The 71698-nt window shown below is 40.0% G+C and overlaps 6 protein-coding genes across 7 annotated transcripts in view; 3 read left to right on the top strand and 3 right to left on the bottom strand.

Moving 5' to 3' along the window:
* Positions 1-9424, top strand: part of igsf21a (immunoglobin superfamily, member 21a) — a 202053-nt gene extending 192629 nt beyond the window's left edge. For both annotated transcript variants that reach the window (XM_072452172.1, XM_072452173.1), the window contains exons 9-10: positions 3862-3900; positions 8320-9424. In XM_072452172.1, the coding sequence (XP_072308273.1) occupies positions 3862-3900; positions 8320-8396 (116 nt within the window). In that variant the 3' untranslated portion in view covers positions 8397-9424. The remainder of the gene's footprint in view (positions 1-3861; positions 3901-8319) is intronic.
* A 4470-nt stretch (positions 9425-13894) lies between these two features.
* klhdc7a (kelch domain containing 7A) lies at positions 13895-16148 on the top strand. The gene has a single exon (XM_072452175.1). The coding sequence runs from the start codon at positions 13963-13965 to the stop codon at positions 16099-16101; it is 2139 nt and encodes a 712-aa protein (XP_072308276.1). The 5' UTR covers positions 13895-13962; the 3' UTR covers positions 16102-16148.
* A 1981-nt stretch (positions 16149-18129) lies between these two features.
* On the bottom strand, positions 18130-21770 carry cfap107 (cilia and flagella associated protein 107). Its single transcript, XM_072452309.1, has 4 exons — positions 21660-21770; positions 19907-20026; positions 19473-19638; positions 18130-18421 (listed from the first exon to the last, which is right to left on the bottom strand). Exons 1-4 carry the CDS (start codon positions 21768-21770, stop codon positions 18147-18149), a joined length of 672 nt encoding a protein of 223 aa, XP_072308410.1. The 3' UTR covers positions 18130-18146.
* A 987-nt stretch (positions 21771-22757) lies between these two features.
* aadacl4 (arylacetamide deacetylase-like 4) lies at positions 22758-26999 on the bottom strand. The gene is made up of 4 exons (XM_072452873.1): positions 26793-26999; positions 25479-25704; positions 23624-23687; positions 22758-23546 (listed from the first exon to the last, which is right to left on the bottom strand). Exons 1-4 carry the CDS (start codon positions 26967-26969, stop codon positions 22763-22765), a joined length of 1251 nt encoding a protein of 416 aa, XP_072308974.1. The 5' UTR covers positions 26970-26999; the 3' UTR covers positions 22758-22762.
* Positions 27000-28684: 1685 nt separating this feature from the next.
* Positions 28685-35959, top strand: dhrs3b (dehydrogenase/reductase (SDR family) member 3b). Its single transcript, XM_072452184.1, has 6 exons — positions 28685-28931; positions 33802-33945; positions 34261-34380; positions 34863-35101; positions 35248-35373; positions 35498-35959. The coding sequence occupies exons 1-6, from the start codon at positions 28719-28721 to the stop codon at positions 35580-35582; spliced, it is 927 nt and encodes a 308-aa protein (XP_072308285.1). The 5' UTR covers positions 28685-28718; the 3' UTR covers positions 35583-35959.
* Positions 35960-64150: 28191 nt separating this feature from the next.
* Positions 64151-71698, bottom strand: part of LOC140365641 (leucine-rich repeat-containing protein 38) — a 14962-nt gene continuing 7414 nt past the window's right edge. The window contains exon 2 of the mRNA XM_072452176.1: positions 64151-65624. Within this exon, the coding sequence (XP_072308277.1) occupies positions 65377-65624 (248 nt within the window). The 3' untranslated portion in view covers positions 64151-65376. The remainder of the gene's footprint in view (positions 65625-71698) is intronic.

A 71698-nucleotide genomic window follows, 5' to 3' on the forward strand; every position in this document is an offset into this window, starting at 1 on the left:
TTCAGTAAATCTTTGATCAATGGCCCATTTTCCGCTAACACACTGGCAGTGGCATCAAAGTGCCATTATGGAATCAAAGCGAATACGTGGTGAACGGTGGACAGATCCAGGTACGTTGTGCCGGAAACCTGGACATCACTGGAGACTGAAAGAGATTTGACGCTAAAATGCTTTAAGTATTCATCATGGAAACAGAAAAAAAGGATATTGTGGGCAAAATAGTGGGGGGGGAAAAGGTAAAGGTTCCGTTGCATGGTTGGAAATACAAAATCATTTTGAAAATCATGGATGCCCCTTCATTTAAACTGTATTTATGGCACAGAGATGCAGTATTACAGAGGTTAGCATGTTTCATCCTTTGAATCATTGATTTTTGATGGTGAACAACTTTCTGTCACCGTGTGCTGGCCTCTCATAGACGCCAGGATCTCAAATCTAGAAGTCATATTGATGGCCTCCAAAGACCACAACATGTGCATAAACATAAAGTCCGCTCAGTCAGCAACCTCTTCCATTACTCCTGTGTGACATAAGTGCATTGCTAATGTTCAAGTCATAAGTCTGTGAAATTTTAAGCCATTTTAAAAGTAAAGTACCACTTTGGAGAGGTGTTACCTTGGGAGGTGTTTCGCTGGGAAGAGCACTAATGTCTATTTAACACCCTGGTGCACCCTTAGGTGTCATGGTCTCTGTGGCAGAGGCAGCTGATCTGTCTGCTTTGCTCTGTGTAGATCAGCTTCACTCACACTTAGGAGAAGTAAATGGTGATTAAGCGACCTTGGCAGCGTCCCCTGTGGCCGTGCGATCAGACACTCCTCTCGGCTGGGGGTTGATGAGCTGGAAGTATTTGGGGGCTTGGCTGAGTCTTCAATATACATCACCAGAAATAATAGAGTGTAATGATGGTGAGCTGAGGAGAGACTCCAGCAGAAATGTCTTGATGATGTGCATTTTTAGCCACCCTCTGTGATAATAACCTCCGATTATGTGGAGTGAGTCAGCCCTGAGTGGCCAACCATGCCAAACTGCCACATATGCATAAACACCAAATATGAATTCAAATGCAAATTTACAGCCGAGGCGAGCGTTCAGAAACTATTCTGTTCCCAGGAAAACAGTTTGTTTCCTTTCAGAGAGGAATCTGCTAGTGCTTGTTCAATGGGCCATTATCTTACAGTGCTGTGATGACAGACCTGCCTTTCACTGGTGTTAAAAGCTGAATCTTTATGTGTGCAAAATTGCTTATTTCCAGGAGGAATGCTTGTTTAAGTAACTGATCACTGCAAACACTTCTGCCTCCTGCCTCCATATTTTCTTTTGGGATAAAGATGTAACTTTTTCACAAAATCATAAACCAAATGTTGCTGTTAGTATAAGTTTTTACTTTAAACTGAGCGGCAACTAGCAAACTACACTTTAAAATCTGCATATATTGTAGTATACTATAAAGTTTACCTACATGTCGTAGTACACTTAGACACACTTCATTGAACCACAAGAAAAATTACAATATTCTACAGAATGTCAGCTGTTAGTAATATTACCATAATTTTTGGGCCATAGTGCGCTCTTGAATATAAACCAACAAAATGTACAACAACCTGCGGCTTGTTGACAAGCCGCAGGTGTCCACGTTGTAAAATGAGATATTTACACATAAAGCTGGTACACGGTGGTGATGTGCCAGTTTTCTTTAGAACCGCAGGTCTCGCGGTAGGTCTACTTAGACTCATTTCTCAGTAAATGTGAGTATGATTTTAATAAAACACGCGGCATTTTGAAGTATAACACACAAAGAACACACAGAGCTGTCCCTACTGCCCCCTCTGTCCTTGATTGCTCTGTGTGAGCTGATCTACCTGTGTCTGTGGCTTCACATCTGGTTCATCTGGTCCTGAGCTCGTACTTAGCGAGTGAGTGTTCCGTCCGTTGTAACATGAGATATTTACATAGAAAGATTGTCAACGGTAGTGATCCACGGATTGTCTACAAGTCGGGCCAAGAAAGTCTCATTTCAATGCAGCAGGTTTTAAACTGCAGACCACCGTATATTGTATGTTTGTGTGTCTTTGTGTTAAGCCGCGTCTAGGTTTACTTCCTCATTAGACCAATTTCTCTGTGAATATGAGTCTGAGAGTAAAAAAAAAAACACACAGCATTTTGAATCTTAAAATACAGAGAACACGACTAAACAGTCCCCTGATCAGTCACTGATATCTTCTTCTACAGTGTGTCAAATGCTTGCGCTTCTTGCTAGAGGGCCCCCCAGTAGCTGTAAGAAGGGGAAAAATCTATAAAATAAGTGTCTACACAATGGAACTTTATATGTTTTACTGATACAAGATTGACATTGTTCCACATTTGTTTCCCTCTTCTTTGGAGTACTTCCAGAATTACAAAACATAATTTTACAAAAATGAATAATACACAGCAAGCCTCTGTTCCTTCCTTTGCAATGAAAGTGAGTCTGAAAATACGGTGCAAAGTGCATTGTGGCATGTGGACTCCCAGCAGCATATTAAAGATTGTGTCCATTTCTCTCAAAGACTCGGTTGGACTTTTGGGCCCCAGCCAATGGACTCACTGTTGTTGCTTGTTTCAGCTATTTGTTTCAGCTCTGTGCACAATGTTTCTGCTAGATTTATTGCAATGGAATCACAAACCTTCTAATCATCAGTGGCGTGCAGTCAGAGCAATCAAGGAGATCAATAATTGGCAAATAAAATCTAAAATGATATATAGTGTGTCACAACTATATATGAATTATTCTAAAATATATCCAAATATGCTTGTTTTCCCCTCACATCTGCTGTTGAATCTTGGCTGAACTCACGGTGTCTTTTACTGGCCGCTACTGGCCACTGGGCAGTACTGCGCCAGAAGTATGTTTCTGCTCATAGCACAGCGGCTCAGTCTATGGCCGTGTTCAGAAGCTGAATAAACTTGTGTGGGAATCAAGGATGTTTGCAAGTTTGGCCCTAACTGGGCATGTGCAGAGGAGAAGCAAAGCAACAGCAGCGACAAGTTTCAACAAACAGACTTAAAAACGATCAGTGTTTTAGCTAAGGCTCTGTTCAATGACTAGATGTTAGTTAGAAATACATAAATGTTGTCATTCTACAACATAGAACACTAATGACGTAATGACGGTGAAGGCTTATTTAATCTATTTAGCGCTTTGATAAGATGACTGTTTAGCTCAGTGAGATAGGCATGTTTCCTTCATGCGGAAGGCCTGGGTTCAAAGCCCACCCTCATTTTATTTTGTTTATTTATTCATTTTTTCACTTTTACGTTATCCAATGAATATTGATGAGCACCCCAGGTCTGCTTGCTCATCCATAAATCTATACTGCTAATCAAGTCATTTAGACCTACAGCCATGTTCTGCACAGGATTCTTGAATTTTTAGCAGCTCATATTTCAGTCTCTCAAAAGTTAAAACTCTTCTACATGTCTCAAATATCCACTGTGAACAGAATCCGACTGTTAAACGTACATCACAAGTCTAATTGTAATGTCTAAAAATCTTCCAGTCCCATCTCAGGTCTTTTGAAAATATTGTGTCAAGAATTGGGGATGAGGAAGTTATAGTGATATATATCGACTTAAATCACAAACATCACAAGTTCCTTAATACTCCAGTAATTGCAATGCAAAGACATTTGAATGAAGGTTTTGCATGATCAACTTTTTGAGCTTGTCGTTTCATCATCAAAAACACCCATCATTGCAACTGAAACTTCAGCTTGTCTACTTTATATAAAATAAACATTGCCCTTTCTTCTTTCTTTTTGGCCTCATTCTATTGTTGTTGATGAATATGTAAATAAAGAACTTGCTTTTCTCTCTTTTTTGCAGAAAACCCAAGCATGATGAAAAACACACAGAATCCTAACAGTAAGTAAACCGCCATCATCATGGAACTGTCCCATTCATCTTTAGCTACAGTTTTGAGCACTACATAACAGTCAGATTAGCCTATACCTGAGCTTATTTGTGTTAAGCGTGTGCTCGTTTGCAATACAGAAGCAGAGTTTCCCAGGTCGTAAGGCTGATCTTAAGCCCTTGTCCGACTTAAATCTGAACGTTATGACCACCTCAATGTGCAGGATGTAAACAGCGTGTGCCACAGGCCGTCTGAGATGCGGCGGTGCTTACCCACTGCTGTGACTCTGAATAAGCCGGGCTGCAGCTCCTGTCATGCTCCTGCTCGCTTTGTTTCATCCCTGATCTCATACACAAATGTGCTCTCTTGTCACGTACATAGAATTTACAAATAATCTAAGACCGCTGTGAAACTAAACAAGACTGAAGTTCTTCTGCTATTTGTAGAGGTTCTGCAAACACGGACTCAACATTTCCTGTGGCACTTAACAAACAAAGCTCTTTGTGTATTCCAGATACAGAAGCAGCTTTATTGTGACAAGGTCGGCCAATGGCAGATCATTTAATGCTGCACAAATAACGCAACCCGTTTAGATTATTGACGCAGCTAAACTTAAGCACATATGTTTCCTGGCAACAAGTTCTCAAACAAAAGAGACACGACAAGGCCAGAGACATTGATTGATTCGCATTCTAACTTAATTCTTTTAGGTATTATACAAACAGAAGTATTCTACGTACAGTTAAAACTACAGGTGGACTCTGCTGCTATTTTGAGCTTAATTTCAAAGCCATAATCAAAAATAGTCTCTTCAAAGATAAAGACCGATTCAGAATAACATTGACAACTCTAATTCTATTAACATCATAGGGTCGACAATATAATTGCGTATGACACTAATCCAAGCCAGAATCAATAACCACTTATAGGCCATATAGCGTAATGACTGTGACGCTGGGCTAATGTTGATTGCCGTTACACACATTTCAAAGGTAGAATGGCTCCAGCGCATGTACGTGTGAGGAACATTTACCCTGAGCATAGTGAGAGCAGCTTGTAAGCAGATGGCAGACGGAGCTTTAAGCAAAACTGGTCTTGTCACATTCAAACAAGGTAGTAGTAGACAACAGCTGAACCGACCCCTAACTACCAGACAGTAACTAGATATTTACTTGTTAGTAGCGATTCATGGAATTGCTAAACTTTCCAAACTGTACTGGGAAATTACTGATTAGACTAATGACTACATCCATTCATAATATATTAAATACATCACAATACATTTTATATACAACCCAGGGCCATATTCCATGTTTAATTTTCACTTCAGTTCCTAATTTTGGAAATAACAAGTCTCACTGAACAGAACAAATCTCCCATTTTGTTCCATTATCTCAAATGGCTTTCCCCTTTTTAGTTTGTGCTTATTTTCTCCCTCATTTTGCCGGCTGGTCGTATCTTAGGGATGCAAATCTAAATATGCAAATATGTTGGTGAGCGCACTCGCAGGTGTGTCGTTGCAAGGACAGATTCAGGTCAGCCATGGACTTTACATGCAAGTCAAATAGGCCCGGCCCCGGAGGTCAGCACACTCAGGATTAGATACTATTAGATGACCGGCTCCATCGCAGACCGCTTCCAGAGCCAGACAGAAAACACTGATTTGTGGTCAGAGTAATGCTCATTCATCTTTGTCAGAATTCTGTTTCCAACATGACATTTCAGAGTGTAGGATAATGAATGACATGAGTTGAATTTAGTCCAGTGACCGAGCGGTAGAACTGTGCTGCAGGGGTGAGATCTGAAGTGTGCAACGCTGGAAGAAAACTTAATTCAAAATCATAACGGATTATTCTTATTTAGTGCTTTCCTGATAATCAAAGTAGTCTATATATGTTTTATGAGAATAACTGGGTAAAAAATACATTTGAAGACTTAATGATTTAATGTCTTTATTCCAGGAATTATGTAAAAAGCAGATTTTGAATAAAGTCAAATGCAATCTATTCTAGACTATAAATCAATCAAAATTAATGATAAAGAAATTATTGACTATAAAGAGGAGTGGATATCACACATGCGACCCATGTGTCTTGACAGTTTGCTGCATGTCCTTCCCCAGTCTCACCCCCATTTCACGCTATACTGTCCAGGCCAATAAAGCCTATGGGCCAAAAAAAAAACATTAAAAACAAACAAAGACTGGCATTTTGGGCAATTTTCCAAAAGTATTCAGGTCAAGAAGACTTGTCCAAACAAATAAAAATGCAACATTTAAGATTGAGTCATCTCTTCGCAAAAAGAGGATGTTGCTCCTCAAATCAGTCCCAGTTGTCCTTAAAAAAATTGGTCTGGCAGAAGAACAAGGAACCAAGTGCCAAGAAGTGAAGGCAAGCAGATGGTCCATGACTTCTCCAGTTTAAACTGTAGGGAGCGATGATGATGGCTTCATGATTGAATGAGCTCATTACAGGATGCGATGATCAACTATTGGGGGACACTTGTTTCATATTGTCATAAATGTCAATAGATTTCTAAAACACACATTTTCAGCTTGACGGTTAGCATTGTAGAGCTGTTGAAAAGTCTAGAATAGAGTAGATTATAATTGTTGTTTGTATGATCTACAGGTTTTTCATTTACCCCTTAACAATGTATTGACAGAGCTAGTGCCTATAAGAGCAATGGATAATTGTCAAACTCTGGCTACATTAGAGATGTGCTTTAAACGGCCTGTACAAGTGTCATGAGACCTGCAAACACACATTTCTTATTGATCGACGCTGCTCAGAGAAGCAACGTACAATGTATCTGAAGAATTTCCATTAACTCCTCGTGCTGTGGACAGTATTGGTAATGAAAATGTAAATTCCAGCAATGGCTGTTGTGTAGTCCATTATCATAATGTTAGTGGTGTTTAGTGCTCATTGCTAAGCGTACAGAGGTGCTTCAGAAGTGTTTCACTTTTTACAATTTTCCACTCACTTGCCTATTAATGTGCCAGAACAGTTATTTTAGAACAGAACAAAGAAACAGTTTGCATCGCATTGCAGCTCTTGTTATACAGTACAATGCTTTCTACTTGAAATGATACAGTATTAAACACACAAGCCATATCAGAGAGTCAGTAAGGTTCATTGAGAAGGGAGTTTGAAATTTTACAACACACAATTATCCTCTAAATGTCATTCTACACGTGTATCACTGGTGTATATCGGTTTTCACTTTAGTTTGGGCAGAAACATTGGGGAGAAATAAAAGTAACCACAGCCTACTTAGCTTTGAAAGACTTTTTGATGCTTCACAAACTTTAAAAGCGTCTTTAGAGACCAGGTTCAACAGTTTCACCAATATCTGAGAGTGCATTTCACTTTCTCCTCTAAATGAAAAGTCTGATGTCCTGAAACAACACAAATATTATCAGATCATTTTCCATCTCTTGGATCTTTGCCAGTATAAAATACTTGGCAGGTGGACAAGACAAGATTGCCTTTAAAAAAGAAAAATATTTAATTTAATGGTATTATAAGAAACTAGTATAGTATTTGTATTGTCAGTGGTAATAATACAAATATATTAAAAGGTCTAAAAGAGCTAGATCACTGTACAGTCTGAGAAACCGCTGTGAATGGATTTGCTCTTTTAATATTCCACACCTTTTTTGTAGTTGACATCATTTGCTTTTTCATTCGCTGGTCTTGGCATTGATTCAGCTGCATTGAGGTACATTATCCATCAATATGAATACTTTTAACATTTAACATGACATTTAAGTTATTCAGGTGGTTTTATTGTCATGGAGATAGACAATAGATAGAAAGTTTAATGCTGTTAAATATTCCAGGCAACACAATGCATCTCCATGTAGACAAGCAGGTGATAAACCCCGTTCTAGAAAAGGGAGTTAAAGTCAAAACTTGCCACTCAACACATTTTTACTTAAGTCACAATTACTTTGTTTTTGCCTCTAAGTTTCCAAGTTTATCTCATCAAAGATAATTAGACACATGTGCATTATTTAGTAGATTAATGAAGACCTGCATTGTAACTGTAATCTAGTGGGAGTCCGTCACCCACTTGTCACCAAGGAGATTTTTGCTTTGTTTTACAATATGGAATTAAACGTACCTTGCTTGCCTTTTTCAGTATGTTATCTACAAAAATGTGCAAAACACACATTCTTACTTTAGGACAGGGCGATTTGACCTGTGACTTGGCCTAGGGGCGTCACCTTGAACATAGTACATAGTTTTATCACTGCGGAACATTCCAGGGAAAACAGGTGGCGGACGCTCCCACAGAAAAGTTACATTGTGCAACTTTAAAGCACTTTTAGACTTAATACGAGTCCAAAACATTCCCATTGTTTAACCTGCTGCTTGATTGAGTCTCGGGAAACGGTGTAACTTATAATGATGTTATATTTTCAGATGGAGCTGGTCATCTGGAGGTCGTTGGACTTACGTGGATGACCCTCGTCCTCACAGTGACCGCTGGACTGACGTGAAATCTCCTCGACTTGGACATTGTCTGCTCCACACACACACACACGCGCGCGCACACACACGCACACGCGCACACACACGCACACGCACACACACACACACACACAAAGACTTCTTACTCAACGTCTATTAAAAAAAACAAAAACAAACAAAAAACAGTACAATCCTTCAAGCCTTTCTTCAACTCTCCCATGCGTCCAGCGGAAAAGTGGCAAACCAACGCAACATTTTTTGTACTGAAAATTATAATCATGACAGAACATGATGATCTAGGCCACTCGCTATATAAGCCCCACCCATTTACACCTTATTTTTGTTTTTCTTGTCCGCTAAATGGAAAAAAAAGGAATGGAATTTATTTGTGATGTGACTGAGACTGGACAACAAGACCGTCTGCCCTGGGATGCAACACGATGAAATAAAACGGCTTTTTATTAATATATTTTTGTTTCATTTTTGGTTTTGATGGCCTGGAATGTACAAAAGGTAAAGTGAAACTAGAAAAAAAATTAAAAATCATTTTTGAGTGTATTTTGTGTACATCAGTGTAAATATTGAAAATAATTAAAGAAGATATATGGGTCGGGGGCGGTTCTGTGGGGATAGTCACATCTCTTTGTACTTCATCCATGTTGTCAAAGATGACTAATAGAACAGGAAATGTATAATGATTTGAGCTTTTATATCAATATGTCTATGAATCTTCGAAGACATAAAAATTGCCTAAAATGTCAGCTGTTTTAGGGGTCCTGGTGCATGTGACATTCTTTCTCAGTTCTTGACGTGTTGCGAATGACAGCACCGCACCTCATTGTCACCGACCTGTAATCCAGCTATTTAATTGTGACATAACTATCTTAAGTGACCCATATTGTGTACAATAACTACTACCCAGGCATCTGCAGTATCCTTGGGCCCATTTTCTTAGCCGTCATCTCCAGCGAGGCACTCACCTGAGGCAGTGTGTGTAAAACAGGGTTGTTGCATTTGTTTCATTTCACCTGTATTAAAAATTGAGAGATTATAAACATTCATGTTGACTTGGTTTTACTTTCTTAACATCTTGCAGTTGTTTATTTTGCAATAATCCTTGTATAGGGGTGCACGGTGGCGCTCTTGCCTCCCAAGAAGGAGATCGTGGGTTCGATTCCCGGACCAGACCAACATCACATGATCTCTCTGGGTGGAGTCTGCATGTTCTCCCCGTGTTACCGTGGGTTCTCTCCGGGTTCTCCGGCTTCCTCCCACCGTCCAAAGACATGCATGTGTTAGGTAAAAATTGGTGACTCTAAATTGGCCCTAATGAATGAATGTGAGCGTTAACTGTCTGTAATGTCTGTGTCTCTGTGTTGGCCCTGCGGCCACTGTCCAGGGTGTACCCCGCCTAAGGCCCGAAGTCACTGGGATAGGCTCCAGTCACCAGCGACCCCGAAAGGGAACAAGCGGTAGAAAATGGATGGATGGATGGATCCTTGTATAACTCTGACACACTTTTAGGTTTATATATCCAACCACAATTAGCATGAAATGTGTATTTACTTTTATTTTGTCTAATATTAAAGGAAATAATTATGTTGACACTATAATGCACTAAAATAAACCCTATAAATGTCATCAATATTTAAGAGAAGTAAAAACAAAAAAAGTGTTCTACTGATGGATCTGTGTGTGGAAGTGGAAGTGGAAGAAAATAATGCTTTCCAAATTAATTGATGGAAACAAAGTGATGGAATCAAAGTACAACTAAAATGTTTTGATATCTACGTTAGTACATTTTACATTGGGTTAGGGTTACTTTTTACTCTTATTTCGCTACAATTCAGAGCCGGAATCCACTACATTTATCTGGACTTAAAAGTACCTTACTTTATTTGTTTGAGACCCGCTGAAATGGACATGATGACATTCTACCTAAATATTTAGAATCAAAGTCTGTTTTTTTGGTAAAATCCCAGGTCACCCTTTTAAAAAGAGATCTCGATCTCAATGGTACTTACAAGTTTGAAAGGATAAAACGTTTAATAATCAGAAGACAGCATGTGGAGGTCTGATATATTCGTTCAAAGTTCTGCTTTTACAATACACTTTGTGGGGTGGAAACAGAATGTACTAATCATTAAGTTGTAATCAAGTTGCTTACTATCGCAACATCAGGAGGGTAAACAATTCACAGAAGTTCCTGTGTCTACAAAAAACATGCTTTATATTTGATCTGAACAGAATTTCTAAGATGCACATAAACACTGAAGGGTCGAGATTCTGATCTCCCAAATCACATAAAGATATCATCTCTGCATGTTTACAGCGCGCTCCCATCATGCTATGTGAGGCATTTAACTGTACAAGGCAAGAACGAACCAGGCTAATGTAAGACACAGGTTTGGGCGTGTTCTGACTCATTTTAGATCAGCAATGACTAAAATGATGGTCCTTCCACTGGGGACTCGATTTAATTGTGCTGCAAAGTGAGAAACACATATCCTAGCTTTTCTAAATATCACATTTTTCAAAGAAAATCTATATTTACTGAAGAGTGGATATTTGTACAGTATGTTAATACTGGGAGCTTTTATTAGCAAGTATAGCAACATTGTGCTAATACTTATTTATTAGATGCCCTGTAAATGTCTCTTAGCCCCCCGTTTGCAGCTATGGTAATTTAATCTGCTGTAGACTGCCACAAGAGTGGTCTGACCGGTTCTCTTGTGAAACTAAAAAAATCAGATCAAAAGCATTATCAGATTTGCATGTAAACGTATTGAAGGACTTAGATTTAGTGCCAATTCCTTTTAACAATCTAATTTCCTGGTAAATCCCGCTACACTGCATGCCTCTCTGCTGAAAGCATTTTTCTTTGCTGAGAAAAAAGAGATTTCATTTGTCTGCTGCAGCTGAATATTTTCCATAAATTACGTTGTTTTGGGCATTTCATTTTGTTCTTGCTCCAACAGCAGGAATGAAGATTTTGACATCGCTCTTAACCTTCTACTTCATTTTCAGACGTGCACTATGACAGGTTACTTAATACAAATAATCCCACATTTTTGGACTTTTACAAGAATTCCAATTTAACCTATTCTGAGGACACAATGCGTATTAAAGGATTACAGTTTGAAGCAGGTGGGAGGTAAGAGAAGAGATTTTTGAAAGGCTTAGTTGAATAGGATGGCTCGACCTGTTCTTCCGGGATATGCGCTCACCTTGTCAAAGTACAATCCATATTCAAACGCTCAGGATGAGAACGCATTGCACAAATAAGATTAACAATAGGTCATAACGGTACATTTTCCTTATAGAAGCAAATAAGACCAATCACTGTCCACCCACTGGAGGTTTATAACTCAGCTTTCATACTCGTATTGATTCAGGAGGCACTGCACTCTCTTTACTTTCATGACCATTTTCACACCAAAGAGGAAAGAGCAGGTCCATTTCCACTCCTAATTTAACACAATGTGTGCTTTTTTTCTGAAAGTCCCCAAGGAGATACCGGGCACACGATGTTGCAGAGACGTGTCAGCCAAGACAAGTCTACAACAACCAGAGACTTAGGCACCGGTACTCAGGACAGATCTCATGCCACAGAGGAGTTTGCCAACAACCTCAGTGACTTCAGCCTGGGTGATGGGTGAGTCCACCTCCAAGTCCTAAGTCTCTGCTTCCTCTTAGAAAGTGGTTTGCCAGAATTGATTTGAGGTTGACCGATAGTCCTCCTCCATGGTCTCCCCCAAAATCCTCCAGGTTTTGCCTCTGCTGTGGTTTGCTTTGCCTGACCTCTCGATGGCCTCAGGAGTCCCACAAGACAAAGAGGCCTGATAGGACTCCTTCTTCAGCTTGACGGCATCCCTTGCTTCCCTTGTCCACCACCGGATTCGGGGTTGCCGCAGCGACCTGAGACCTTGCGACCACAGCTCCGAGCAGCCGCGTTGACAATTGATGTGGAGAACATGGTCCAATCGGAATCTATGTCCCAAGCCTCCCCTGGGCTGTGGGAGAAGCTCTCCTGGAGGTATGAGTTGAAGACCCTGATGACAGAGGGCTCCAGAGGACAATACACGCGCCTGAAGGTCAGATGACATGACAACAAAGGCCTAGGGTGTCCGGGTGAACATGGTGTCCAATAACCAAACACTGCTCGGGTGTCACTGTCATTGCCCACGTCGGTGTTGAAATCGGATTTCAAAAATCCTCCCTGGTTGGTTAACTGTCCAATACCCTCTCAGGGACTACAAGAAGGCCGAGTACTCTGCACCGTTGTTCAATCCCCAACTTGTAGGAACGTGATGTAACTTTTCTGGTTACAGGTCTGCCATCTGCTTGTCTCCACAGAATATAACACCTCTGTGGGGGGAAGAAAGCCATTCTTTCTAATGTAGATCTGCACTGTTCAACAACTACAAGAGAAAATGTGGTTATATTGTGCCATAAACAGGCATAAAGGCATGAATAATAAAGAGGTCCAAATAATGTAATACATTCATAATAAATAAGTTTAATGCCATACTGTGGAACCCCCCACCCCACCCACCACAAACCTGAAAGCTTACACTCTAACAGAAAAAAACTGATGAATTATTTCATAGTCTTCAGTGTGGCTTGGTAACATAATTCACACATAAGATATTTGGCCATATGTCAGAGGCACATGGGCATCTATTGTATTTCTTATATTTTGTGCCCTGGTTCAGATCTGAGCATTCTGAGGAGAAGACACATGTGTAAATAATTCAGGAGTCTACGGTGCTCCCTGACTCTAGTTTCCTTTTTGTCTGTGAGAGATCATATGACTGCGGCTGGTCAGGCTGGGCACACCCTCTGTATAGACAATATATTGTTTAATGTTTAAGGAACTGCTTCGACTGTAGCTAGAGCATAGCTCGGTGCACTTAAAACAAATTTAATGTTGACACAGTGTTATTGTATATGTTTATACAAATACAGTTTTCTCTGATAATTAAATGTTTCACTTGAAAGGCATTTTAGCTGTATCAAACCTTTCATTTTAGTGTCTGCACTTGCACAGAGAAGACCTTTGATCTGCACCACAGCTATGCAAACAGATGTATCCTGGTTATTATGTGTTTGATAAATGTCACCTATCATAACTCTACACCCCTTAGTCAAACCAGGCTTTGCACCTGCCGCTTCTGCAACGCGTCTGGCCAAACCTCTATGCGTGTCACCATCTATCATCATATTTTTGTAAATATTAAAAATGGACATGATGACAAGAGAAAAATATGGCTTTTGCCACACCTATTCATGAATAAAGATGCTTTTTAAGTTCCTGTTTGAAACTTCATGAATATAAGAATACCTGCTTTAACAAATATTATGATTGGATCACTGACCCATCATGCATCAGTCTGACTTGTGATAGGTGGCATGTCACCTGTGCTCCACCTCTTTGAGACCAGGGATGCAAATAGCCACAACAGAGGGATCATTTTACAGGAGCACGCTTGTCTAAAGAGGAGCACACGTCACATCACGGCCAGTGTCCGCTCAGCCACCTTCATATTTAACTACAATAGGACATGTGAGCCGATCGTCACTGCTTCTACAACTATGCCTATCGCAGACCTTCTGGGTGTCCAGTTCGACATGCAGCTCCTCTTGAGGATTAGCCTTTCTGTGGCTGTGGTGCTACTGGTTTCCTGGGCTTACAGGTTTTATAGCTCGAGAGACAGCAGGACAAGACAAGGAACTTGCCAAAAGAGAAATGCATCGCAGGATTTATCAAAAAATGAAACGGAAGTTGTGGACAATAAATTAAAAGAGAATGACAATTGCCTCATGGAGAAATGCAATGAAGAATTTCCAAGAGACACGACAAAATATGAAGATGCATTTAACACCGAGCACAGCGACAACAGCGTCAAAGAAGATACACTCAATGTTCACAGTCAGCCAGCAGTCTCTACCAGTAATATTTCATTTGGAACGTCTTTGAAGCTTCCACATCCAGCAGAGAGTGGGATGGCCAATGCAACAGGACGCCTCTCCCCGTGCTTTCTACAGCGGCTCGAGGGGAGTGTGGGTGTGGGCAGGGAGCTCAGGCAGGACTTAGAACGCCAGGGGGCCCACTGCAGCTTCCTCTCCAAGGCTGAGATCAAAGTGGAGGACGCAAACGTGCTGGCGGAGGGAACAGGAGATCAGATTGTGCGCGGAAAGATATATGATTACTATGTGGAGTCCTCCTCTCGTTACATTACAGACTCGAGAGAAACTATACCGGTAGCGAACAGTGTGAGTCGTAAAAACAGTCTTGGTGAATCTCTTTCCTCCACAAACACTATCATTATGCGTGATCTGGTTTCAGTGCAGAGCTATGATCAGAATTCCTGCACTCCGCTTGGAAAACTCAAGCAGAGGCCCCCCGCCAGGCCCGCACTGCAACGCAACCAGAGTTATCAGTCTGCAGCAGAGCAGTCTGAGCTTGTCGTACCCCTTCTAACTTCAAGAGGCACAACTCCAGCGACCTACTCCTCCACTTCTCCATCTGTTCACCCTAAGATCTGTCCTTCAATGGAAAGTGCAAATGTGGAAGAATCAGAGGAAGATGCAAAATCCTTATTTTTACAGCTCCAACTGAGTGATGGTACAGATCTGGAAAGTGTGAAAAGTAAGATAAATCTTGGTAATTGTTTGGAAAGTCTGCAATTGGCTAAAAAGGGGGGGGACAAGTTGCTTCAGGAAGCAGTTCTTTGTGTCATGTCAGAAAACTATCTACAGGTGCTAAGGGACCCAAACCTTTATGGAAGGTTATTGGCTGGAGAAAGGGAGCAAATCAGGAAAATGAGAATGAAAGGGAGATTGTTTGTCATGGTGGCCGATATGGACCCTCAAGACTGGGTCCAAAGCACAGAAGCAACACAACCATCCAGTGCAATACACTACTACGATGACTACAAAGATATCTGGCAAAAACTATGCCAAATCCCACCTGAAGTCATCTCCAAAGCTTGCTCCATGTGTACTCTGGATAACTTCCTTTATGTGGCGTTGGGCTGCCAGCGCACAGGCAGAGAAGAGACACCATCAAAGCGTGTGTTTTGTTACAACCCATTGACATCCATTTGGAAGGAAATCAGCCCTATGAACCAAGCTAGACCCCGGTGCAAACTGGCAGCACTTGACGGCTGCATATACGCCATCGGAGGCGAGTGTTTGTCCTCTGTGGAGCGATACGACCCGCGCTTGGACAGATGGGCATTTGTGGCACCGCTTCCTAATGACACATTTGCGGTTGCCCATCACGTTGCGGTATGCGATGGGGAGATATTTGTATCTGGAGGGACGTTACGGTGCATGCTACTGCGCTACAACCCTCAGGCGAACTCTTGGAAGGCGACTCTGTTAGGGAGCAAAGATCGGACTACAGATATGGTGGCATCGGGGAGGTTTTTGTATCGTTTTGATGTGAATCCACTGCTAGGGCTCAGTGTTTATCGGTATCACTCAGTTGCCAGATTGTGGTATGAGTGCAGTCACAAGCGCATACTCAGATGTCCGGCATTTCAGTGTGTTGTAATGTATGGAAATATATACTGTGTGAATCGCCAGTTCACTCTGAGGTTTGATGCTGACGAAGTTTCTCCTGGATTTGCCGATGAGGAGTTGAGTGTACTCTTGACGGGAAAAGGCATGATATTCCCATTTGTTCTCTCATTGCCTGATGAGAAGCCTCGCCAGACCAGTGTGTAACGATTTTCATCATCACAATATTATTATTATTATTATTATTATTATTAGTATTAGTAGTAGTAGCAGTAGTAGTAGTAATAGTAATAATAGTAGTAGTAGTAGTAGTAGTAGTAGTAGTAGTAGTATTAGTATTGTAGAAAAATATTCAGTTGTCATATGGACTGTTTTTACCGGGAGCGGTATTATAATCATTTTGCGAATTGCTGAAGCTAGCATTATTCTTATCTTTGTTAAAGGTTTGGTCAATTTATCAATTATGTATATTTATTTATTTTTTTACATATGATACAATTAGTTTTCTTAAAAGTAATTCAAACCTTGAGAAAATGTGCAAAAACATCTAAAGTTTATCCTAAAGAACTTATATTTTATTTAGATTTTATGTATGACTTTTACATTTCATTTTATAATATTGGTAGATCATTGCACACAAGTTGTCTTAATACATTTAATACAGTAGCCCTGCTGAGTTGACAATAATAGACAAACTAAATACAATGTTTTTTTTTTTCTATGTAATTTTCTTCTTGACTGGTCTCATGTCATTGTTGCCTGGTGTATATGCAAAGATAAGTAATTTGGATCCAACTACTCGAGTTAATTCAATAAGGGACTATGGTATCCTCATGTGCAACACTGGGTTTAATGAACAATGTCATGAAAGCAGTACAATTATGCACAGTTGCTCTTTGAATGTGACATGTTGTAAATGGCACCATGGGATTAAATACAGGTGACAATGATGCTTGCTCCAGACACTTTCAACCCACTTCCTTTAGCTTTATATGAACTGCCTGAATCATGTCTGTTTTATCAGAAGCGGTCTATGATTATGATTGTGTACTTGCACTTATATTTGATCAAAAGTAATGTAATCATTAAAGACACAGTAATTTTCATAAACAACAACAATGTTTGACTGGTTCTGTTTTTGCAGTGCTGCTGTAGCTTGCCACTATTAGATTATGATAAGTCTTCAGTTCATTTCAGTGAATTCACTCATTTATCATGTATTTTATTCTTTTTCACAGTATGCCTGAAATACACTATGTCCTAAATGTGTTCATTTGACATAAAAAGTCTAAATCAGTTATGACATGCGAACACCAAGATGTTAATCCTTCATCTGTACATTGACAGGGAGTGACATACTGCTACAGTACCATCATGTGGAGGGGAAGGGAAATGCACTTGCTCTGACCAAGGGAGAATGAGACGTAGACATCAGGAGCATAGTGGTGAGGATCTAACAGGAGGTGAGAACAAACCTATGGCAGCTGCTCTGGGGAGCTGCCTGCAGAAACAAGAGCCGGTACTCACAGATGGTTGACCATCAAACATAAGCATCTCTGATTCCTCCTAATGAAACACTGGGGTTCCTGTAATTAAACACCTAATGGAATGCGAAGTGAACAGTTCCCTCCAGTATCAGACTTGGATCACTCACGCTCCAGGGTTTTCACAGCACACAGGTCACTTTTAGCTTCAAAACATTTTTTACATAAACTATCAAGGGTAACCAAGCAATCCAAAGCTCAAAGTGAAGAGGAGAGGTTCGACTGGCATGTAATTAACTGTTGTGAAGTCCGGCATAATCTATTGCTCTCACCTCTGCTCTGGCTCTCATACGGCAACGGCTCATCAAACCAAGCCTTTTATCCTGTATAAAAAAACTGATGGAATGTGTCATATATGATTTTTCAAATCTTCAACCAAAGCAAGTAAGCAGTCAAACCCCATTCAGAATTCCATAAGGAGAATATAAGGTGAGGTGATCCATAAGTCACAGTGTCTGGATGAAAGTGTGAGTATCATCTTCTACTGACTATTACTGCGACTGCTTAAACTTTTATACATTTTTTTAAATTTACTATGACTACAATTCCATTTTTTTTGTAATGTTCAGTATGTAATCAGTGTATTCAAAATAACAAAGCTGGTAATATTACCACAATAATCTAATTTTGTATATTCTTCTCAAATAACAGTTGAAGAATCCAGGTTATTGAATAAAAGATGCGTATCCCAAGCTTCCATTGATGACCCTATGCATGCTGGGCTGTTTGAGGAAGCCTCACACACTGATCTGGGACCTGCCTCAGTTGTGCATGTCTCAGGTCCAAGTCCTTGTTGAGGTGGTTGACCCTGTGGAGATGGCTGGATGTCCAGCGTGAGGCCCTGGCAAAGCGGCCCTGGCAGAAGGCACTGAGAGGGTGCTGCTGGTAGGTTGACCTGTACACAGTCAGAGATGGAACATGTGACTCCAGCCTGTCAACGTGGGCCCTTTGTGACTGCTGTGAGCCCGAGTAGTTTGGAAAATCTGTAGAAAGATAGGACAGAGAAGTAAGAAGAAATAAAAGGGCTCATCAATGTTGTGAGTTATTTGAAACCAATGGCACTGTCCTAAATTGCCTCGTTATTTAGATTTTTATTGCCTTTTCAAACGCATTTAAACCTGGACTACCAAATATTATTCTTGTAAAGAGTACATTTTCTTTTATCTATCCAAAGATTACAATGTAACTGCAGCATTCATGTGACAAAATCAAAAGCACATCTAATTGTAAAACATTTGATAAAGAAGAAATAGCTGTGAGGGTCACTATACAATGCTTTTGATGAGGTGATTAGCTGTGCATTGTTGGTCCGTCCTGCTTGGCTTTGCCATCTGAAAAGGTTGTTGTGGTCCCGCCTGGTGGTCGAGTGGACACATAGATGCCATGTGATTGATTGGTTTACTTTACGCTTATAGCATAGTGTAGGACACATTTTCTTTGAATTAATTCCACATTTGCATACCCCTACCGACATACAGGTGCACAAACAAGTTCATATGAAATTGAACATATACATTTGAATGTCCACCGTGTGTCCATGATTCAAGTCAATGAGAAAAATACTAATATAATATAATATAATATAATGTAAATAAAGTCTCATCCCCATTTCACGCTACACTGTCCTGTCTAATAAAGCCTATGGACCAAAACATCTGTTAAAAACGAAAAAAAAAATATATATATAGGAAAAAGCTGTTGTAAAGCTGTGCATATGTTCAAACATCCATGAATGTGAATACTATACAAAAGAGTAAGCTATAGGAGCTAGGAGTTAGATTGTTTGAAAATCAAGTATCTCAGCATTAACTGGTAGTTAGTGAGATCCCGGATGACCTGATGAAGATCATCTGTTAGATGTGGCTGTCCCCATACAAAAGAAAAAGGCCTTAAAAAGTGCTTTTTTAATGTCAGACTTGCCATCTACTGTACGTCAAGTAAAATTATTTTCTGATGTTCCACAACTGTCAAGTGTAATATCAGATATATTTGAATGTGCTTCATTTCGCTTGTGAGGAGTGCCATAGCCATTACCAGTATTTGGCCTCTGAAGCAGCCACGTTGAGCTCTTTTGATGACAGGGCTGCAGCGTTGGCAGGGCATCAGTGTGTTTTCTTCCGTTGCTCTCCTCATAGTGTGTGACCAAGCCATAAGAGCATGGTGAACCCTGCTGGGCAAAAAGCAGCTTGGCCGGCAGCCCCTGGAAGATAACACATAGTGGTAGACATAGTTAGCCTGTGAGCGCTGCCCCCTACAGGATTAAGTTATGAAAGCTGTATCCCATTCAATAATAATATTCAGACAAAGTTGCATCAGCAAATTGCTCTGACAGTGCCATAAAAGGCTTGGTAGAAGAGATTATACAACTATTTATTTCTTAGCTTGAGTCTGTTTAGAGGTTTATCAAACATTTTTTGTCAACATAATGCAGAAAAGCTGTAGAAAGCCTTGACTTGCAAGATTGTGACCTCAGCTCTCAGCAGGCCAGATCCTGTCTCAAAGCTGTCGGATTTGGCATCCCAATGTGGTCTGTAGACTGCTGGACTGGTGCTGCGAGGGTCTGTTGGTAAGTGTGACTCTCGGATGAACTGTAATGGACAAATAAACATAAACCGGAATAGGAAAACTGTGAGTTGTCACAGATACAAGGCCAGCTCATGGATTTGGAAAGCTCAAACTTCACAATTGGTGAACACTGGTGTATTTCTGTAGTAATTTCTTCCCCATGATCCTGAGGCAATGGCCTGTGGTTGGGTTAACGTCAATGCAATTAGTCTGTGCCTCCAGCCGCTCCCACCAGGAGGCTGTGCTGACGATGCTACTGAACCAGGCCCGGCTAATCACTTTGCAATAGATTTGAATACCAGCTGAGATGCTAAAAACAACTGGAGTACTGCAGTATGCGTTTTGGTTCTCTAGACAGAGCCGTGTGTATCTATGTATGTATTTCATGTGATTCAGCAGATTAGGAGTTTGAAATTACACCAAGTATCAAAAGCATAACGGACGATCTATCAGATGATAGCAATAGTCACACTGCTGGTGGGTTATGTTAGATAAACAATTTATCAAAGTTGAGTTGAGTGGGGATTAGAGTTTGGCAGTTAGAATGCACAATCATGGCGGCTGTTTTGAGGTGTTTCCTGTGTCAGTATAGTATAAATAGCATAACATCTTTGAAACATTGAGGAGTGATCCATTTATGGCCCAATAAAAGAACAGAGTGAAGAACATTAAGGGCACAAGTGAGGTTCTTGTGTTTTTCTAAGTATTACCTTGTTTGCACCAATTTACTGTTATAAATATTTACCATCTTTTTACAACGGTCAAGTTGAAGGTTATGGAAAAATGGAAAAAAATCAAAGTAAAAAATAACAGAAAGTAGGGCAGCGCTCTAAAAAGGGAATCCTTCTAGCAATGTCATCAAAAAGCAATACTCCATTAGAAATGCAGGGACATTTTACATGCAAATGACACCTTTTGCTGACATTTCAAGAATCATCAGGGATTATTTTTTGTCAAATCATAACTAATTTATATGGATATTAGCGTGTGTTTTAATGGTTACTGGGTAACAGTTGTTGAATAACCTCTACCTATGTCAGATCTGCTGCTCATATACTGTTGGCAGCTCATCACATCAGGAGGAAATTCTCCTTTGATGCAACAGGAAACGGAACTTTTTACCCTCTTCTGATACGTTGGTATGTGTATTTTAAGCACAGCTAATTCCTGTCACAACTGAGTCTTATGGAAGTTGTTGACTGATATAGTGTTACCCTAGAAATGTATGGTAAAAAGATGTGGCTGTTCAAGCCCTTTGTTCTTATCCATATCTGTGTGTTTGTATTTGAAACAATGCATAAAAGTAGTTGACTGGGGGGTGACTGAGCAGCTCTTCTACATTAAAATGAATAGATAGGTTCCCTCACTGGGGTCCGTTAGTGGGCCCCAGTGATGTCAACTGTATCTATGTCCAACCAGGAAGTAACATTTTAAACATAACCAGAATTGTCAGACTAGGGAAATATAAGCAAAATGTTGAGTAAAATCTTAAATACAATCAAGTTCACTACGTTTTAGTGAAATGTGTAGTTTAACCTGTCATATGCACTTTTAAAATTACAAATGTCAGACCTAGTATTCTTGCTAAATGTATGTGAAACTTGTCAAAATGTGCATGAACCTAAAGTGCGATGTGAACCTCCACTCTGCGCTTACCTGCAACCGCTCCTCTGCCCAGTTTCCTAACAGGGCCTTGTTTGTGTACTTCTTCTCAATCCTCCACCCGGGCTGGGACCATTTATCCTGTGCCGCTCTGGTGTGGTGCATGCTGTCTGCAGCTGTGGCTAACAAACCGTCAGAGCATGGTGTGTCTTGTGAAAAAATAGTATGTACGTGTTCATTCAACTCGCTCCTAATGACAGCGTGGTTCTGTGGAAATACTAGAGCTGGGTTGCTATGGAAACTACAAACAGAGAAAGGTGAAGACCACCAAAACACTTAACCCTTAAATTTAAACAAGACTCAAGGCTGCATATAGTTTTTAGTGGAATAAGTGAGTGAGAAGCACTTTTGTAGAAGTAGTTTGGAGAATTTGGTTGTTAAAATTGTTTTTGCTTATTGTGAAAAGGTTTGCTCTTTGGGACTATTGTAGATTTAATAGGTGCTTTAACAAACAAGGCTGTTTGGTTAAGGCATTTTGTTTAAGTAGAACAATTTAAATCAATTGGCATGATAATAATAAACCTGCAAAACAGTAGCAAATACACAACCTTTAATAATACAAAATTAAAGCTATTCTATTACTAAATTTGTATTGTTTCTGCACAACCTGTTGTATTAATGCTAACTATAAAATTCCGACTGAAAGTGTTTCTCTACTCTTTTTGTGTATTATTTTATTGTAGTGTCATTGAGTAACGAGCTGTAATAGAGCCCTTGACTATAATTAATTACCAGAGTTGGAATTTAACTAAATACATATTCACAATGCTAATTTGGAGTACCTGTATTACACGGGTACAATTAATTTTGTCATATTCAGAACAGTTACTTTCCTAAAATTAAAGGAATTAATTTTGGTGCTTGATCATGCAATTTAAGCTTCAACTGCACAGTGTTGGTGAGAAAAATGGAAAACGCAGCTTGTGTATGTACAATTCTTGCTTCTCAGCGATAAATAAATGCATAGCAGTTTTATTAACAGTTTGTTAGTATCAATCCTATGTTGAGTTGCATTGTTTTTTTTGTGTTTACACTATAATATAATGCAAATTAAAGCATTCCGAATACAGTAGTCTGATTCTATCCAACACTGTCAGTTACAGAGTTATTAGAAAATCCACAACGTGATCTAGAACATCTGTGGCCGCTGGAAAACTTAGCCAACCCTGATTATAAAAGTTAATCATTCCATGAAAACCACTGGTCATGTGCTTCCAGGTCACATCCTTGTTCAAGTCCAACAGCCGCTTCCTGAAAAGGATCCCATCATCCCTCACTACATCATATTCACAGGTGAGGATGAATGTTGGTGGGGCTTTCACAATGACATCATCTTCAGCCAATAGCGGTGAGACCTCATGTTCCAGGCCATCTTTGAGAGCGTGGTACAGCCCTCCGTCGTAGAGTGCCTCTGGTTGTTCAACATAGCCCCTGGACAGACACTCTCGTGGAAGGTTGCTGGGAGACAGCCAGGTCATGTAGCGTGGTTTAAGTTCATTGGGGACATGGTACCCATCCAGCAGGTCTTGGCCCAGTGAAGGGTCTCCATTGAGATATTGCAGGAAGTAGAACGGCACCCGGGCACGGTACAATATGGGCACGGCGTGATTTTGCTGGTATGAGGGCAGGTTGAAATCTGCCATCTGCAACACTGGGTAGACTAAAACTTGGGCAAAAAGGAGCAGCAGATGTCCATTGTTTTGCTTTGCCAGGCGCAGGCTCAGAGCAGCAGCCAGGTTCGCCCCAGTGCTGTCCCCTCCGACTGCCACTCGTTCAGGGTCTATGCCAAAGTCTTCCATGGCCACAGACAGGAAGTGGCACGTGGCAGCCTCACAGTCGTCCAGCTGAGAAGGGTACGTGTGCTCAGGGGCTAATCGGTACCTGGAAAGAGGAGAGTGTGCAAACATACTCAATATGGTACGTTGAGGGGGATTAGCGACCATAATGGAAGAACATACCCAACTGAAACGACAGTGGTGCTGGATTTCAGAGCGATGTAGCGGCAGACTTCATCAACAGAATCTGGGGAGGACAGAAAAACCAGTGTCTTTTTGGCTTGTAGTATTTAAGATTCATACTCAGCCAAAACCATTTGTATAAGAGATAATTAGTTTAATCTAATTTTTATTGCAGGTCAATTTTTACTATTTTACTATTATAGTACTAACTATATATTTTTAACATAAAAAAACAACCTCCTTTTGTCTTTATAAACGAACAACCAAAAGTATTTAAAAGAAGACATGATGAATTAAATCACTGGCTCTGAATTTTTAACCCTGAAAAACATGTTTGAATAGTAGAAAAAGCTTCAGTTGTAGTCATCTGGACTCAGTTTGAAAAAGTAGACGTTTCGACTCTCATCCAAGAGTCATTGTCAATAACAGAATTTAGGTCGAGAACTCCGATATTAATACTGTTCTGTGGTAAGACCCGCCCATTGGGAGGAGCCTTCCTGAAGTAGAAAGAGTTGTTGGTTTCAACAGAAACTCCCCCCTTGTATCTACCGAGCTAGCCTATTCAGAATCTTAATGGGCTATTAGAATCCTCTTTGTCTTTGTGAGACCCTGGCTCAACCACCCTGAGTACCTGATTAGCATTTGAATTCCCTGGTCCTTTACCTTTCCAGGGGTTCAGTATCCCATTATAAATAACAGGAAGATTAAACCTAAGCCCTCCATTTCTGTTTAAAGAAGGTCTTTCTTTTTTAACAAAAATAGCTTCCTTGACACCTCTTTCAAACCATCTTTTCTCCCTGCTTAAAACCTTCACCTCACCGTCTTCAAACGAGTGATTAGAGGCTTCAAGATGGAGATGCACGGCGCTCTGAGGTCCTGAACTTGTATTTCTTCTGTGCTGATAAAGCCTCTTGTGTAGAGGCTGTTTCGTCTCACCTATGTACCGTTCTTTACAGCTTTCTTCACTGCATTGGATCGAATAAACTACATTGCTCTGTTTTTGAGTCGGCAACTTGTCCTTAGGGTGAACCAGTTTTTGTCTTAAAGTGTTTCCTGGTTTAAAATAAACAGGGACTTCGTGTTGTCTAAAAATTCTCTGCAGTTTTTCCGACAGGCCAGACACATAAGGGATAGAGACACCCTTCCTTCTCTGTTCAGTTTCACTTTTGTCCTGCTTCTTGGTTCTCTTCACTCTGTTGAGAGCCCAAGCGGGGTAACCACAGGCTGAGAGGGCATTTCGGACATGTTTTTCCTCTTTCTTCTTGCCCTCTGAGCTGGTGGGCACACCTTGAGCTCTGTGTTTTCAAACTGAGTCCAGATGACTACAACTGAAGCTTTTTCTACTATGGAACACGCCTGGACGAATGAGGGATTACACCGACATGTTTGAATAGTTTTTACTCTAAATTTCAGCCGCTGATTTTTGCAGTGTACATTTTACGTGTTTTTCTTTTTACGTGTACGTTGTCAAGCCCTCAAATTCAACAGTTTTCTCACTCAGAGTGTAAAATGAGAAAATGTCACAGCAAAGATTCACTGTGCCAAGACTTTAAAAGGTGATTTTTTAATTAATTAATTTTGAGAAAAACACATTAACGAATGTATACTGCAAAATTCAGCAACAGAAATTAATAACAGAGGGGAAAAAAATGTTTTGGGGTGAAGAACCAGCTTTTAAACTTCTAAACCGCATGAGACATTTGTGATGTCTTGGGAAATTGGAAAAACATGCACACTCCACTTCATGCACCGATGGCCTCCAAAACCCACAAAACCTCAAAATGGCAGGAGCACTAATTACGATGAGTAGCACACCAAGGAATTCATAATAATAATCTGTATTGGATTTGCAAACCTATGCTTCCCAAGACCCATCCTCCTCCGTGGAAATACACCAGCCCTCTTTTTAAACCATTACAGGCTGTGGCGGGTTCATAAATTCGAACAGGAACCGCAGAGAAAATCCGGTCCGTTATCCTTAGACCAGGAGGAGGCGGGTTTATGTGGGTCAGAAACCATGTGACAAACCAGCGGATGAAGGTGACCTGATGACAGAAACCCAGGCGGTGCAAGATCCGACCCTGGAAAGAGGGATAATAAGCAAAGGACAAGGTGAAAAACAAACATCTTGTCATAAAATATTAGCGTTACGGTTGCAAGGCTAATACTAGATAAAGGACAAACAGCAGCTTCGTGTCAATGTTGTGTTTTTATAGGCTAGAGTTGTTAGAATAAGTTTGATCCTGCTAATTTGTTTCTGTTTACTATTCTTCTGCTGGAGGCTCTCTTGTATTTGACGCTGACACATTACATTGTGAGTAATTCTCTTTGGTCAAGTGGGAAAGGGGGGAAAAAATGTAGTAAAAAATATAGTATCAAGAACATCAAGGGCTTCTGATGTTGGCACGATAGCTCAGTAAACCAGGAGGATTTGACATATAGCCCTAAGCCTGTCTACACTTATAGAATGCATAATCTGTGCTCCTGCTGAATGCTGTTGTGACTGTGTAAAGTCAAAAGAAGGTTATTCACGTTCTTTAGAAAGTATATTTACGACAACATCAAAAGGAAACAGGTGACCTTGCTTTGCTGAAACCTGATTTCTTATCTTAAATGGTTCTGATCTGAGCATTATCAGCAGCTACAGAGGGCAAATAAAACAGCAATGTATGTTTGAAAAAAATAAGCGTTGGCTAGAGTCATTAAAGGTGCTTGTACTTGTGTGAAAAGCATTTGGTACATACAAAATCCATTGTAGTGTTGACATTGTATACTTTTATTAGTATTCAATTCCCTTTTCCAAATACAGCGTCATTCCTTCCTTCCTTAAAAAAGCATTTTCTAAAATTTTCTTTTATGGTTTATTTATTTTTTAAGAACAGGCTACATGACATTTTAAAACCTTACATGTATCACCCAGAGTCTTAATTTTTCAAATAATTGCAACAAAGTAAAGGGATGTGGATGTGGATAGGGGGTAGATGAAAACAGGAATTTTCTTAGCTTTCGAGCCTCGGTAGCAGGGAAATACAAAATACAACTAATAATGAGTAAACACTGCTGTTACGGGGCTAACAGATCATTGAAATGGATTTTTGCACAACATTGCCCCCTTCAAAGACAACATAAGGATTAAAAGCATAAAAGGAGAAGATGTTGGACAACTTACCACAATGGCCATACCGACAAACAGGCAGTGAAGTGCGTGCAGTTTGCCTGTGTTCTCCACCCCTGGAGGAATGTGTGAATTCATCAGCTCTGAGTACACCAGTCCAATTACCAAGAGGAGGAAGGCAGCTATGAGAGCCGCACAGCCAATTATTAAAATAGCACTGCCGATGTCCATGAGGCGACTTGATGTTCAGCTAAAGGAGCAATTAGGACTAAATGTGTGATCTACCTTCCACCAGCTCTGTGTAAACCCCACCCACCCGACAAAGGGTCACCTTGACAAGTTTTGGACTGGACATATTATTTCAACTCTGTGTGTAAACAAGACCTTTATTAGGAAAACACTGGTTTGAATATGAAAAATATGTCAGCGGTTTGAGGTGTATAACTTTATTGAATTGTATGGGATCTTGTTTTGTGTAATTGGAACCGTGTAGTAGGTTTGTGCAGAAGAAAGGGAAACTGCACGTATTTCATTTTACTTAAAAGCAGAGAAGGGCAGAGTAAATCAAGAGTAAAGAGTATAGAAGTACAAATCACTTTATGGTTTAAGAGTTTAGTTAATGCGATTCTAATCTGACAGAATGAATGCATTTGCATAGAATAGCAAATAAAATGATCCAGAGTATGTTTCTTTGAAGTATATATGTAGTATATGTAAGTATATTCTTGGCTACCCAGGCAACTCTTTGGCTCTTTTCCCATTGCTTGAAAACAACGTTAGTTTTGAATCATTGCAGTTGCATGTTTGGATTTAGTTTGAGTGAAAAATAATTTTGACAAGAATTGAATGAATCACTAAAAGAAAAACATTTGTGAATTTACCTTTTAGATATTACATTGCAAAGTATAACGTTATCCATAGGGAATTCTGGCTCTTGCTACAATCTAAAAGTATGAGCACATTCTAGAATCTCAAAACAACCAATGGGTGTTGTTTTGTCCAGAAAAGAATTGACTTGCCAAACTGAGGGAAGTGTCTGAACTTTCACAGTTGATCTGTAGATGGCAGTGATAGCTCAGGTTTGGGTTTACATCAAAATCGACTGCTTCACAATCAAATTTGATCATCACAAAAATAAATCAAATACATAGTTTTGTTGCCTCTTTTTAGAGTAAGTTTTTATCTGAGTGTTATGGGATTGTTTTGTTCTAATGTAATCTAGACTTCTTCTTGTTTCGTGTCGTTTATTTGCAACTGCGATTTTCTTTTAGTTATTTACATACGAAAATCGCCCAGAACCTCCACATGGACGCTATTTCCCACTGAGTCCTCTCCTCCATTCTTACAACACCATCCTATAGGCCTAACTAATTAAGTAACCATTAGTCGTCAGATAAGCCATCTTGTTTGTTTGAATGATAATGAACAACTGTTGGCAAAGATCTGATAAGCTTAATCACATTAAAACTTTCCTAAACAACATTAAACTCAGTGTGTAGACTTAGCGCTGTGACCAGTGGGGGGGCCGCGCCTGAAGGGGTGGGTGGGGGAAGGACGCGGCCAGTGTGGGCAGACACGGGGCACCGGGGCAATAAAAAGGCAAATATTCATCCCCACTCAACATGTCAATCAGGATTACTGCCCTTACAAAGCTGTCTCCAGGGTGCTCCGGGGCTTTCAGAGGTGGATGTTGTCGAGCACGGCCACGGCGCCCGCGTATAAAAGCCAGGAGAGGATCACAAGCGGAGCAAAGCAAAGCGCAGCAGTTTGGAGGAGCCGCAGGAGCCGCAGGAGCCGCACTCCGGAGCGTCGCCTGAACTTGCGCCTTTTACACATCTGCCACTGGTTGACACGCGTAATGACCGATCGCTCACTTATATCTTAAACGTCCTTCAACTTTGGATTAACGCTGCAAACCCGTCTGCGCAAGTGCGTGCGTGCGCGAGCGTGACTTTCATAGAATTAATTCTCCTGCGTGTGATGAAGACGTTTGGTGACATGGATTTGATGAGCGCGTGTCGCATGTTGCTCTTCCCGATTCAAATCCTCTATCACGTCCTGAGAGCCGGCGTGTCCCAGCTGTTGCCCGGCAGAAAGAAGGACCTGAGCAGGGAGGTCGTGCTGATCACCGGGGGAGGACGAGGCATCGGACGTCACCTGGCCAAAGAGTTCGCCAAGCAGGGCGCCAAGAAGGTTAGTCAGTGTTTCAATGCCCAAAGCCCTGTCACACACAGCGACAGCCTGCTATAGATGTTGTTTCTGTAGTGACTATCAGGGTTAGTTTGCAGGGGTCAAAGGTAAGTTTAGTTTCTTTGACACTGGTTATGAATTGGCTTGAGCAACAGCCTTTATAGCTTCAGGTGCTGTCTGCCATTTAGAGTTAACCTTTTTAGATTCCTTTCAATTAATTCAAATATCCTGTACTTGTGCCATGCCTTTGGTCAGTTAAATTTAGCAAGAAATACTTTTGATTTATTCTTTGTCATTTTGTGTTTCTATTCATTTATTTATTTAGTGGACAAGATGAATCTTGTTTTAAACTTAATATATGTATAAGATTGTATAATTCCACTGGTTATGCAAAGGCTTGCCTTGTCATATCTGTTAGTTCTAAGTGCAACTGTGATACAACTCATAGAGTGAACATAAAACATGACATAGGCCTTTGAGAAATGGGAATGAACTTTGAGCATTTTTTATTTATCCTCTATCCTGTTATAAATAGATTAACTTGCCCAACTCCCGAACTATTGACACAGAACTGTTGAGAGACAAGTTGGACTACATATTGGAACATGTCAGCACTCAGACCTGCAGTTTCAACCTGTCCCTCCCCCTTTCCTTCTTTCTCCAGGTACAACCTTTGCAGTCACTACTTTACCAATATATGCCCCAAGTGTATTGTCACAGGGCTTGTATGAAAGCAAGAGATCGTGACCTCCAAGTAGACCTTAGTTGCTCCAGAGGGACTGCGGGCTCTGGCCTCAATTTGAGCAGGGAGCATTGCACAACAGCAGGTCAAGAAGAGGGCAGCCTGCACAGCCTTTGGAGCTGATTGATGTGATTATAAGGGCAGTTCTCCCCTGACATTGTGCACTGGTCCAGGCTCATTCGAGGATGATTGGCATAGCTAAACGTGTTGTTATGGTCAGATTTGGCATGGGATGAAGGGGTAAACGTTGTTGGAAACAAAGTAAAATATAAAAAGTCTTGCTCAACCTGCTGCTACTTTATTTGGATTTCTGAGCTGTTTTAAGTGGTGCCAAGACATCGCAACATAACAAAGGACTGTAATGCTTTTCATAAAAGCCAGATTAGGAATTGTTTTGAAGAGTGTGGGGGTTTATGGAGCGTGCAGAAAACACAGACTGTTTTGAGTTTGAAGTAGAGGTGCCTTGATTTTCTCAAATTCAGGAAGAGGAAAATTATGATGTGCATGTTATATTTGTATGATTGAAGACATTGGCTACCTTGACAGAGGGCCATGCATGTTTGTGCCAGTCTCCAACCCCAGATAAAAGGGTTTTATTGAAAATGAATTGGCTTGTATAGCATGTACAAAAGAAAATGTGCCGTCAATTATCTTTGTTGTTGCTATTACGCAACTGGAAGCATCATATTTGAGAAAAGAAAAATCATTACAAAAATAACATTGTAAAATATACTTTCACTTTTGCATTTTTGCGTATGTCCACACTAAAACACTGCAAGTATAATTGATTCAATAACTGCAAATTCCAATTTCCAGTTTACAGACCTCTCCCGTGCAAATCCCCCACCCCCATACCTCCTCTGTCATCCCTCATTCACTAACAAGGACATGTCCCGTGGATGTTTTTTCAAAGCTCAAGTGGTTACATTGATGCTTGCTGTGGGTCACCTGTGTCCTGCTAGCTGTTTTCTAGCAATACATTGGTTGCATAATACATCTGACAGTTAAAGGTGGCAACAGGATTATTTTAGATGTTAATAGTATGCGCCTTTATGTGTGATAAAAGTCATTCATTATTCATGCAAGAAAATGGTTGATGGCAATTAGTTCCCATGTCAAGAAGCACCACAATTCCAGTAGCATGTTTGATGTCACGTCCTCACTTAAAATGCAATTTTAGCAGTTTGAAAAAGTGGCTATGAGCGGAGTGAAACACTAACTGCTTTTCTCGTTCTTTTCACTTCACTCCTCGAGGGAATGGGGCAAGGAGAAACCATGCAGTGAGTTTAAAAAGCTCTACTTTGCAGCTGCACAACAAAGGATGTCACCACGCTTTTCAGCACCTCCATTGTTGGGCATTATCAAGGTGTGAAAGCTTTGAAAACAACACCTGCGCTAATGTGTATGACAATTGCTACCAGCCTGAAGAGATGCTAGGAAGGAAATAGGACGGTTATTATGAATAGTGGCTAACCTCTATGAACTTGTGCTAACCCCGCTTTGAGCCTCTTTGTGATTGGCAGCTGGTGTTTCCTCTTTCCTTTCTGCTCAGGGGCTTTAGAGATTTTACGGTGTGAGAGGGATGACAGATCTGAGGAAAGAATGCCACAGTGAGAGAATCTAGGTTCCTTTGAGAGGGGAATAGTCACAGGACAATAAACCGGATCAGAGTGTTTCACAGAAATCCAGCCTTTAGAGGGTCACAAGCTGATGCACTCTCTGTCACATTCCAAAGCCCAGATAAATTGGTTTCAAGAAAATCTCTAATTACTCAATTAATTTCCTACTAGACTGATGATTGGCTGTCTTTTATAAAAGGAAAAAGCCATGGGGAAGGTACAGATGACCAGGATCGTCATAATAATAATAAATAATTTTGATATATATATTTTCCAAGAATCCGCTTTTCGTACACAAATTGTCTTTAAAATCAAAATCTATTAAACCATCTCACAACTTTAATTTTGGCTGGTTGAAAAGTTGTATTAGGTGAATAGTTCTGAGCTCGCTGTGTCCATGTGGATGTGTTGTGGTGGAGGCGGGAAGCACACCGTTCCCAGCTGGGTCTTGCCCTGCAGCTGACCTTGCTGTCTCCGCAGTAATTAGACAGCAGCAGGCGACTGCCTCCTGAACTCCCGCTGCACCCAGTGTATGTGCCTGTGTGTGTGAGTCTGCTCTCATACAATGGGTGTGAAAAGGTGGGTCCATACCCACCCATACATTAAGAGGGACAGATAGAATATCACAGGAACTCGGGTATGGGGATTGTACAGATACAATAGGGTGACCTGTAAGAACAGCTTATTTTCAGCTTATCATATTTGCTGTAAAGGAGATGGCAAGAATAAAGTTTGTATCTGCATTTTCTTGCAATTAAACTTTGACATGAATATATACATATAGTGCGAGGGTAATATGTTTTTTGTAAGTAAAAGTTAAGTCAAAGGCAAGATTATTTTATTATTTTTAAGTTGACCTAACTTTATTATAGCTCTATTTCTTCTGGTGGTGTCTGTAACATAACATAATTCCCCCTTGTGGTTGGCAAATATAGAAGGATAATCAATCCTGTGGTTAAAAAATAGATATGATGTTACATATTTGCATTATTCTTTTAAACATTTCATATTAAAATGTATTAAGTTATTTATTAAACTTGGTACTGCATTCTTTGAGATGGTACTGTCAAAGTTTATCCTCATTATCACTTAACATATAGTCCGTACTATTTCCACTATACTGCTAGTTTACCGTTGAAGCAGCTGCTTTATCTCCCATAACCAACATAGACCACTCACTGTCTTATTTAGATTGCAGTTTGGCCAGTGCTTGTTTGTTCTCAGGACCTTGTGTGTTATGCCTTAATTAATTAAATAACATTAGCAGGAGTGCACAGTTTGAGGGCTCCCTTTCTAAAATGAGAGCTGTCAGCTTTGTTTGTAAGGCTCAAATCCCATTAAAGCTTTGAGTTATTTATCAGGAGCTGTCTCCCCCTGGCTGATTACTCAAATGGCTTTGCAAATGAGGCAAACAGAAAAGCCAATCAAACGCAAATCAAACAAGAGGCCTTCACAGAGGGAGAGCAGCCCAGAGCACCAGCTTCTGCTTGATAGACAACTATATATATATATGTTTTTTAAAGGGGGCTGTAGGCTTCATTGGACAGGACAGATGAGAATGAAATGGGGGATGAGAGAGAAGGGAGGACATGCAGTAAATAGGCAGGCAATAGGATTCTATGTATTTTCGGAGACGGGAATCAAACTCCTGGCATACATGTGCTGCTGCGCATACATCATAGACCTGTTTTGTTGTTAAGTATGTCAGATTTAGCCATTTGTGTGTATCCAGAGTTCAGATTTGACCACATTTGTCTCAGGCTGACATGCTGCTCCACTGGGTAACACAGCCCTACTCTCCTCTGTGTGGACAGCACATGCTCACAGCCTGTGTCTGACTGTCACATACACGAGATCATTTTCCAGCAGACATTCTCTCAAATATTTACCTTGGTCATGGGCTTGGGGCCAAATCCCACACTGGCGTCTCCTCTGCTCTTTGCACACACTGTCTTTTCATCACAGACGGCGGGGCTCATCTGCCCAACAGGCCATGTAATCTGCAAGAGAATTTGTGTTGTGGAGAGATGAGGAGGGCTTGCTCGCCCCCTGATTTCATTACCTTTCGCTGACCCCGAAGACTGACAGATCTAATTGCCCAATCGCTAGTCCCCCACCTCTATGCAACCTCATGGTCCCTGCTCAAATGACAGGGCTTCATGTAGGCTTTGGCCAAAACAAGAGACAATGCATTCACGCAGCAACCCCCCAAGCCTTTAATCTTGCCCAAAAAACAATTTGGTGATGGTTTTCCAAAGCACTTTCTGCCGTCGGAAAAACACATGTTTTTGATGTAGATGAGAAAAGTACATTATTCAAAGGAGGGCTTAAAAATATGTGGAAAAACCTGTTAAATCTAATATGGCCCTTGAAAATTGCAACAAAGTAACTAACAAGTGGTTTCTGGGGTGGTGAGCTGAGAAACAAACTTTTTATAATTTCATATTTGTTCATTTGTTTGTTGATTTTCTTAATATGCCATCTAAATGGATGTTGGTTTATTTTCCCCTAGGTAATCCTGTGGGGAAGAACAGAGAAGTGCCTGAAAGAAACTGCAGAAGAAATTTCCCTAATGGGAACAGAGTGCCACTATTTAATCTGTGACGTGGCTAATCGGGAGGAGGTGTACAAGCAAGCCAAAGTGGTCAGAGAAAAGGTACATTTAAATATAGATTTCATATATTATTGTCTTGCATGAAAAAAGAAAATGGAAATTTCTCAGATGAACACATCAGAATTTTCTGATGTGTTCATCTGAGAAATTTCCATTGCAACAAACAAAAAGGCCTTTTTGTTTGTTGCATATTGGCTGAGCTGTGCAGTCTTCCATCTGGTAAAAATATTAGACTTTTGAACTGTAGGAATTGGGGTAACAGTGCTTTTTTGCTGTCCTGTTGTGTGCAAGCAAGATGGAAAATGCATGATCCTTAGTGTATTGATGACTTATTGTTTCTTTCTTTGTGAACAACAGGTGGGAGATGTAACAATACTGGTGAATAATGCAGCGGTGGTCCACGGTAAAAGCCTGATGGACTGTGATGACGACGCACTTCTGAAATCTCAACACATTAACACTTTGGGACAGTTCTGGGTAAGATCAAATAGCATTCCTATTCTTTAAGTATTTTGTAATGTATCACAACACTATAACAGAAGTTGTTTCAAATATGTTTATTTAATAAATGATATAACTATGACTTCATATATATTCTAGCCCTATGAACTTTCATAGCAGGAACAGCATCAGAGTGAGTTGAAACTCAATGCTCTTAACATATCATCATTGGGGAATCTTGTCACGGACAAAAAAGGACATTTATACTATGATTCTAGTCCCACATCTGTCAGATGGCTGTCAGTAATTGCACATTTAGGGCGGTATTTCCAAATGTGCTCTGCCGTTTGAAACAGAACATCGGAACAGAGCATACAAGGCCATTTTTACTTTGAAGGAAGATGAAAAGGCTGTCAAATCCAGACAGAAACGCAATTATCACCTAAAAGAAATGGAAATCACACTGGATTGTCCCTCCTTTGTTCCACCTTTTCACCTTTCATGTCTCTCCATTACAGACCACAAAAGCCTTTCTACCTCGGATGTTGGAGCTGCAGCACGGTCATGTGGTGTGCATAAACTCCATCTTATCCCAGTCTCCGATCCCTGGGGCCATAGACTATTGTACATCCAAGGCCTCCTCCCTGGCCTTCATGGAGAGCCTGACTCTGGGCCTGCTGGACTGTCCTGGGGTTGGCTGCACCACAGTGCTCCCATTCCACACCAACACAGAGATGTTCCAGGGAATGAGAGTCAGGTGAGAAGTTTAAAACATTCAGTATGATACAATCACAAGACAGGGCTTGTTTTTTGAGCTATTGGGCAGTTTGCAAAAAGGCGTATTCATAATTAAATCAACACATTACAGCATTTCATCAACCAAGTATTACCTTTCCAATACAGGTTTCCTCAGCTGTTTCCGCCTCTAAAACCTGAAGTGGTGGCACAGAAGACCGTGGATGGAGTCAGAGCGGACAAGGCCTTCCTTTACCTGCCCTGGACAATGCATGCGCTCGTTGCCCTTAAAAGGTGAGAGTAGCTTATTACGATGTAGCAGTGCATTGCAATAAGTACAAGAAAGTTAAATGAAATCTGAGCAAATGAAACAAATAATAATCATTGACTCAACATCTCTTTTTATTTTGTTTTTCAGCTTCATGCCACAAATGGCCCTTGAAGAAATCCACAAGTTTACTGGGAGCTACACCTGCATGAACACATTCAAAGGGCGAACATGAGCTTTGATTTTAATATAAAAGACTTCTTAAAATGTAGTTTTTATAAAAGGACATGGACCTTTTTACAAAACGCTTGCCTGAGCTGCCAGACAGATACACTTTTGCTAGCTGGGTGATGGTCGTCCTGCAAGTCCCGAGTGACGAAGAAAGGAAGCAGGCGCCTGTGTTTCGGGCATTGAGACTGTTTGCACATGTATTTGGTCTGTGCATGCCTTCATACACGTGAACAGACAGAGTACTATAAACTGGTCCTACTTTTTGAGTACGATTTCAGTAGATGTAGGTTTGTCACTTCTTTTAGTCTGTTTTGAAACCTATTTTTGTATTTGTCTTTTGAATGTCTTTGAATGGGAGTGAGATAATAAAACGTTTTACTTTTATATCATTTCTGTGTTTATTTGAGATCACTTGACTGCAAATATTTGCACTTTGAGCCAGTCCCAAACCCAGATAAACTAAAAACACAAGATACAAATCAGTACGGCAAGAATTGCAATCATAATGGAAATACCAAGTAGCAAATTAAAGCAACATCTTATCTGTTTGACCTTTGCAAACAACTCAGGGGTTTAGTACCACACTCCTAAGTTTGGTCAGTACTTTTAAAACATCACACTCCTTTGTTTTACACTACAGAGTACTCTGAAGGTTATCCTGAAAAAGAGAAAACCCTTTTTTCCCAAAAGCAGCAGGCTTTTTTTAAGTTTTCACACCTGATACGGATAATCCCAGTGTTGCAGCACAGAAATATAATGATAAAAACAGATAACTTAGAAATAACTGTTATAATCTTAATAATGACACTCTTATTTACAGCTGTTATATGGACAGAAAATATTGCATTAAGAATGTTTGACATTATGACACAGTATTGCACATGAGTATAACAGTGGTAACAGTTTTTGTTATAAAGTCTGACAGCAGCAGGAAGGAAAGACCTGTGAAACCTCCTTCACACAGCGAGGGTGGATCAGTCTGTCACTGAAGCTGCTCTCCAGAGTGGACAGAGTGTCCTGCAGGGGTGAGACACTCATGGTCCAGCATAGATGTGAGTTTAGCCAGGACCCTCCTGTCCCCCACCTCCTGCACCGAGTCCAGAGCACAGCCCAGGACGGAGCTGGACTTCTTGATGACTCTGTCCCGCCTCTTCCTCTCCCTCTCTGTGATGCTGCTGCTCCAGCAGGCCACACCATACAGGAGCTGATGCCACCACAGAGTCGTAGAAGGTCTTCAGGAGTGGCCCTGTTACTCCAAAAGACCTGAGTCTCCTCAGGAGGTAGAGCCGACTCTGGCTCTACCTGTACAGTGCGTCTGTGTTATGAGTCCAGTCCAGTTTGTGGTTCAGATGAACACCCAGGTACTTGTATTAGCCTAATGTATCACACACGTTCAATGCAAATGACAACATTTGAAGTCATAACACTCCCTCTGCCTGGCTGTAATGCTGAGAGAGAGGTTGCCCTTTGACTAGAGGACAACGCATATTCATATTTTGTATCTCTGCGACCCATATGTGCCCTCTCATTATGTCTGTCATCATAACACAGAGCACAGAGCACAGAGCCCTTATCATCCAAACACTTGAACACACACTACCAGAGCTTGATTTTCATTCTCTCTTTGGGCTGTTGAAAAACCAAGAGAAGAAGTAGTAGTTTGGGGATTGAACTAGGTTGAGGAGACATGTAACGCACATGTGCTGAAGAGCATGGCCCAAAACGGTTGATAATCTCAGGGGGAAGGTTCAGACCAAGGTTAGCCAAATGCTGAATAAATCTTAGTGGGGACGTGGAAAGATGTTTTTCCCTCTCTTTTGGCTGATGGCTGACTGACCGAGTGCAGGTGGGTTAGATCATTGGGAGAAGCCAAAGCAGAGCTGTGACCAGAATCCCAGGTGCCACGGCTGGAGGCTGCACTGCTGTGGGTTACTGTGGGTTGAAATGTGATCATGAGTCTGACTCTAATTTCACATTTGTAATATTATTATTTTTCTTTATACATATATTTTTTGACAAAATGTTTTATACATTTGATAATCATTTACTCATTGATATGAAATTCTCAACAATATGACTACCTGCCTAGTATTGTGATGGAGTATTTTCAGAAAGTATGGTGGCCACAACGTTCCTTATTTAGATTAGATTAAAAAAAAAATGGATTAAAACTGTCACTATTAATTTTGTGATGCTATAACAACAAAAAGTACAGTAAAGTAAAGTATTTTATCTGTATGAACAAACCACACGGGTCAGACTTTGTTCCCCATGTGCATCACCTCTCAATGGTTCCTTCTCTGGACCACTTCTGATAGAGGTTAATGACAACTATAGGAAAACACCAGATAAAGACCTCGACAAATCCTTAGTATCATGATTTTAACACATCAGTTTCAAGAATAAAATGCTGCTCGCTTTTACATCTCCTGTAAGAAGTGGCATGAAATTAATAACTTCACCTATTAAAGTTTTGCCTGATGACAGTTTACTTAACATTACATCTATACCAGATATTTTACATTATACGTAACCATATGTTCATACAAGGAGCTAATTATTTTCAATATGATCTTTCCAACGTCCTGCAGGTATTTTATATTCTTAACACAATAGGTTGAAAAATCTGACTTCAGGGATCAATTTAATACTGTATTAGACACACAGATCTGGAGTGTATTTTGGCTTGTTGTGCAGTGATGCTGAGCATTAGCAACACTCTGTCATCGCATAGGCGGCCAGACCCAGCGACTCCTGGCACTCCACTGTGACTTTTGGGGTATTTTTCGGTTTCACACTGAGGAAAAAGTTTTCAACTGCAACATTTGGAAAAACCTAAAGGCCTAAAATGTATGTTTATCCAAGACACATCCCCCCACCAGGTCTTCAGATTAAAACTTTCTGAATAAAAGCCAGTCCCGTCACAAGCATGAATGATTACATTATAGTAGTTACAGCACTAGTACAGTAGTGAGAAATAAGCTGTGGTAGCAGTATGGTCAACAAGCAATTATTTATGTTGGTTCTTCATCAAGATTTTAAGGTGGACATGCTATGCACTATTTGCTTTTCAACACCTTTGGTTAGACATTACAAGTTTTTGAACTTAGATAATAATAATAATAATAATAATAATCATAATAATAATAATAATAATAATGTTAGAAAATACATTATTTGCACCGCCTCTCGGATTTGGCATTAGCAAGCCATCAATCGGCACCTTTTGGAATGAACCATTGAAAAATATATCATGTATTTTAAGTCAATTGTACGATGTACATTCTAATGCCCAAAATCACAGCAGTTGCCTCAGTGGGCCTCTCAGAGCGGTTTTACAAATCCAAAGTTATTGGTCAATAGAGAAACAGATTAAAAATATTCACAGGAACTAAGCAAATGGAAGAAACTGTCGCAGATCATCCCATGTTATAGACCCTCCTTCTCGGTGAGGAAAAACTACAAAAACCCTTTTGGGAAAAATCAAAAACCCCAGGGAGAACCATAGGGAAGGAGAAATCCTACTCATTAATCTGCACTCTTCTCTTTTAAAGTAATTTTATAAAATGCTTTTGTATTTATTTATCCTGCTGGTTTTGTGATTTAAAAGTTGTGTAAAGCACTTTGAATTACTTTGTGTACAAATTGTACTTTACAAATAAACTTGCTTTGCTTTGCCTTCTCACGGATGGACAAGCTTCAGATTGTCCAGATAGAGACTCTGGAGCCAGAAACAGCTATTGTGTGCTAATGTGACAGGCTTGTTAATATGCTTGTAGTTGTAATGACGGATGATGATATATGGACTTAAAAACTGACATGCACAAGACTTCCAGAGTTACATAACTATCTGGGAAAACTGATATGGAGTAATAGTAATTAGTAAAATTGTGTTTGATGGCATTTCCATATGCCTTTTATCTTCATTTATTCAGGACTCAACCCCCTTTAGATAAAGTGCAATCCGATGTCTATGATAACAAGGAGAAGACCCAATAAGTGTGTTCTGTTCATTGACCTCCCACTGCCTCCAGCCAAAGCTGCATAATGCTGGAGGCAGTGAAACCCAGAGCAGTGCACCTGAGCGAGGTGTTATTTGTTGCACTGCTCCAGCGGCACTCACCACTGTGCTGTTTAGCCTCTGCACCAGTTTGTATCCGGCTTCATCCATCACAGAGTTTGTAGCATGATAAAAAGGCCCAGGCCTCACCCACAGCAAGAGGCCAGCCATGAGCCTCAGTTGAACTGTCACACCACAAGAGTTATTATCCACAGTGGGGTCAGAGGTCACAGGGAGCAGCAGGCTCAGAGGGTGTCAGGCCTGCAGCACATACACAAACACAGAAGGCATCGGACATGAGCTGGACTCTAAATGAATGACAGAATTGAGAAGGTTATGCAACGCAAATGTCTGTCGTTGTGGTCAAAGGTGTGCATTATCTACTAAAGATTTGAAATAGATGAGAAGAACTCTTCACTGAAAAAGGCCCCACACAGGCCAGGAACTGGCTATTTTGTTGAGTCAAGACGTGAATATGTGGAATATCACTTTGCTGTGGGCAAATCATGTTTAGGTCTGGCCTTTTGTTTATTAAGACATAATCATGAGTTTAGTTAATACCAACAGCAGATGATGATATATCATCATACTATTCAGTAGATAAGCCGATTAGCTGTTGGATCAGTACTAAACAAATCTTGCTAAATCCAAAGCTGCTAAATCTTTAGCATCTTAAAATATCCATTGGTTTAACATTAGGCTAATGGAAAAAAAATCTTTGTGGTGTGACGGCATAATGCCAAGCTCTATTCATGGTTTCAACTTCCTGTTCCTCTTCCTGAGGACTTTTGACCTTGACAAATATATCATATATCATTGTTAAGTGGTTTTTCATCACTCTGAAACCCATGCAAGACTAGACTTCACTAGATTCACTTCTAGAATTTAATGCTTTCCATTCCGATGGAGAGAAATTATGGGACCACTCTGTTTTTGGAGAAAATATTCAAACTTAAGATCCAGAAAGTTGAATCTTATCATTATTGGTTTGGGAGTGGTTTCACAAACTTGCCATATTCATCTTATGGCTTGAATTCATCTCAATTGACTGGGTTTAAATAATGGCACAAATTCCTGAAGCTATATTCTGAAAAAAAGAATTCCACTTTTTTTCATTCTGACAGAAAAAAATGTAATAGGCCTAGTAATTACCAAGATATGAATCACTGATGAGGTCAATACATCTGCTATAACTATTGTGTGTTGTATATCTATTGTTTAAAAAAAACACACCTTATTAATACACATATGATGAGTATGTGAAGGGAAGGCAACATTTAATTACAATGGAGCTCTAAACTTGTTGGAGCTAGTTCCTTGTTATGAACATGGAACACACTGGGATAAATGTGATATAATTGTATACTTTCACTTAAAAACAGGGGGAAATGTACATCGGAACAGTGAAAGGTTAGTGTAGTCACGACCCAATACCTAATTCTCCAAATATTCAACTGCTACCCAGATTGATCGCCTGCTTGTACTTAAAACATTTACTGTAAGCCCGACTTACTCCAGGCTACGTTTGGCGTCTTTTCATTTTTGATCCTCTGCAGCTCCCTTGACATAAAACGGTGTTGTTGTTCACCTTTCTCTGTAGCCAAAGCGGGCTCTGTTTCACATGTGGTTTCCAGTGTTCTGCTTTTGAACACTGACAGTTAACAGGGAGAGAGGGAGGAGAAGCGCAGGGACAAACAAAGCAACGCAAAGTCTTTTCAGAGCGAGCAGAAGGCAAACACGGTGAGGCAAAAACAGGGTGTGGAGGTCAAGCAGAGTTCATGGTGCACAGATCGGACCCGGGATATTTATAAAACCGCCAGGAATCATGTCACAAAAGAGGAAAACTTTGGTTCCCATATGGAGTGTCTCAGCTAGATTTATTTAGTGAGTACTTCTTTGCTGATTACACAACACCGCAGTAACAGCAATGGACACTTTGCTCAAGGTGTATCAGGCTCGGGTCATGCAGAGGACACTGTACTCTCTGTAACCTCATCTGTACTACACAAGAGATACATCAAAAGGTCATACACTCTTTTAACACAACACAGCTCTCAGCGTTACAAAGGGAGACGAGCGGGTCAGAGCCTCCCACAAAACCACACAAAATACAGATAAGGCACATAGGAACACATGGGATCAGCAGACTTTGAAAATGCAAAGAGCAAGAGCATCGGGCTTGGGCTTTTCTTGGAATAAGTTCTCCACAGGTTTGGCTCCAGCCCGCAAAATATGGGTGGGCTTGATATAGGTCACAGAGCGGTTGAAATAGATTGTTGTATAGTTAAAGGTGCACTATAACCTTTCCTGTGGAAGTCTTCCACTTGTCTTCATGGAAATGTTTTTTCTTTGTCTGCACAATGTTTCTCAAACTGTTGTGTACCAGTGTTGGAACGCGAGCTGCTTCTGGAGGAGGTCTCCTGCAGTTTGAGAGTGTTTGATTTAGAGTCAGTTGTGTCCATTTTATTTTTTTGGCTTGAAGGCTTTATTTGATGGGTCGTAGCGTGGAAGGGGGACAGAGGCAGTGCATACAGTTTGGAAATGTCGAGGGCCGAGTGGCAATAACCACACACAAGCAACACTCTTAACCACTGCGCCACCATCGAAGTAGCATATCCACATTATTGTCCTCCTTCTGGTCTTTCTTGGTTACAGCTGCTGTTTGTGAAAAACACATGTGATAGAAAAAATGTACAGAAGAAGAATCTGCACTTCCTCTACCTCCGGAGTTTACAGAGTTGTTTAGAAGTGACACTGAAGAAGAAGAATTCAATGGATTTAGTGATTCGGGGTAATACTTTGGTAAACATGTTCTTTATGCGATAGTCATCTGAATAACTGTTAATATGTTACGTTAACATACCAGACACTTACCACAGTTCGTTGACTTTTTTGTGTAAGAGCGTAAAACATTTCACTTTCACTAAAATGTGAATGTGAAAGAGCAGCTACTATTACCACTAACTACAAATATGTGTCTTCAATACTGCTTAAGATTTAGTTTGTACCTACCTACCTTCAGTATAAACAATTTGAATCAAGAGTAGAAAAGCAGATAAACGACAAGAACACTGCAGGTACACTCACATGTATCACTAATAAAGCCTTTGTGATCACACAGATGAACTGATTACATTTCTCTCCTTGAGTTGTTTCTGAGTCCCTGTGCAGAGGAATTTATTTGTTATGCGTCAGTTGAAGTGTCCTAAATCTCTGTTATCTATTAGCTTACAGCTAGTTAAGCTCTGCGCTGTCAGAGCAACAATAAAAACTATTTCCAGTTTCCATTTTGCTGTATAAAGCTAATGTTGAAGAGCACTTTTCAGATAAAAGAATGCAACCTGTAGTCCAGCCAACACTGTAACATTGCCATGGAGACAAGCAGGTGGCCAAACCCCACAAAGTTAAAGTGCACCTTTAATTCATTTGGTTAGCTTAACCCAGGGCTTTTGAGGAAACATTCAAGAATTTTAAAAAGTCTTATAGTAAAACAGTTCAAACATGTATTTGTAAGATTATCTATATTTGCTGATTTACTTCCACCGCTGCAAATAGAGGCCTATAGTGTAGACTTGCATACAGGTCACTCGAGCAGAGTTGAACTACACCTGAACTCAGTTAAATGGAAACAGACCAAACGTGTAAAGTGGTGAGTAGTGTGTTCATGTGCACCAGGAGGAAGGCATCCCCCTGAGAGCTGTGAGAGAGGGAGAGAGAGGACTTTTTCAGCTGAGGATGTGAGTTGTCAAGGGAAGAGGTGAGATCCAGTAATTGAGTCAGCATGAGGCGATTTACAAGAAAAACTCTGATTCAAAATGTTATTCCAAAAGCAAACTTAATTCACTCAAAGGCTTGTGCTTCAGAGAAACAAAGTTAATTTGGATTGTATTTATTCATTGGCAGGTGAAAACTTGGCTGTACGTGTTTGTGAAGAAAGAAGAACATACCATTTTCACATCGGAACTGAAATAGGACTTGATTCCCTGTGGTACCTAGTCTAGAGAAGCTGTTTATCTATCACTCATATGAGACCCATAAAGAGTTGTTATGATCATTTAGAGAAGTTTAGATTTTCATTGTGACCTGTGTGCTTAGTACCACTTTTACTTCTGTGTTGTTGGTCACTGAAGAAATGAAAAAGCAGGTTTTTTTGCCCTTCACACAGAAGCCAAGAAAAAAAATTGCTGTTGAACTCCTCAGAGGTCAAAGATTGTTTTGGATCTGGGAGGTGGTCACACAGCCATCTGTAATTAGTCAGCAAGAGGACAAATGAATGTCACAGAGGACGTAACAGCATCATCTGAACGGCTCGGCTTTATGCACAACTTTGTCACAAGCCGCATTACTTTTCCAATGAGATCATAATGTACCGTATGAGAGACAGCCTAGTGTTTTACAGCCTGTATTCGCACACATGTAACTCCTACAGCAAGTCTTTACAGTGGATCATTCCACAGCTAATGGAGATTGGGCATCTGTGGATCATTTGGTTTGAAAGTTAAAACTTCAGCTTCTCCCTGTGGGACAGGACTAGATTTGACATGTTGTTGAGATATCCCACTACAAAGAGGCCTGGTTTTAACAGAAATTCCACAGTAAGAGCTCCAATTTGGCCCAATTTCTCAATTGAACAGTTCTACTGTGCAGCTCCAATGGGGTTAAAAGGCTTTGGAAAGTGAAGGAACTACTAAAGGAGAGGATGATTTGATTCAAAGGGGAATTAGAATAGTGAGATGGAGGTAACTTTCAGAAAGCAACCAAGACGGTTCAACATATATGTCAGTGTATAGTAAGAAATTATGTGTGCTTTTATTTAAAGTAGCACCTATACTGAAGTATTTGGAGATGGGCTGTAATAGTTAGATGTTTTGTCACCACAAATATTTTGTTTACTGGAACTGACTGGAAGTAAGCATGTATATAAATATAGATTATTTTTTCTTCCTACATGACGTGGAATATAGGATCTGAATCTGACTGCCCCAAGATAAAACTATTTAAGTTTTGAATACTTCTTAGAATACCAGCCTCAAGACCAAAAACAATACCTGTTTTCTGGAGATAATTTAACTCAGGTTTTATTCAAATCCACCCATTTGTATTTCAGGGTTTCCACAGAGAGGGTCCTGAACATAATCAAGTATTTTTTCCACTTCCACTGCTGCTGCTTCCTGGCTTTTGGATGAGCCAGACTGGACTGAGGCTGCACTCAAGCAAAGAATTCCAACATCTGGCTTAAATCTGCAGCTTGCGCTCATTTGGATGCAGTTTGAGGGTTTCCAGTAGATCCACAAAGACCTGAATTGTTCTGGGTTCTTGGGCCTCGTCTGTGTTGGACTCAGAAGGACTGGTGCTGTGGCGCCTGACTGCCACAGCTCGGCCTGTCGGTCAAAAACCTTCTATGTGACACACAAATCCATATGCTGCATACAAAAGGGGGAATTGTTCCAGAGAGAGCGAGATGGGGCGGTCACCACAGGACTGGAGGCGCTGGGTTGAAACTGGAGATCTGACGTAGCTATAGAATCTCTGCTAACTACACAAGTGAAAGGTTGTCTTCACTGAATTTGGCTGTAGAAATCATTCTGTTTCAGGGTTCAGTGCTGATGACTCTTCGGTCAGTGAAAGAGGTATGAGAATGTATTACATAAAGCACTCTTCACAGGGCAGTGAAAATATAACTTTTAAATACCACGTGACTAACTGTGTTGAGGATGCGAAGCCATTATGGCAGAGAAGAAACTGCTGTAACTAATGGCAACGAGCCTGAAATTTTGCATTTGGAGATTATCATTGTTACTAAATTATGCCATAAATCACAATACATTTAAAAAAAAACAATCATATTACACATAAACAATGCTCCCCTGGCACAAGTGTGCATTTAAAGAAAATGTATTAGATTGTCCCCTAAATCTGATCAATCGGGACACCTGATTCCACCTCCTAGTATCATCAAAAATGTCCCTGGAAATTGTAAGAAAAATACTTTATCATTAAAACCCTGTTCAATGACATTGACATAATAAAAATTACATAAAATCGTTGAAAAAAGATTGCACTTTACTGTGAAGCTGACAGAGGCTAATTCACCAATAAATACCCAAAAATCATTGGTTTAACTTTAGTTTGTGATTTTATTCAAAAGTAAATGAGTGTATTTGTGATGTTTTTTTCTCTTAAAAATACTTACTTACTTAATTAATAGAATTGCCAATACACAATTTTCAAGGTTCAGTCAAAGCAGACTTTATGGTCCTGCTGCAGCAGATTTTAATAATGTGTTTGAGTCATTATGAGACGATAGTTCAATCAGTGTGAAAACCCAATTAATGCAGAAATACATTTGTAGCTTATTTAATGTGAGGCTTGATTTGCTGCGAGTCCGTTTAGCGGCAGAAATCCTCTTCTCTCGTCAATCTGGAGCCATCCAGTAAAAAGCCCTCGATCATTTGTACATCCCAGTGCACACAAATAATACACAATCTCTGAAACTCCAAAAAGTTTATTGATTGCAGCTAGTGCAGTTAGTTCCCATGCAAATTCCCCTCAAGCGTGTGGAGTTTGGTGGTGCATAGTGTGACAACTGCAGGAGCTCTATTGCCGAAAAAAGGGTTCAACAATAAAAGTAAAAGTGCTTTGGTTCCAACTTCTACAACTTATATGATGAACCCATATGTGTGCAATCATTAGAACTCTTAATACTTTATGATAATGAGCTATTTTAAGTCATCTTTTCAACACAATCCACAGTATAGTAGGTTCTTGGGGAAATCACTTGAGTAAAAGTATCTAGTTACTCTCTACTGGCTGAATCTTTCTCTCCTCCCCCTTCACCAAGGTCCCACACACAACACTGCAACTCTGACAATTGGGTTCAACACCAGGTCAAGCTTTGGGTTTGACAATGGGCCAACCAGTCCTCAATGGGAGTAAGGCAGACAGCATTCCCACAAAGAGCCCATAGTCACACAGAGGGGATTCTGGCTTCGTGGCCTCTCCCATTCAGTCCACACACTGACTGGAAATAAAGAAAATCTCCCTTCACCAAGACACAACCTTAAGCTGGTGGTGCTCCTTGCTGTCAGTGGACCGTATCAGTTACTGCCTCATAGCTTCAGTAAATCTGTTCTGGAGGCAAGCCTTTTCCGCTCTTTTTTCTTCCTTTCAGCGTGTTTATTTTGCAAATGTCTCCTCCGGATAAACTTTGCATGCACTCGTATGAAAACATTGTATACGCAGCAATATATATATATATATATATATATATATATATATGGTGATGTGTGAGAGCGGGCCCAACTGTTTACTTATCTATGCACTCAGTCCTGGCATGCCTTCTCAATAAATATTTTTACTTTTTTTAAAATAATAATAGGAGTGAAGGTGGGGTAGGACAATATAAAACAAAAGGTACTGGAGGTAAAGTAAATGTGCTAAAAAGGTTTTCCATGTTGTTTTCATTTGACCCATATTCCGTGTCTGGTCCAACAGGTGATTGAGTCCTGCTCTGTCAAGATTATTTTTGCTATGATGAAGAACAGCAAGTCTCTTTCCTACAAACATTGGCAACATACTGTATTCGGCCTAAAATAGCAGATGTCAACTTTTGAACTATGTCAAGTTTAAGGTATTATTGTTTTATTGTGTCTTCCTCTTACGGTATGCACTTAGGTTGAATATACCTTAGAAGCAAGCCTCCCAATTTACCAAGGCTTAGGGCTGGCATAAAGAGTTGATTTCAATGTTTCCAAAGCAAGCTGTATTGTAGTATCGCATCGTTTCCATCCTCATCCTCTGTAACTTTGATATGAGTTGTTTCTGGAATAGTTTCAAGATTTGAGTTTGGTCAAAAGTTCAGGGTTGTTTGTTTGGTATCCTGATTCGCTGATTCTCCTTCCTTCCCCGCTCAGCTCACCCTGTGTAGCTGAGCGCCATAGCGGGGCTGGCGAGCGCTGACGGAGGGACATGGATCTTGCACATTGAGTGTGTGAACTCTGGCTGAACCCCTGGGTGTACTGTTTCAGGCACGCTCTGACAACCTCGCCCCAATGACCCGGCTCGCGACTGCACAGTTCACAGGGAGGTCCTCCACTCACGCACACCCCCTGCCCCCCCTATCCCCGTTCCACCCACCACCGGCCCCTCCTGTTGTCTCCTGCCTCCAACTCTGTCTCTGCGCTGGGTTTTTTCTCTCCTGGGTTGCCATCCAAGTTTATCATCCTGTTGTCAACAAGTTGGAAAAATGTCTACAAAGATTGTCCTTCTTTTTCCTGGTGAAGTTTTGGATTCTGTGTTTGAACTGTATTACTGCGCAAACATTGCAAAGTAAGCAGAGAAAGTTTCTTTAAAGCCACATTTTGCAGAGAGATTTTCTTCTTCCTTGATATCAAACTGACAGTTTTGATTCCCCTTGAAATAATTGTTTGTCAGTCGGATGCAAATGACTATTCATTCCTTCTGATCATTTCACAATCTTACATTTCATTGCAAGGGTTATTCTTCGTACATGAGAAGTATCGACCTGTTAATGAATGCAAAGTGCCCCCCCCCTCCCACAATTGCATTTAAAGAAAGCAATATAGATCCACTCCTTCAAGACCGCAAGTGTTTTGGAGTACATTACAGTTGTTCTGTCTGCGGTCAATGAGTCATGGTAATTTCAACATAGCCCTCAGTGATTCTGCTCATGTAGCTCTATAAATATGTTTGGTAGGATGATTCACATTTCAGCGTTGAGTTACATATGGTGACCTGAGTTCACTGAGATAAGGAGGAAGAATGCAGTGTAAGTATCCATCTTTCAATCTCTGCATCTATTTCTTGAACCGGATAAAGCCCTTTATTGCTTACTATGAGCAATAATGACTCACTCGATCCTTTTTGTTTATATTGTTGTCATTGGGAGATATTTGAAAAGGCATTAACCAATAAGAGACCTAAGATGTGGCAAAAATGAAATAGTGTTGCTATAAGAAAATGCCTAAAGCGTCATTCTTCTGCAGTTACATACAGTATGTTTCCAGAGCTCTCACCAGTCATCTCATTAACTCCTTGCCAACCTCTGCCTAACCCCTGGTACCGGCTTCACTCTTGACATTATAGGAGGGACCACTTATCCACTCAAAGGAGCCATGCTGTGCTGCCTGTGCAAACTGCCTGATTAGTTGGCCACCCCTGACTTGCTGTTTGGGCGGTGAGTGCGCCATGATAGATTGTCTCTCATTTGTCTTGTGCAGCCTTCTTACACTGCAAGCCCAATCCACCTGGTGCTTTTACTTCATGAAGAATGAGAAACAAATTGCCCTGTATAGTCGATTTATGGAGCCAGAAAGTTAACTGAACACCAGAATTATTAAAAGTAGTTTAAAGTTCTAAAATGGTAAATAATGATTCGGAAACCATACAGTAAACTTTATTTTAATTATGAAACTTGTATCAAACAATTAATATCATCTTCATTTTGCAGTTTGAAACAAGATTTTTAAAGGAAAGTTTTTTATTGATTATTATTAATGTATGTTTTTCACAATATGATAAAACCTTTTAACATGTAACTTAATCAGAAATGAGCTGAGAAACTTAAGAAGTTCATATGTTGACACTATACAAATTGTCATTGTATTTTCAGAATAGGACTCGTGTTTGGTTAGCTTTCGATTGACTCACTGACTGTATTTTGAGTTGTAAGTTGTAACCTGAACCTTCTTAATGACACACAAGGATAAGAGCTCTAAAAACAAACCTTCCTATGACTTGTCAGAAGAATATTTATTGGTAAAAGGAGGGAGAGAAGGGGGCCTGACCTCCGTTTACCCAGGGCATGCCCCAGCTCCCCGCCCGGCCCTCAGGACTCCTGCTGGAGGTGGTTTGTGTTACCGGCCCCCGGGGGGAGCTGCAGGAGCTGGAGGCCGTCAAGAGCACAGGCCTGAGCTGGGACAGCTCCTCCGCATTGCAGAGTCAGCCAGGGAAAGACCTGAACTTGGAACGACCCCAACAGGCAAAGTCCCCCATGGGTTCATCCACAGGCCACTGCTCCAGTTCCCCTCACCCAGAAATGTTTTGGCTTTTCCTTTTTTTCATGAACCTGTTTTTCCTACTAGACCAATACATTTTCCAGAACAGAATTCACCCCCACCACCACCGTCCTCACACTCCCCTCCCAAAAGAATCACCTAGTTAACTCTTGTAACTCCTTTCACAAAGAGGAACAGGCCTTTCAAGTTTATAGCCCCTTCAGAGGCTTCCTCTTTACACCTGCCATCCGGAAGTGTGGAAAACAGAGTTTATTGTGAGGCCATTACACATTTATATCAGTGGTGTGCAAGAAGGAAGGAAGAGAAGAAAGAGGTGACTTGAGATGAGCACTGCAAATAGAGCACCGTATGGATGACTTTAATATGGAAATGCATCATAAAATATACATTTGGATCTTTCTCAAGTTTGTCTGATGGAAAATTACTTTACTAAAATATGCATCTTAATAGACGCCCCACACTTTCTAATTCTAACGCTAATAAATAACTTTTCAAACAACAAAGACGAGTTTAAACAACAAAAACACAGTACCAAAAGGCAGGGGTGTCCAATCTGTGGCCCGGAGGCCAAATGCGGCCCTCAGACAAATTTTTGTAGGCCCTCAGGCTTCCTGCTAAATTGGTCCAAACAACAAAAAGTTATACTTTTTACTGGAAAATTGGAAAAATTAAAACATGTTTATGTCATACCAACCTAATGTTAATGCTCTGATCTGATTAAAGGTGTGGAGGCGCATCAAAACAATGTCGTCACCCCTGCCATAAGCTATAAGCTGACTAAAATCATTCAAGTGATGAATGAAGTGAAGTTATGCTTTTTATTTTTTCTTTGAAATTTACATTATATTTATTGTCTATTTTATAACTTGTAGATTGACAGACTTTCAGAGGAAAATATGTTTCTAGTGAGATCAAGAAGGTTAGTTGGAATCATATTAAGGAATCGATGCTGTTCACCCTCAACCATTCAAGGCAAAGTCTTATCATGCTAACGTTTCAGTACCATGTCCCTCTCATTGAACAACATCTGCAGCAGCAGGAGCCGCCTATGTCCAGCTTGTTCTCTGTTAGAGTTTACCAAAACATTAAACACATTAAATTAGCACGATCACAAAGTTTGATTTCCCCACATTATTTTGTATGGTCCTCATTTACTGCTGACTGTGATTTCTGCTGTGGTGCTTGGCCACTGAAGGAGTCGACTTTTCCACAGCAGCTCGAGCCAGTGCTCAGAGCCGTGAAACTGGCAGAGCACCAGACCCTAGCACTGGTACCAAAGGGCTAGCTCTCCACTGGCAATGACTTCTGTACTGAAGCTTTGCATTAAACAATTCATTTGGGACACTATATCATTAATTTGTGATGTAGCTTCTGTTGGTTCTGGACTGCAACCTCTCTTATTACTGCTGAGGTGACTGATTTTAATAGTCACTATGTCGAGGAGCAGACCACCATTTGCAGTGAGATCAAGAATGAGCACAATTTAAACCACTGCAGCAGCAGCAAGAGCAATGTTACAGAAATGTCACAACACTAATATTTATTTGTATCATTTAGATATTATTGTAAATTCTGATTCATAAGACAGTCAGAGAGTTATAGTAGTCCTTGCTTTATTTAATTTATTGGTTATAATAGCTCCTTATTTTTACATATATATCGAAAAGTCCTGTTAATCTGAGTGAATGATTTTTTTCCAACATATCAAAGCTTTTAATTTGATTTTCTTTAACAATCTGGTAAAAAAAAATATTTATACCACCAGGTCGTAAAGCAGACATTTTACCCAGAGATTCCCAATTTCCTTCATTTGACTTTCTTTTACAATCTGGTAGAATGGTGAACTCATGTGGAACTGAAGCAACATAAATTTAAAGAAACTATTGAAGTTCTAAATACATGATATTGTGTTAATCTATTGCCTCTGTCCATCAGTTTTACTTATCTGTGCACCTTATGTTAGCTTTTGTTTATTTTAGGTCCTGAGACTTCTCTCAGGAGGTGTTGTTTGTTCTTTTCATCATATATTTTATACTTTTTCTGCTAGTGAACACTCGACTTGCCACACAGACAAATTGAGGGTGTCCAGAAAATAATTAATAATAATTATTTAATCTTCATCTCCTGATTTTTTATAATAAAGTTTTTTGTAGCCAGATTCAAATGATGATTGAATTTTGTCTTGTTTGGTTAAGATTACATAATTCTGCCTGTCTTGTCTTTCAGCTTGTTGTCTTCTAAATTTCCAGGCTAATAATTTAGAGGATTTGATTTACTTTCATAATATCTTTGTTTGGTAAAGAGCATTTTCTTTCAGAATCAGAAACGTTTTATTGCCATTGTCAGTGAACAAAATTCACAGGCTTGAAACTTGCTTTGGTGATTCTGTTCAACATACAACAATGAACAATGGTAAAGCAAAAATATATAGTATAAGGTATGCATTAAAGAAAAAACAATTCAAATGTAATCATAAGATAAAAATAGACATAGTATGTACACAAAATTTACAGGAGTAGTGTAGAAGTGAACAGTGTAATTAGAGTAATTGATTATCTACCTGCGTTGCACCAATGAAATTTCCCCATGTGGGACAATAAAGGAATATCTTATCTTATCTTATCTTAAAACTTATAGTTAAAGTGACAGGTGTGTCCATGGGTCCAACGACGGAGGGAATGAAGGGTCGGCTGTGATCCGACCTGCTCGTCCCAGAGCCCTGGAGACGTACAGGTCGCAGAGATGGAAGCCTGCAGCCGATTACCGTCTCAGCAGAGCGCACAATGAGCTGTAGTCTCTGTTTGTCCCTGGCTGTGGCTCCAGCGTACCACACGGTGATGGACTCAATGATGGCCGTGTAGAACTGCACCATCATCTGCGCTGGCAGCTTGGATTTCCTCAGCTGCCGCAGGAAGTGCATCCTCTGCTGGGCCTTCTTGCTGAGGGAACATCCAGCACATCCTCAGCCGGAAGGGAGCAAGTCAGGGGAGAGCAAAGAGTGCTATGAAACCTGGTTGCAGCTTCAGTGCCACCTGCTGGTCACTCCACAAAGTTCACCCTTCTACACCTTGGCCGTGCCAATTTCTCCCGTCCAAGACCTGTTATGGTTTCTTTGCCAAGAAGAAATGGCAACAAGTTATGGACAGAGCAATTACTTACATGGCACAATACAATTTTCAATGAAGACTAAAATCTGTGTGTCAAAATCTGAAAAGAACGAGCAATGAGAGCAGCCAGAGAGAGGGATGACTTAGCTTGATTAGGACCACACCTTTTGTTATATTTACATTTGTTTTATGGTGGTCTAAAATAATAGGCAATTAGATTTGGTTGTTGTATTGTTTCTGAGCCCTGGGAGAGGTAGCTTTTGTATTCAGGTTTGTTGAAAGATAGATATAGATATTATAACTGTTTATGTGCTCTGGCATTTTTCTGTTTCTTATTGTGTTTCCAGTTTGACCTGATTTATGAAGTCACATTCAAATATTTTTACTTTCTGTAAGAATATTGCATTATAGGAGCAAGAAGGCAAATTTCCTGTTCCATTAAATCTATTGAACAATACAGAAGCTAGGACATATGTAAAAGCAGCAACGATTCTTTCAAGGTAAAAGATTTTGAGGTGACAGGGTCTTGTGAATGTGATGTATTTGCACCCCCGTGTGGCCTGTTGACAAAGGAACACAAAAAGAGACTGCCTTTTCATCCAAACACTTTATATGATGGCCAATGACTGGCTATTGTTCAATATTCTTTGGTGTGTTTTATTTTCTGTAAGATAGAACATTATGTTCAGTAGTCACATTTGAATTAAAGTATATTTCATTTTTCCATGTTTCCTCCTCATTTGACCATCAATGCTCCTCGGCCTGTCAGTTTTCATTTAGTGGGATGTGTTTTATAAATCCTAGCTGCATCCTCAGTGACCCAGTACTGTATTATATGACTGATATGAAAGTCAAACATTATTCACTTGAACAGCCATCATGGCACAATCTCCCTCATAAGACGCAGCTAACTCTATTGCAGCAAGAACAAATAGGCGTGACATGAGCATGATTGAGCTGTCATCTGATGTAAATGTGACATCAGCTGCGGTGCAGGTGTTACAAGCAGCATATTTGAGCGTTTTCGTTTGAATGCATTTTATTCCATAATTGCACACGCCAATGCAGGAGGAAAATGTGACCTTATAGAGACCTTACAGTATATAGAGGCTTTAGTGACTCTCTACACTTTTAGGATTTAGTTTGCATCCCTATCTCTTTGAGTATGAATGTTACATTACATTGGCTTCTAAAGATGTGTATACTTTAAAGATGCACTGTGTGACTTTTCTGATAGAGGGTCTGCCACCGACTTGTCTCCATGGAGATGTTATTGCTTTGCTTGGAATATTCTACAATTTGGCCCGGGTTGTATTTTACAGGCAACACTAATGACAATGTGCGCTTTTCAAGTTATTTTTGAGCAATAAAAACACTTGTAATTGAATAAATGCCATACTGTGGAACACCAGAAAGTTACATTGTGGACCTTTGGACAGAGGTGGCAGATGTCACTGTTAATGTTAGGGCTGAAAGGGGTTTGTGGTATAACAGGTGAGACTTTAATCTGTGATGGATCTTACAAATTAAAGGACACACTGTAGGATTATGCTTTCTGAAGATGTAATTGGATCTGTTGAAATGTATTTATTCATATTAGGTTGAGACGCTGCAGGTGCATTGGAAACAAAAAAAACAAAAAATATGTGTTAAGAAATCCATTTGAAACATTTTAACACCAGCAGAGCAAAACTTCAATTTCAGTTAATTTTTGTAGACAGATTATATTAATACAAATTACAGAAGAACATTGTTAAATGTTCAGTACAACAGACTAAGAATTAGATATTCCTCAATATCAAAATATTGTTTAAAAAACATCAAAAATAGAGTTAATGTCAGTGTCAAGAGGGAATATTTTTGTTCCTGTTCGAAGAAAATGCATTTGGAAGATGTAGTTAAATCAATGGATGGCAGTGGATTCAGTAAAATAGCTAACTAAAATAGTTTATTTTGGGTATTGGAAATTTTATTTGAGTTTTGCACGTTTCATTTTCAGTTTTGCTGCCTGCGATCTTACGCGCTCTGTTATGCAACTCTATGCTGCCCTCAAGTGTCAATCTTGTGAAGTCCAATGAAAATGTATGTACAACGGTAAATACTATCATAATATCATTATTTTGCGTGTATATTGAATACGCAGCAACATTGTTATACTTTGATGTCACTGTATGCAATCAAATAGCTGAAACGATAGTGCTAAATTACATTAAAAGTAGTGTCAGCCTCACGCCACTAAGTGGCAGCACTGAACTGACTCAGTTTATGTATTTTAGACTTATTCAAAACATTAATGAACAGTGTAAATCAACAACATTTTAAATGAGTATGTTTTTTGGAAGAAACCCAATGTAAATTTGAGTCGAGGGTAGTGTCATAAACTAAATCAATAGGAATAAGAAAAACTGTAAAAGCTCTATTGATTCATTATTATTCTATGCAGTGGTCTGACATTTCTTTTCACTCAGAGTGGAAAGGATTGCAATTTAATGGCCCGGTGATATACTGATGACACGTTCACGTTTATAAAGGATCATAAAACAATAGAGCAAATCCGATAATGAGTCCAGAGATCTGTGGAAGATATGCAGCTGTCAGACCATGTAAATGCTTAATGACGCACTTATGGAGGATGACTAATTCAACAAGACCATTATTTTACCGTTAAGGCCATACTTAAACAACATGTCCACCAATTTGGAGGATTTGGTTGGCACTAAAATACCATTGACAAATTCTATATTCAGCAATCTATGAGAAAGTTGCTCATTTAGAAAATAATTATTGCTGTGTTGTTGTCGTTTTATTTTCTCACTTGTCTGTAGTGCAGTCCTCTTGTTTTATGTTTGATATATCAATATTATAATTACAGTATAATCACAAATGCAATACAACTTGTTTGAAATATTGTATTTGCAATATATATTCTACACTACCTTGTTTTTAAGCTACAGCATTCTCACACATTCAGCAGCATTGCTACATGCTCTAATTAGAGGACATAAAGTATGATTACATATGGATGAAGCAAAGGTTATATTGTGTTCACATAAACACACTGAGCATAAATAAGTGATGGCGACGGCATGTAGCGCTCCATCTGGAGGTGGTAATGACATGTTATAGAGGCACAAACATAAGCTTGAGTCAACACATTACATGCTCAAAGCAGTGTCGACCAAAGGATGGGAATGCTGATACTGGATTACACTGAATAATGAATCTGAATTCATTTGAAACAGATCTTTGTCAACATTAGCTGCCATTTCTGTAAATGAAATTGGGATACGACTAACTACAGACAAATGTAATAGTCAGACATGAGATCCAAAGAATGACCATTGCAGGTAACGGGTTTGAATGTTAAATGTTGTCTTCTTGGATGAGACACTCCCTCTCTCCACAGTCACCGCAAGATAGCTGGGTGCAGAAGGAAGGGCATCCTGTGTAAAAGCTGCCAAATCATTGTGCAATTAGTTTGCTGTGGCAACCCCTGATGGCCAGGTAAAAGCAGAGAGCATCCAAACATGAACAGTTAAACCAGCTGACCGGTGTTGCGGTGGTTAGCGCTGCTGCTTCACACCAAGAAAGTCCTGGGATTGATTCCCAATGGGGCCTTTCTGTGAGGAGTTTGCATGTTCTCCGTGTGTCTGCGTAAGTTTCCTCTTCCATCAGTGGGACTTAATAACATCATTCTGCCCAGGAACTAGGTGGAAATGAGCACAGTACAATCAAGTGCAATACATTTCTCATATAAATAAACTAACTTAAGTTCAGCCTCGTTTTGAAAGAATTGTATATTTGCAGTTTGCTGTATGCTGGTGGTCATAATGTTACGCATGACTCACTCAGCACATTATTTTCACATCCACTGACCAAAGTCTTGGCAGATACGGTTTATCTCTCCTTTCCCACAGGGAATCACACCCAGGCAATAATTACTGGCCATGTGTGCTCTGTCTTATTTTACTTTGTTTCAGTCAGGTGAACCTTGAATCTTGAAGGACCATCCCATGTGAACTTGAACATTTGACACACATGTATAACGGCTTTTACTTTTCAATAATCAAGATTTGGGGAATGTTTCCCATTATTGTGATTAGTTTGGCTGAGGATCAGATTTTAAATGTGCGTCACATAATCTCCTCAGTATAACCTTTGCTAGTACTGTTTTGTTTTTGATGGTTTTGTAAATCTAGCTGTCTCTGTCCTGGGACGACGGCCTCTCTCTCCTCCCTGCCTGATCGGGATAATCTAAACAGATGTGAACTCCCCGCGTGGACCCGCCCCATGGTCCTCTGCCCTCCCTCACCTCTCTCACATGGCCCAATCTGAGCAGTGGCTGTAACAGAGGAGCACATCTGGCAAGAGAAGCGCACTTTGAGCGGGGCAGGCCTCCACATCTGGACCCTTGCCTGTCCCGCCTCCTGTCCATCCCTTTTATCTGCTCTGTCACTGACACAGGACTGCTTTAATGAGGCGTGAAGCTTAATAGTCCTCATACATTAGCTCTGCAATCAGTATTATAGACTCAATAAAAGTAATATAAAACCATGTCTGGAGAAACATCAAAGGCACCTTCACTTTTGTCCTTGTGAGAATAGAAGAGTTTGTCCTGATGTCACTCCAAACAAACACTTAGTTAATTAGCAGTTTATATAAATTCAAGTTTAGACTAAAACACTTATTTGTTGTGAGTTCAAGGATAACTTATGACGCCATCTATCAAAATGTTTCACTTCTACAATTTCTCAAAGTCAGCACAAGTGTTTTGGCTCTGTGCTGAAAGCCGGCTGTGCACATTTATTTTCAGTGCAGGCGACTACATAAAGCCAGGCCTCTGCACTGGAGTCCATCTGGTCTCTGCACTGTGTGCTCACTTATGAGGACAAAGAGTTGACTCATTTAATTGTCATGAGCGCAATTTGACTGTTCAAACAATAATAATGAAAATCTAATGTTATGCCAATTATAGAAATTTAAAAACACTTTTTTTTGTAAGTATAGTCTAATTATATGTTGTAAGAAAGCTTGAGAGGGATAAATCCAATGCAACATTCGAGAAGTCGATTCAAGAAATAGGGGAACAACTGAAATAAATTATTAAATTGTGTATTTACAAAATGATAATCTTCTGGTTCTCCTTGCTAAAACCATCCCAGCTCCATACAAATAGCTACAAACACATGCAGGATGCACTGAAGGAGAATAACCGTGCTGTGACCTTTAGAATGCTATTAGCATGTTGCACCGTATGCACACACTTTGGGCACGTCTGCTTCTTTTAGATTTTTTCCACGTCCACATGAACTGTGCTTATGGAAACAGTATGCATCTGTGTTTAAAGAGTATTCCCCCCATGTGACATGTGATTGTGCTGAGTGGAAGTGTAAACAGAGCGGATGTTCCACTAAGTGAACAGACGAGAAAGAGCCCTGTCTCTAAGCTGCTTTACCTCCATTTACTTTCACGCACTTTGTAGGAGCCTCGACTCCATCCATCCTCAAAGTAGGGCGCATGAAAGCATATCCTTTTATAGAATACCTCCAATAACAAATCTGTCTCACTGTGCTTTAAATTTAGACTCTTTTCTCTCCTCCTATCTGACACCCACTTCAGAGGATACTTCACTCCTCTTTGAGGCAAACTCCACCTTCTAAACTTTGCCGTCAAAAGATGCAGAACTATATTTCTTTCAGGCTTCAAAATTATATAGATTAGGAATTATTTTGAGACAGGTTTGTGCACAACGACAGTAACTGTAATGTGAGAATTTACATTTGCATTCCACTTGCACAGTGTGTATATGTTGAAATATGGCATCAACACTCAAATAATCAAATAAGTATTAACTGGTATTCGCTGCAAATGTTTGCAATCAGGGCAGCAAAATGTTATAGAAAAGTCAGATTTAAACAGAAGAATGCTATTCTTATGCTACAATTTACCCAGAACTATTGTCAACCTTGGAGATGTTTGATAAAGCATGTCGTGTAGATGAGTTCACAGACGCCTATTAGCCGACCATTCAATAAAAAAGGTCACTTGCGACATCTACGCAATATAAATATGATGTTTTGCTGACAGTGTGATGAACGCCATACATCATTATAACCTCATTATGCCTTCAGTGAGTTTTATGACTGATTGGTCTCATCTCGTGCTCTTTGTCCAATCATTTTTATGCCGCTTGTGCAGGAATAATTCCCCACGATAAAGACATTTGTATCATTCACAAGAAGCAAAGATTCCCTGCAGTGTAATTACAGCTAATTTGTTTTGGTTAAGTTTTCTAAGCTGTTATATGACTGGTGTGACATCATGGAATAATGTGCAATCAAATCATACAATACTTTATGGTGGCAGGATGTTTGAGCCTCAGTATGGGCGTATGGGTAAAGACGCAACACCATTAGTAAGAACAAATATGTATTCATTTATTGTTCATACCTTTTCATTTTGTGGCATAAAAAAAGAAAAACTAAATGAAAGAAAGAAATTATAACCATTAATATGATTCCAAATTGCACGGTGGCAAAGGCGGTTAGCGCTCTTGCCTCCCAAGAAGGAGATCATGGGTTTGATTCCCGGACCAGACCAACATCACATGATCTCTCTGGGTGGAGTCTGCATGTTCTCCCCGTGTTACCGTGGGTTCTCTCCGGGTTCTCCGGCTTCCTCCCACCGTCCAAAGACATGCATGTGTTAGGTAAAAATTGATGACTCTAAATTGGCCCTAGTGAATGAATGTGAGCGTGAACTGTCTGTAATGTCTATGTCTCTGTGTTGGCCCTGCGACAAGTTGGCCACTGTCCAGGGTGTACCCCGCCTAAGGCCCGAAGTCACTGGGATAGGCTCCAGTCACCCGCGACCCCGAAAGGGAACAAGCGGTAGAAAATGGATGGATGGAATATGATTCCAAACTAATTAAATGCATTATCAAATGGATGAACAAAGGATCAGGAAGAAGATAAACCTTATGACCCTCCTGTCACAGATCATATATATATGAAAAACATATTTATCAAAAAAGGGTTAGGGTTATATATATATATATATATATATATATATATATATATATATATATATATATATATATATAACCCTAACCCTATATATATTATATATATTTTAATGAATATGTTTGTTTATTTTTTTTTATGTTTTTTTTGTTTTTTACCTTAACAAACTTTTGCCTCCTTTACCAAGTCGCCAACTAAGATAAGATAAGATAATCCTTTATTGTCCACACATGGGGAAATTTCATTGATACAACGCAGGTAGTCATAATAGGAAGTTTAAAAAACACTCTTATCAGAAGAACTCTTAAACAAAAACTCCTATAGACAAAACCTCCCATTTCCCAACAAGGGATGGAGGGAAAAATTAGGATGACGTGACGATCTCCGGGTAAGACGATGGTTTCCCCTCAGTTTCATGAGTTCCTCCTTTGGAACAGGAAGTATAGTTCCTGAACTGGGGTCTCGCCACAACCGCATGTTCCTTTGTATAAATGTGCACCGGCGCCGTTCCGTACTTCGGTGCTGGGGCGGGGGGCGCGGCGCTGGGGCCGGGGGGGGGCTAGCTCGGAGCTAGCGCACATCACGACGAAAAACACTCAATAATCCAGCCGAACAAAGTCGAAACAAGTTGAATTAAAGCGATTCCAGCGCGTGTCCCGATCGTACAACTAAAGTAGAATTTTTTTTTTACAAAATACAAAAGATAAAGCACAATAAGTGTGAAAAAAGAGTGAAAAAAGAGCGGAGCGTTGCACTGGACCGGCGCCTTTGTGACGTGACTAACCACTAACTAACCAAATGTTTACAATGTTCTCTTAAGGTCCACTCCATATTCATATTTGTTTTAACGTTTATTGTTTCCTAAGGCCGTCGTCCTCTATAACACAAGTAAAACGATTTTGCACAGCTTATGATAAAGGTTTTGTTTGGCTTTCCACAAAACTAATACATCTTAATCTGTAATGCTCATTTAAAATATAGATGCTAATGGTTGAAGGTTTGAACAGCTCATGACAAAGCTTCTTGAGTGAGAAGGGATCATTTCAGAGTAAAGTGCGTGCTGCTGGTGAAAGAAGAGGATGCAGGTGATGAGCCAAAATGGAGTCAGTTAATTAAGAGTAATCAGTTCTCACATGCAAGTATGCCTTGTCTAGCCTTTGCGTTGCAAACAAGAGATGGTTGCTCTTTTTAAAAATATTTTGTAACACTTTAGATGTGTTATCTATGAACATGAAGAATAGTATTTGAGGGTAATTGAGTGTGCCAGGCTGCCATGCTCTATTGTGGTTCCAGTGGATGAGCAGTTTGCCAAAGGCGCTGGAAGACTGTCCCAAACTCACCTCTCACCTTCTCAGGAATGAATGATGTTTCAGTGATGCTGTCACGAAATGGTGACTCCATGATTGAGTTGAAAGTTAGGAGTAATGTGTGATAGTAGGGAGACCAGACATTTCTGGAAAATTGGCAGTGTTTAATCATCTGTCTCATGATAAAAGTTCAGCTCTGAGGTCGAGCCAGCGAGAACATTTTGAAGAGAGAACGGATTAAGGCAGCAATTAAAACATATACTGATGTTATCTCCAACATATCCCTGCGGTGAGGAATCTTAATTAGTTTTAAATACCAGCTCAACATTTGATAACCTCTTACATAATATCTTTGGATCTACCAGTTCCACACCTTATTCATCTTCTATGTAGAATGTGTATTGTGCAGATGGCATTGTTTTAATTCTTATATTTGCTCTTTAGATAGAGATGGAGGTAGATGTTGTGGTTATTAAGGCCGTTTAACAGGGCTTTTTAGAGCACATTCTGCAAAGGACATTTTGAGCTTTAAATCTGTTGTTGGTGTCGCCTGTCTGCTTTTAGTTATGTGGAGTGGCGAGGGCCTCAGGTGTGTGTTGTTTTGGCCTGTGTAACCCAAGTCCCCGTGCCCCCTCCTCCCTAAAGCATAATCCCACTGTAAAGAACAGTCCATTATTCATTCAGAGCTTCCTCTCTCTGTGTTGTCTTACCTTACCGCCAGCTTCCTGTGTGTGTAGGTCAGTAGCAGAAAGAAACCAGACTCTCACAGTAAATAAATAAGTATATTTTCCAAAACAGATACCTCAAATCAGTGTCTTTTCTCTACAGAGTTTTTGTTGCATGTTGGATGCTAAATGGTGTTTAAGAAAATAAAAGGGAATAGACTATTTATTATAATTTTGTATTTTTTTTATTTTGTATTTTGACAGGGATATTGCACAATAAACGTATTGCACATCAGAGATACAGTAACTACATTTGAATCTGCAGTCCCTGGGCACAGGCAAAGTGAAAGCATGTTAATGGTGTGCAGGTTATTGATAAAACAGCAGTTAAAACAGCAACAACCAAGCACCAACAGAGGGAACTGATGCACGCAGATAAACAAATGGTTTCATAACCTGCCATTTGGTGGATTTATGTTGAGTATACAGCTGATAGAGGAAGTGCAGTCACGATTTGAGGGCCACGATGCAGCAGCATCCCAGCGGCCAAGAGCCTGGCCCTCTGGCTGTGTCGCCATGACAACCACATGAGGTAAATGGAAGCAGCAGAATCCCCATCACGATCACCAATCCTGTCACAGCCTTTTTATCAGCTGTAGGGATTGTTACATGTGTGTGAGCCTGGCCACAATAGTCTGTGTTTGAATTACTAGATTCCTCCATAAGAGGTTCTGTTCTCATTTGCTTTGACTCATGTGAGCAGCATTATTCCACTTTCATCTCAGCCAATGTGCAATGCCTGAGGGATAGGGTTGTTCTCATTTGCAGATCCTTTGTCTCCAGTTTACTACAGGAAAGCATCCCAGCAAGCCCAAATACAGCCTAGACTGAGTTTTAGCAACATATTATCATGCTGAGAGAGATAAATAAAAAATATTTTACTCTAAATAGGAAAGCTGTCCAGTGGATTTCCTATAGACAGTCTTCATTTGTTATTCTCCTTTTTTATAGAAAGTGTGTGAATAGGCCATTCAGTTGGTTGTGCAGGCAAATGTCTCTAATTTCTCAAACACTGATTCCTAAAATAGTGTCTGAATTTGCATACCTGCAGCGGGGTGTGTGCAATAACACTGTGTGTACTGTTTACAGATGTGTCAGTGCTGATGCTGAGGCAGAGCCACTCCAGGAATAAAGGAGTATTATGAGGCCCATGACTATACAATAAGAACCATTATTAGCATCATACATGAGCACTAACCCCCATCTGTGGTACTTGGCACATTGCCAACAGTTGCTTTAGATGATTAAATAAAAATGAAGAAATGTGCTTTATTTTTGCACCAGATACAGACTCACATAAGGACAAATTCAGTTCCCTTGATGCTCATCCACATTTGATCATGTTGGTTCCCAACATCATTTTCTTGAGCACTAAGTGTTGTCTCACACTCTCAGTACCCCCTATATCGTGTACCACTGTTTCTTTAGCCATTATAATATCTCTTTACTATGCACAAATTATCCAGCAGTAACATAATTAAGGATTTAAAAAGAACTACAGAGAATATTTTATACGGAAATCAATTTCCCCGTTCTTGCAAATCTGAAATAATTCACTGTACTGTTTTAATATCAGAGTCATTATGACGTGTATTGTGCTGCAAAGATTACATTCATGTGACATTTGAAAGTCATATGTTCATTATTAAATCAAAATGTGCTTATATTGAGTGTTCTTTCACAGTTACTGAGGGAAACCTTAAAGAGGAAAACAGAGCACAGTGGCTTCAGCTAAAAGTTGGAGCCTTTTCTTTTACTCACAGAGGAAAGAACTTGTTGATAGTTCTTATATTGTTTTTTTTTTTTTTTTTAATCTGTTGCTTATTTTCCTTTACAATCGGGACATTCTTTCTGCTCCAAATCTCCTGAATTATTCATGCTTCACAAAGATTCTGGGACTCTCTCCATTATCTAGCCTTAGCATGTGGGTAACTGAACATTTGCATTTTAAATCTTAATTCAGCACGTGCAGTACATTGTTTTGGCACTGTCTACATTCCAGGAGCATCATTCACAGCACATTAATGTGATGTCATCAGCCTGCGCCTTAGGGGTAGAAAGTTATATTAATGGTCTGACAAATACTTCAAATGCCTCTGATAATCTTACCAATGTCTTGCTCACAGTTCTCTCACAGTTCAATGCAATATACAGACCCATAATAAGATTGTATTAAGATTATAATTTAAAAGCATGTGTTTTACTGTTTTGTTTCTTTTCCCCTAAGGCACAGAGAAAAATATAATCTGAACAGGAACACACAGGAATCCTAGTTGAGTCTTCCCATTATAGTAAAGGCACCAGAAGCTGCAGGTGAGTAGATGATATTTATTTCTTGGAGTTCTCCTGTTTGGATAGCATAAATAAATGTACAAATTACCACCAGTGACCAAGCCCATTGTTCTGCCTCTGCTGCCCTGTAAATATTCTGAGGTGATCCAAAGCCAGGCTGAATCAGCTACATTGATTATGAAATGTAAAATAAATCTTTGGAGTTCAACTGAGTACAGTTTGAAGACCAGCATTTGGCCATAATGCAGGATCAGACACAAGAGCATCTTCCCAAACCCCTCTCTTTGGCAAACAGTTCACATGGAGGAGCCATCAGAGTTAAGTCAATCGTTTAAAGTGCATTATTTGACACAGTAGTTACACATCAACTATATTTCCACCAGTTTAAAGATTATATTGCTGACAATAATGTATACTCTCCTCTAGACAGTTTAGTGTATCAAACAATCTGTAGTCATTCTAATATATAATCTGATTTTGTACATAATGCGTTATGTAGTGTAATGCATACTGAAAACTGCAGCTGGCTAAACTACGCTGTTACTGCAGTCGACATCTCTGTAGAGAAAAGGAAAGCACACATTTCCACCAGGCTGGTATGGCACAGGTTGGGTTAGAACCTGTTAGAGTCCAATTGCTAAAAAGGGCTCTGAATCAGCCCCCAGTCTGTTTGCTCTGTGGAAGGAAAAGGAAAAGCCAAAAAGCGTGTTTCAGTGACTTTGTGTCACATCTAAGTATATAAACCCGCTCCCTACCAAAACTGTTGGAAATGTGCTTTATTTAACTTCTGTGGTGCTTGTTAACCACAATATGCTTATACTCAAAAGAGACATGGCAGGATACGTCCACATTTCCGCAGTTGATTTCAGAGGTAATTTTTTGTCCTTACAAAACAGCAATCATTTTGTTGTTTGAGACTCCCGCTGTGGAATTTCTAAGACTAACACACATCTGCTCCTTGGACTAAACTATTTAACTGTCCCTAGCACTGGCAGTTCCATTACATTTATCTAGACCTATTTATAACACCGAGCCACAACCCAAGACCTCTGGCCATAAATGAGTCTCCCAGTGGAGCGTGGACTGCCTAACTTTTATTTCATCTATAAGTCATCCCCTGCTCTCGCTTTGAATGTATTTTAGGCATCGGAACATAACCACTCCAGTATAATCCTAACAGGGAACAGTCTGCTCAGATCTGTGACACTGAAAGGTTTGAAATCATAAAAACTGTTCTTGCACAAGTTCTCACTCCTCACTTTCCTCCTCATCGCCCTTGGTTCCTTTACTCCAGCGCTGGAAGCAGTGAACGGTAGAAGCCAGGAAGAAGCTGGTCATGATGGCCACCACAGAGACGGAGATGCCGGAGAAGATAATGATGAGCAGGTCTGTGAGAGTCAGCGTGGCCTGGCACTCTCGGAAACTGTCTTTAGAGAGCTGTGTGAGGGACACCCGGCGCCCGTCCATGGGGAGGGAGCACTCCATACCTTCAACCCCTGCAGAAAAAACAAACAGCTGCGGTTACATACATACAATGACTTACATTTGTATCCAATGGTTTAAAGCAGGCATGTCCAAACTAGGGCCCGGGGGCCAAAAGCGGCCCTCAGACCAATTTTTTGTTGGCCCTCCAGCTTCCTGCTATGTTGGCCCAAACAACAAAAGATAGCACTTTTACTGTGAAATTGGGAAAATTCAGGCATATTGATGTTATACCAACCTATCATTAATATTCTAGTTCTAATTAAAGGTGTGGAGGCTCATCGCAATTACGTCAAATGCCAAATTTCGAATGATTCACTTTGTCATTCAACAAATTCGACATCGTCAAGTTGTTTGTGGCCCTCTGCCCCGTTTGAGTTTCAAAGTGCGGCCCTTGGTGAAAAAAGTTTGACACCCCTGGTTTAAAGTTACTTCACTACTTCACTACATTTGAGAGTAGGTATTTGTACTTTCTACTTCACTATATGTTTGGAAAGGACTGAAAAGTAAGAAGTATTTCCGATTTGAGGGGTTCTATTTTTGCATATGCATCATCTAAACCTGGCCTGGAGCAGACAAAACATACATACAATAGAAAAATCAAGAAACGTTGAGAAATTGATTTACTAAAACAACAGGACAATTCTTTATTAAGACCTCAACATTCACTATTTTCTTATCTTATAATACTTTTGACTCTCAAAGTTTAAAAAGTCCTTTGTCCTCACAGCCACCACATTCTTTAAACCTGTCCTAACTCCCACACGTCACTTTTTAAGAATTTAAATGTTATGTACACAGATTTGCATGGTTTACATGAGCGTTTGATGTATTTATTTACTACTTTTGTGAAATATATGACTGATCTACATGGACACTTGCATTCCCCCCTTTTGTAGATTAATAAAGTATTTAAGTATCTTGGTGGAGGAGATGTTATTGCTCTGCTTTGAATGTTCCAGAATATGCCATGTAATTTGTTTAATTGCAAAAAAACAACACTGTTAAGTATTTCTCCACAGAGATAGACAAGTTTAAACCCATTCCAGGAAAAGCAAAAACATCTCAGGGGCAGGTGGCACAGAGAAGTTAAATAGATTTTGATGTTATACTTTTACTTGAGTACATGTTTTGCTTCTGTATCTGTACTTTTACACGAGTAACACAATTCAGTACTACTTACGTTTGTATAACGAATCTACAAAAGTCACATTAAAATGATTGAAGAGGAGAAACAGGAAGAGGAGAAATGCCATTTGTTTGTAGAGTATAATACATTGGGTTTTTCGTAAATGTCAAAACAAAATAATGAATTCATATTACAAAGTTTTCTGACATTTGCAGAATATGAATGCCGCCAACGCAACTGTTTAAATTACAAATCAGATAAAAATTCACCCAGGATTGTTTTTTTTTTTTCAAGAGTGGAGGCTGATTTAATAACTGCAAGGTCAATCATAAGTCTTCATAGTTGAAATTGCATTGTGTACACCGAGCACCGCCCACAGATCGCTGCTGCTGCTGCTGCTGCTGCTGACTGTGAGGCAGAGGAGGAACACACCACTTCTCCAGCTCTGACAGAAAGACAAACTTCTACCAACTCAGCAAATAAGATGCACATTTAAAACAAAAAAAAAGAACTGTCAGAAAAGTTGCATTGGCATAAAAGTAGCTGTGTTTTGCCTCTGAAGGCGTTTTATGTGAGTGAAGTGCAGCGGCTGTGACAGGGGCACCTTGACCAGACTCATCTACGATTGAGAGCTTCATAAATCGTCTCTGCCCACTTTGGGTCTCTGCCTCCTTGCACAGGGTTTATTGTTTCAATTGAAAAGGACAGGGACACGGGTTTATTGGATTTCAAGGATATGGGTACAGTGACTCATGAATAAGATCAGTGTACAGGTTGTGTATTTGTTCAGTTCGGTTAAGAAAGTCAAGTCTTTTGAGGCATTTGTGTTATTGGTGAGCAACTAAACCCCAGCTGGACAGTGAATATATTTCTAGTATTGGTTTGGATATAAATTAAATCATTTAGCTTCCAACAAAAAAAAGAAGAAGACACTGTTATAATTTTGAGTCTGCGACATACAAGAATTCTTATCAGTATTGCTGATGAATTTGGAAATTGATCAATTTGACAGACTTTGGACCAAATTGGGACTCACGTCACAAAGGCGCTGGTACAGCTGGCAGCCCGGTGTAAACGCTCCACTCTTTTCTCACACTTTTTTCACACTTATTGTGCATTTTTTTCTATTTTACTGTACAATAGGGACACGCGCTGGAATCATTTTTAATTCAACTGTTTTTGACTTTGTTCGGCTGGAATATTGAGTGTTTTTCGTCATGTCGTCGTGATGTACGCTAGCTCCGAGCTAGCCCCAGGCCCCCCCGCGCCCTCCGGCCGCAGCTGACGTACGGTGTGCCGCGGTACACGTTTATATAAAAGAGGAACTTCACGAACGATCGGGACACGCACTGGAATCGCTTTAATTCAACTTGTTTTGACTTTGTTCGGCTGGATTGAGTGTTTTCGTCGTGTCGTCGCGATGTGCCTCGGCTTCGAGCCCCCCAAGCCCCCCCGCGCCCCCGGCCCGCGCGAGTTTACACAAAGGAAGAACTCATGAAACTGCGGAGTATCGTCGTCTTACCCGGAGATCGTCACGTTATCCCGGCGGACATCCTAAGGAAAACGCAAAGTTTGACATGGTCTATAGGAGATCTTCTACTGAGAGTGTTTTTCAAACTTCCTATAAGTGATCTGTTCTTCTGTATCTACCCCTGTATCTTCCTGCGTTGCATCAATGAAATTTCCCCTTGTGGGACAATAAAGGAATATCTTATCTTATCTTATTTTCATTTAGATGTGCCGTGACTAGGTTTCTTTTGGTGTTTGGTGTTCTTTTTATTTAGGTTTTCGCTCTCTGGCATTTTCTGTGTTTCAAATTCTTGGAAAGAAAAATAATGATACACCAAACATAAAACTATTACCATATCATATTCAGACTACCCATCTGCAGACATGATTGACACTACATACACTCCACTGAATCAAATGGCCGAGCATACAGTGAGAAAATGAGATGAAACCTTTCTAATGTGGGTGGTATTTTCACTGTGAATGCAAATGTCCTTAAACACATCTAAGTACAGTATGGTTCCCCACAATACTGACAATAAAGGTCAAGTACCATTACTTTTCTTATGGTTAATATAGTGCTAATGTGCAAACTTTTGTACAAACTCTTGCCCTTTCACAGGCGTGTGTAAGAGGGCTTGAAACCATGTTAAGTGATAGTGGAAAAGGACTGTTAATTAGTGATGGGATGGAAATAGTTTTCATTTGACTCTTTGGACTAGTCATTATCTCAGTAACTGAACTCTCAGTTTGATATGACCTGGTAAGACGAATCCCACATACAAGCAACAAACCCTCACATTTCCGTTCACATTTGGACATCAGGTGATACAGTATTACACAGAGTGTAGAGGAAAGTCCAGCACACGGTCCAGTGGGTTACATAAATCATCCTTTGGACTGTGAAAGTCAGATTGTTTCAGAGATCAGGTACAAAAACTCTTGAGAATGTTCAAGAACACAAGACTGATGTCATGAATAAAAGTCCATTGCTTAATATTTCACATAGGGCAATGGTGTAATAGTGTGGTTTTCTGTTGCCTCTTAGTGTCTTAATATCTATCATCTATAACAGGACCACAGGTGGAAAATAGCACTTGGTACGATGCATCTCTCCTGTTAAGGTTAACAAATATTGTGCGCAGTCCCTATACGATCAAATAAATAAACTAAACTACAAAAAACAAAGACTAAACATCTGATTAATTACATACATGTAATCTTGACAAAATAGATAGTGTTAACTCAAGAAACCTAGATTTGGGTACACACCATCAGAAAAGACGGACTAGAACACTTTAGCATTGATTTGCATGTATAAACAAACAGCCGTGATGAATCTCCATTAAAACGGCTGAAAACACAAGGTTAACCTTTTCTGTCTTTGCTCAGCAACGTCAAAGCAAAGTCAACGCTGAATACATTTGTCGTGTTTGTTTGTGTTGAAGATAAATAGCTCACATTTATATTCAAAGAACACTTAGGACGGAGGAACCCTTTTTGAGCGTGCGGCTTCACGACAAACCTCTGCGCCTTCCTAAGGTTTGATGAATCAGCTTGTGTAAGTGAGATGATCCAGGTGAACACATGGCCCTGCAAGAGTTTATCTCAAAGCAGCAGCAGCAGCAGCAGCAGCAGCAGCAGCAGCAGCAGCAGCTCTGACTCCCCAGACCATGCAGGTGACCTTGTGTCAAAGTTTTAGAGATTATACGATCCTATACCAGATGTGTCCTGCAGTAAACTAAATGTACAAAACTGTATATGCACGTGTGTGGATAGTGCGAATGAGAAGAGGACATGGTGAGCACAAAAAGCAATTCATTTTAAAATTTGACTTATTTGCGTTGATATAAAAATACATCTTGAGATATAGGAATGGGTTTTTAAATGGTCTCACTGCTGGAGCGTCACAGAAAGTGTGCAAACAATTTAATTGTGTGCATTCGTTTCATAAGAGCATTTTTTTTTACATTTTACTGCGCATATTTTAACATTCTTCATCCTTCATGAAGAACAATGCAGAGATCCTGATTAATGACTTGCATACATGAATATTACACACTTAAATTTAGAAAGTAACTCCCCGTTATGAGCTCCTCAGACAGTGCAACAATCAAATGTTTTTTATTAGTCAACTAGTCAAACAATTAGGCTTTTGTACATTGATTCTGTAAACACATTTTTTAACCAGATAAAGGTAAAACATGAATATGCCTAAGGCTTCTTGGCAGAGAATGATTACAAATATAATGCATTTTTGATAAAAATCACAAACAAATTGTTCCTTATTTTTATTTTATTTTTATAAGAGCGGTGTCTTTATAATAAAATGTCCTTTGGTGTGTGTTTAAGAGTTTGTAGAGTCCATTAACAATTACACAATTATTATAAAAGCCAACAATTATTTTAGTAGTCGATTAGTTATAATTAATCCAAATAATCATTGCGGAGAGCACACATATTGTAATACTGGATCAAGTAAAAAACTAAATGAATTACTAAATTATGTTATTGTTTTATTCATAAACGACAGGCCAGTTCAGAAAGGCAATTATTCCATTGAATGGGTTATTTCAATTGATGAGTCAATGTAAGTGCTCTATAAATGTAGGCGTAACATTCTTTAAAGGACTTCTGGACGCTTAACGATTGCTAATGTGGGTCTGGGGGAGAGTGCTGTGTGTGGAGTCGAGCACAAATCATGTCCCTGCACTTTCAGCTACATTGGTACAGCTATGTTACAGTGCCTGCGTGGACACTTGATGGATTACTTTTGGGATTACAGCCAGTCGAGGGATAGGCTCTCTGCTGTCTGCTGCTGTGATTGATCTTGCTTGTTGTGACGGACTGATATTGGAGGCTTGTATTCTCCCGTCCTTCAACACCTCACTGTCTGTTCACATTGATCCCTGCACCAAGAGAGGAACAAGTAATATCTCCACAATTTGCCCTCTGTGGACCTAAGAATTTAAAGTTCAAGTCACTATTTGTTATTAAATCATAGTGTGGGTCATGACTCATGAGTGCAGAATTGTCAAATTAACACCCTAAAATTAAACAGTTAACTGTGAATCCCCATTTAATTCCAAATATGATAAGACCACACTTTTAGACTAATACATTAAGTTAAGATAAATCTTAGCTATAGTTTGCACTTGAGCTGAGCTCAAACAGGATTAATCTGAATTGTAGGCAAACCTTGATTGTGCTCAAAGCTGGACTCTGCTAACATTGCAGTTAAGGTACACTTTATTTGTCCTCTGTATTTGACCCATCCTTTAATGGTGCTGGGACAACCTGTCAGTGCCCATGGACCCATCTCCAGCTCTGGACCTAGGCTTGGTCAGGACTGTAGCCTATGATCTATTGGGTTGATGGGGAAAACCCACCCAGACTCGGGAAGGAACATGCGACATCCGCTGATGAGTTTCGAGTTCACTCAAACCCACC

Source organism: Eucyclogobius newberryi, unplaced genomic scaffold (genome assembly GCF_026437365.1).
Source record: "Eucyclogobius newberryi isolate DKJ021-1_F unplaced genomic scaffold, fEucNew1.0.hap1 SCAF_19, whole genome shotgun sequence".
In the NCBI taxonomy this organism is placed as follows: domain Eukaryota; kingdom Metazoa; phylum Chordata; class Actinopteri; order Gobiiformes; family Gobiidae; genus Eucyclogobius; species Eucyclogobius newberryi.

Excerpts from the sequence above, each read along its gene's own strand:
- cfap107 (XM_072452309.1), bottom strand. The coding sequence starts at position 21,770 with ATGCACCACACCAGAGCGGCACAGGATAAATGGTCCCAGCCCGGGTGG. Across the intron at positions 20,027-21,659 it reads GGGCAGAGGAGCGGTTGCAG|TTCATCCGAGAGTCACACTT; the intron begins GTAAGCGCAGAG and ends TGTCCATTACAG. Across the intron at positions 18,422-19,472 it reads GCTTCAGAGGCCAAATACTG|ATTTTCCAAACTACTCGGGC; the intron begins GTAATGGCTATG and ends ATCTTTCTACAG.
- aadacl4 (XM_072452873.1), bottom strand. The coding sequence starts at position 26,969 with ATGGACATCGGCAGTGCTATTTTAATAATTGGCTGTGCGGCTCTCATA. Across the intron at positions 25,705-26,792 it reads TTGTCGGTATGGCCATTGTG|GGTCGGATCTTGCACCGCCT; the intron begins GTAAGTTGTCCA and ends CCCTCTTTCCAG. Across the intron at positions 23,547-23,623 it reads ACCACTGTCGTTTCAGTTGG|GTACCGATTAGCCCCTGAGC; the intron begins GTATGTTCTTCC and ends TCCTCTTTCCAG.
- klhdc7a (XM_072452175.1), top strand. The coding sequence starts at position 13,963 with ATGCCTATCGCAGACCTTCTGGGTGTCCAGTTCGACATGCAGCTCCTC.
- dhrs3b (XM_072452184.1), top strand. The coding sequence starts at position 28,719 with ATGAAGACGTTTGGTGACATGGATTTGATGAGCGCGTGTCGCATGTTG. Across the intron at positions 28,932-33,801 it reads CCAAGCAGGGCGCCAAGAAG|GTAATCCTGTGGGGAAGAAC; the intron begins GTTAGTCAGTGT and ends ATTTTCCCCTAG. Across the intron at positions 35,102-35,247 it reads TTCCAGGGAATGAGAGTCAG|GTTTCCTCAGCTGTTTCCGC; the intron begins GTGAGAAGTTTA and ends TTTCCAATACAG.